The 72,089-nt window shown below is 46.7% G+C and overlaps 2 protein-coding genes across 3 annotated transcripts; both read right to left on the bottom strand.

Annotated features, from left to right (window-relative positions):
- Window positions 1–32,006: 32,006 nt before the first annotated feature.
- LOC123130786 (uncharacterized) lies at window positions 32,007–33,414 on the bottom strand. 2 transcript variants are annotated; one of them, XM_044550596.1, is made up of 2 exons: window positions 32,975–33,402; window positions 32,007–32,299 (listed from the first exon to the last, which is right to left on the bottom strand). In XM_044550596.1, exon 1 carries the CDS (start codon window positions 33,256–33,258, stop codon window positions 32,980–32,982), a length of 279 nt encoding a protein of 92 aa, XP_044406531.1. In that variant the 5' UTR covers window positions 33,259–33,402; the 3' UTR covers window positions 32,007–32,299; window positions 32,975–32,979. The 2 variants fall into 2 exon arrangements, 1 of the variants encoding a protein (XP_044406531.1); XR_006464010.1 differs by having other exon boundaries at window positions 32,067–32,299; window positions 32,840–33,414.
- A 3,826-nt stretch (window positions 33,415–37,240) lies between these two features.
- LOC123127980 (E3 ubiquitin-protein ligase At1g63170) lies at window positions 37,241–41,939 on the bottom strand. The gene is made up of 5 exons (XM_044547865.1): window positions 41,324–41,939; window positions 40,274–40,393; window positions 40,043–40,175; window positions 39,139–39,303; window positions 37,241–37,698 (listed from the first exon to the last, which is right to left on the bottom strand). The coding sequence occupies exons 1-5, from the start codon at window positions 41,848–41,850 to the stop codon at window positions 37,522–37,524; spliced, it is 1,122 nt and encodes a 373-aa protein (XP_044403800.1). The 5' UTR covers window positions 41,851–41,939; the 3' UTR covers window positions 37,241–37,521.
- Window positions 41,940–72,089: the final 30,150 nt, after the last annotated feature.

The following is a 72,089-nucleotide window of genomic DNA, read 5'->3' on the forward strand; positions in this document are numbered from 1 at the left end:
ATTAGGGTTAGGTTAACTAACTACTGCTTAGTTAGACTAACAGGTTAATTACTAATTAAGTAGGATTAATTAACTTAATTAATTCATTAGATAATTAATTAATTAATAATTAATTTTATTAAATCATTTTTATTTTTATCTATCATTTTTATTTTTAATACTTTTTTTAAACGTTCTGTGGGGTGGGGCCCCCATGTCAGTGGGCCACTGGGGTCTATCGGGTCGGGCGTGCGAGCACGCGGGCACGAGCGCTCGATGGGGCGAGCCTGGGCGCTGGCCTCGGGCGGGTTCAGCAGCGCGGCTGCCGGGGCGCGACGGGGGCCGGTCCGGCCGACGGCGGCGAGGCAGGCTGGACGAGGTTGGCGCAGCGGTTGTGGACACTGGCGAAACAGGGCGGAGCCCCTGGTTGCGGGCGTAACCCGCCCAGGTGAAGCGGCAGGCCGGGCGCGAGCGCCGGTGGCCAGGGAGCCGCACGAGCGCCGGCCGGAATAGGGCGACGGGGCGGAGGGGACCGGAGCCGTGGACGTGCGTGCGCCGGCGACGGGCGTGCAGCAGATGGTCGGGCGCGCGTGGGCACGCGCCAGATCGATCCCAAGCGAGCAGGGGCGACGGGACCGGGCGCATCGAGGCGCGGGTGTGCGCAGCCGGGCGCGGCGACAGGCACGGGGGCGCGTCGAGGAGCTCGTCGGGGCGGTCGGGCGCGACGCGGTGACAGGGGAAGGAGAGGAGGGGCGCGTGCGTGCTCACATCGAGAAGTAGGGTCTAGGGCAGCGGGTGTTGAGGAGGAGGGCGGAGACGACGGCGTCGAGGAGGCAGTCCGGCGACGCGGTCCGGGGCGGCGTGGTCTCCAGGCGGCGACGGGCGACGGCGTCGGGGAGGAGGACGGTGGCGCCGGGGACGGCTTCGGGCGACGGGTGGCGGCGCCAGGGGCGTCGGGGACGTGCACCGGGGCGGCGTCGGGCGGCTTCGGGCTTCTCCCGATCTCGATCCAGAACTGGATCGGGGGAGGGGGAGAGAGCGAGTGGGGGGCGGCTAGGGTTTCGGGATGGGGAAGTGGAGATAAGGGAGTGGGGGGGGCCGGCCGGGCATGTGGGTGGGCCGAGGCCCAATGGGGGGAGGCCTTTTCTGTTTTTATTTCTTTTGTTCTATTTTGTTTATTATTCCTTTTCTGTTTTCTATTTTATTTTAGCTCCTCATTTATTTTAGCTTTATAAACTATAAAAGTAGTCCCTAATTTAGCGTTAGTAATTAGCTACTGCCACATAAGTTTGGGCAACAAAATAAAATAGTTTAATATTTTATTTATTGTAAAAGGCATTCAACTAATTGTTTTTGCTACTATTTAAAACATTTTAGAGTATTTTACACTTTTATAAAAGTGTGGTTTCTCCACCATACTTACTTATGAATTATTTGGCTCACTCCGAACATGTTAGTTTTAATATTTGAAAACTTTTGTTGTTTGCCTTTAATTAAATTTTGAATTCGAACCGGTTTCGAACTAACGCGAGATTAGCAACATTAATCGAGGTGACGTTGCATCATTAGCAGAGGTTTACTGTAGCTTAAATAACCGGGCGTCACAATTCTCCTCCACTACAAGAAATCTCGTCCCGAGATTTAGGAGTGGTTACAAGGGGGAAGGGATCTGGTTACGAAATTCTAACAATTCTTCTCGGTCATAGTTGCTCTTCTCGAAGAGGTCGATCCATGACATTGATGTCTTCATTTTGCTGTTTCGGTCGTCATGATGAAGTCGGGGTTCCATCGTACTAACGAAAGAATAAGGGGGTATTCCGGGAGAACGAACCTCTACAAGGTTGACTATCCGTTCGATAACATCGGGGAAGGTGGCAGAAAGTAACTCTCGAGTTGAAACTTAAGAAAATATCGAGAGCAAAGTAATGAGGTTTCATGGGATGCTTCGAGCGAGCAGGCAACCGTTCGATGCCTGATACGAAGTGTCGAAGGGGTTTAGAGCAATGTGAATAAGCATTGCATCAGATAGTAGAATAGATCACTGGGAAAGTGGCCCATGAATTACTTACAAAGTCAAGCGCGAGGAATAACTGTGACAACAAGGATGTACCGGAGAGTCAGGTTTCGATCCTGTGGAACTGTGGTTATGGGCCCACCATGTGGGATAAAAGTAGAAGGAGCGGTGACGTCTTGCACGACCATGTAGGCATAGTATGTCAGGGGATAGCCTGATAGTTATGTCGGCAACAACATCGGTACCAAGGGCGAGGAACGAAGAGAACCACTTTCCTGCTCGTTGAAATGAGGCGGACCAATAGGTAAAGTTCTCGTCCATTGGTGGTTACCGAAATGTCATCAGCGATAGCAACAGGGTCTTACTGACAAGGTGGTACACCGAGGGGTTTCCGTAAGCAGGAAAATATTACTGCTTAGATCATATAAACCTCAAGAAAGGTTAAACCAAACAATGTAAAGGATAATATGATTATAAAATTAATCAGAACAATGGAAAGGAAAATGTGTTTAAACACATATTTCAGGGGTATATCCTTCCCAAGGACAAGGAGAGCATGATATCCACGACAGATATAATTGTAGAAAACCCTTTAGGAAAGGGGAGAGAAATTTCATGCCATTACCCATACGACGATGTTTGGATAATTGATAAAGAAAATTTAGCATTGTGCTTCAGATGTTCTTGTTGAAAATCGGAGTACCATAGACATGCTTCGAAATAGCATTGACAAGGTCATCAGGTGAAGATCAGACTTTGGAAACAGGAAGGATCCATCAGGAAAACTTGTAGAGTAAGTCTTACAATTTCCTCATGGAAGAATGGATAACCTTGCTAATAAGGAAACTATAACAGCAGGTCATCTGGCCAGGTGTGCTGGACATGCCATCACCTTACCGGGTCATAAAAGACCGGTGTTATAACTCTTGGAAAAATGTTCCAACCATCATATCTGACCAAGATTCAGATCTGATTGGTGTTAGGATACCTCGGACTCAGGATGCCTGAGAAGGAAAGGTGCAAAACAATTGACGGGATGACACTGTAGGATTATCGGGAAATGAACTATGAAGTGATTTCGGTTAACAAGAGTTCATCATTAACCCTAGGAGAGGACAAGGATGTGGCTGATGAACTCAACGACAATTCATCGGGATTTCCGAAAGATGGATTTCCACAACTAAGTGAACAAGGAGATAACATTTGTCAGATCAAATGATATAAGGAAGTATGCTCGAGGAAACATACACAATTAAACATTGTTTGAAAGGTGCACCTGAATATGGGCTGGGTTGCACGACCAATGACGGAATGGTGATTCAATAATCAATAGGCTAAGGATGAACGGTCAACCGTTAACTTCAAAGCAAGAGGGTTGCTAGAAGGGCAGAATCCAAAGAACACCGTTCACTTGTGGGTACCCCGGTTGGAATCAACACGAGGACCAAGAAAGAATGGTGAGGGTGTGAAGTTATCACAATACCAAGAACTCTCAAGAATGTGAATTCCCGTTTGACATAAAAGATGTTAATGTTCCAAGGTAAGGGAGAACAATTGCTAGATAGCAAGGAACTCAAGGTATAACATCAAACACGAATAAGCTTGTGTTGGTGGGAAGGCAATAAAGTGGTCGATGATAACGCAGATCATCGAGGGCAAGGATAATATTTCTCATCATGAACTCAATTCATATCCTGGAAGAACTCATAAGGTTGATGAGGACTTTGTCGACAGATTTCATGAAGAAGTAATCAATCAGCGACGACATCAAGTCAAAGGAATGATGAAGCCAAAAGTCATTGGAACCATGGGTACGACACAAACTCGAACTCAAGCTTGTTGTTTAAGGTGAAAGGGTATGACGAGGAAAATCGACGTAAGGTTAGTTCATCGTCGAAAATTGGTGCTCCGAGAATAAGGACCAGGTAGCACCATTAGAATCGTCACGACAATGATATAGCCAAACAGGCTAGGAATGGCGTGATCGGGTACAAACTCGTACTTATAGAAGCTTACTGAAGAGTTGTTGAACCGTAGAGCGGACTCGGTTTAGTTATCGGTGTCTTGGAGTGTTCAATAACTCCGAGCCCATGAAAAATTGTAATCGGTGAGTATGTAGTACTTGATGAAGAACTCATAAGAAATTATGCAGTTCCAAGATAATCTCGAGATACCAGGTGGTAATACTCGACGACAGATCAAACTAGAAGTTGAACTGGGGTATTGCTCTATAGAAGACAAGTGCTTAAACTTGCACAGGACATGATATTTAAAGGAGAACATGGTCAGAACCACGATTGCAAAAAGGCCAGATCTCAGATATAAGATGAACTTATACCAAGGGAATAATTGATTTTAAAAGAAGCTTCGATGAGAAGATGTACATCGTGTCCATGGGCATGAATGCAAAGTTCAAGGTCGACTCCCACTTCTCCAATGCACAACCTTTCATTCACTTCTCGCGCTCAATGAAGTTGTAGTTTTGAAATTTTATCTGGCAAAATACCAGAAGAGTACGACTCGTGAAAACTTTCGAGTTCACACCCATTAAGGAAGGCATAGGTTCAACCCATCGGGGCATCTTAGAATCATATACCAGAATCTTTAGAAGTAATTAACTCAAGCTCGAAGACAGAGCATGGTTAAGAAAGCAGAGGATACAATTTACCAAAGGCATTATGTATCAGAGGAAAGGCTCACAAGGTTATTGAATATGAAGGGCGTTGTCAGATAAAATCCAACAAAGGATCTGGTGGTCCACAAGGGATCTGACGTGAGCATCGGTACTCAACTAGAGGAAGAAGATTGCAAGGAGATCAGATTATAGAAACAACTGACTAACTCAATTGTCAAATGCAAAGGAATTATGATTTCCAAATCAAGGGATCAGAAGCAATGCTCTGAGTAGGGATGGATAAGTTGAATAGCCTTACGGTACAATCAATGACAATTGGATTGGTCGAGAACCAATTCCAGTTAAAAGAATGGCAGCTTAGCCGGAGAAGTAATTTATAAGGATCAATGATGATTGCGGGCATTCGCAAACATATTGAGTCAACAGACTCAAAATGATAATGACAAGGAATGTCATTAAGACTACGAGACTTATGGGATTAACCATAATGCGAGCAAGCAAGAATTTCAAGAGCCAAAGGCTCCAGAGGATTTTCGGAAGATCGAATAGTATTTTGAAGACTTTTGTGAAACTCATGAACAACTGGGGATGAGCGGATACTTGACAAGTGCGGGGATTTATTTGAAGGGGTATTCATGTGGCAAAGAACTGCTAGGCAGTAGGCACGAAGTATTCTCGGAACAATAGAGAAAACTTCGGGTATCTTGTAATAACAAGAACAATGGGGAATGATCGTAAGAATGGCAAGTGTAAGTAGTTATCCATAAGGATTTATCGGTGGTCGGGAATAGCAAAAGTGATGGGCACAAAGTCTCGAGAGAATATCAAAGAGTATCTCTGAAATCTTCTGGTGCAGTCGGTGACCATCTGGACTGAAGGGGCTCTCCGGGAGAAAGTATTTTCGAGAACCTAAAGTTAGTTTTTAGTAAAAATCGTTTAACCCGAATAGAAGAGGGTTCAGAATCCCAGAGTAAAGGTCGAGGAATAAAAGATCCTAATACCACCCAATGGCGACGTGGGCCCGTAAGGCCACACAGCCATGTTAGTAAAAGTTTTGTCAATGACTAGACTCAACTTCGGCCAAGGAGTTGGAAAGGGGGATTCCTACAGGCAGTCGGCTCTGATACCAACTTGTGACGCCCCCGATTCAATCGTACACTAATCATGCACGCAAATGTGTACGATCAAGATCAGGGACTCACGGGAAGATATCACAACACAACTCTAAAACATAAATAAGTCATACAAGCATCATAATACAAGCCAGGGGCCTCGAGGGCTCGAATACAAGTGCTCGATCATAGACGAGTCAGCGGAAGCAACAATATCTGAGTACAGACATAAGTTAAACAAGTTTGCCTTAAGAAGGCTAGCACAAACTGGGATACAGATCGAAAGAGGCGCAGGCCTCCTGCCTGGGATCCTCCTAAACTACTCCAGGTCGTCGTCAGCGGGCTGCACATAGTAGTAGGCACCTCCAGTGTAGTAGGAGTAGTCGTCGACGGTGACGTCTGGCTCCTGGACTCCAGCATCTGGTTGCAACAACCAGAAAGAAAGGAAAGGGGAAAAAAAGGGGGAGAAAGCAACCGTGAGTACTCATCCAAAGTACTCGCAAGCAAGGAACTACACTACATATGCATGGGTATATGTGTAAAGGGCCATATCAGTGGACTGAACTGCAGAATGCCAGAATAAGAGGGGGTAGCTAGTCTTATCGAAGACTACGCTTCTGGCAGCCTCTGTCTTGCAGCATGTAGAAGAGAGTAGACTGAAGTCCTCCAAGTAGCATCTCCAAGTAGCATCTCCAGTAGCATCTCCAGTAGCATCGCATAGCATAATCCTACCCGGCGATCCTCTCCTTGTTGCCCTGTAGAAAAGCGGTCACCGGGTTGTCTGTGGAACTTGGAAGGGTGTGTTTTATTAAGTATCCGGTTCTAGTTGTCATAAGGTCAAGGTACAACTCCAAGTCGTCCTGTTACCGAAGATCACGGCTATTCGAATAGATTAACTTCCCTGCAGGGGTGCACCAACTTACCCAGCACGCTTGATCCCATTTGGCCGGACACACTTTCCTGGGTCATGCCCGGCCTCGGAAGATCAACACGTCGCAGCCCCACCTAGGCACAACAGAGAGGCCAGCACGCCGGTCTAAACCTAAGCGCGCAGGGGTCTGGGCCCATCGCCCTGAGCACACCTGCACGTTGCGTGGGCGGCCGAAAGCAGACCTAGCCTAGTGGCGTTCCAGTCCAATTTGGCACGCGTCGCTCCGTCGCTGACGTCTGAAGTGCTTCGGCTGATACCACGACGTCGGGATACCCATAACTACTCCCGCGTAGATGGTTAGTGCGTATAAGCTCGTAGCCAACTCGGATCAAATACCAAGATCTCGTTAAGCGTGTTAAGTATCCGCGAACGCCGAACAGGGCCAGGCCCACCTCTCTCCTAGGTGGTCTCAACCTGCCCTGTCGCTCCGCCACAAAGATCCACACAGAGGGCCGTCGGGACAAAGGTCCTTTCAGCCCCCAATCCGTGAATCACTCGCGGGTACTCTTCCAGCTGACCCGACTTTAGTCACCATCTGTATAGTATGTATGTATGTATAGTATATACCCGTGATCACCTCCCGAGTGATCACGGCCCAATAGTATAGCAAGGCAGACCGACAAGAATGTAGGGCCAATAATGATAAACTAGCATCCTATACTAAGTATTTAGGATTGCAGGTAAGGTATCAACAGATGTAGCAACAATGTCAGGCTATGCATCAGAATAGGATTAACGGAAAGCAGTAACATGCTACACTACTCTAATGCAAGCAGTATAGAGAAAAGAGTAGGCGATATCTGGTGATCAAAGGGGGGGCTTGCCTGGTTGCTCTGGCAAGAGAGAGGGGTCGTCAACTCCGTAGTCGAACTGGGCAGCAGCAGTGTCGGACTCGTGGTCTACCGGAGAGAAGAGGGGGAAGAAACAATGAATACAATGCAAACAAATGCATATCGATGCATGACATGACAAGTAACGATGCTAGGTGTGCCCAATCGCGGTAGTAGGTGATACCGACGAAGAGGGGAAACATCCGGGAAAGTATTCCCGGTGTTTCGTGTTTTCGGGCAGAGGAGCCGGAGGGGAAAAGTTGCGAGTTCGATAGGTTAGGGGTGTGTGGCGGACGAACGGACTGCGTATTCGAAATCGTCTCGTCGTTCTGAGCAACTTTCATGTAGAAATTATTTTCATCCAAGTTACTGTTTATTTTATATTAATTTTTAAAGTTTTTAAATCCTTTTCTAATTCGTTAATTATTAATTAAATTCAAAAATAGTATTACTGCATCAGCATGATGTCAGCATGACATCATCAGTTAACAGAGGTGTTGACTGGTCAGGCTGACGTGTGGGACCCACCTTTCATAGTCTGTTTAATTAATTAGGGTTAGGTTAACTAACTACTGCTTAGTTAGACTAACAGGTTAATTACTAATTAAGTAGGATTAATTAACTTAATTAATTCATTAGATAATTAATTAATTAATAATTAATTTTATTAAATCATTTTTATTTTTATCTATCATTTTTATTTTTAATACTTTTTTTAAACGTTCTGTGGGGTGGGGCCCCCATGTCAGTGGGCCACTGGGGTCTACCGGGTCGGGCGTGCGAGCACGCGGGCACGAGCGCTCGATGGGGCGAGCCTGGGCGCTGGCCTCGGGCGGGTTCAGCAGCGCGGCTGCCGGGGCGCGACGGGGGCCGGTCCGGCCGACGGCGGCGAGGCAGGCTGGACGAGGTTGGGCGCAGCGGTTGCGGACACTGGCGAAACAGGGCGGAGCCCCTGGTTGCGGGTGTAACCCGCCCAGGTGAAGCGGCAGGCCGGGCGCGAGCGCCGGTGGCCAGGGAGCCGCACGAGCGCCGGCCGGAATAGGGCGACGGGGCGGAGGGGACCGGAGCCGTGGACGTGCGTGCGCCGGCGACGGGAGTGCAGCAGATGGTCGGGCGCGTGTGGGCACGCGCCAGATCGATCCCAAGCAAGCAGGGGCGACGGGACCGGGCGCATCGAGGCGCGGGTGTGCGCAGCCGGGCGCGGCGACAGGCACGGGGGCGCGTCGAGGAGCTCGTCGGGGCGGTCGGGCGCGACGCGGTGATAGGGGAAGGAGAGGAGGGGCACATGCGTGCTCACATCGAGAAGTGGGGTCTAGGGCAGCGGGTGTTGAGGAGGAGGGCGGAGACGACGACGTCGAGGAGGCAGTCCGGCAACGCGGTCCGGGGCGGCGTGGTCTCCAGGCGGCGACGGGCGACGGCGTCGGGGAGGAGGACGGTGGCGCCGGGGACGGCTTCGGGCGACGGGTGGCGGCGCCAGGGGCGTCGGGGACGTGCACCGGGGCGGCGTCGGGCGGCTTCGGGCTTCTCCCGATCTCGATCCAGAACTGGATCGGGGGAGGGGAAGAGAGCGAGTGGGGGGCGGCTAGGGTTTCGGGATGGGGAAGTGGAGATAAGGGAGTGGGGGGGCCGGCCGGGCATGTGGGTGGGCCGAGGCCCAATGGGGGGAGGCCTTTTCTGTTTTTATTTCTTTTGTTCTATTTTGTTTATTATTCTTTTTCTGTTTTCTATTTTATTTTAGCTCCTCATTTATTATAGCTTTATAAACTATAAAAGTAGTCCCTAATTTAGCGTTAGTAATTAGCTACTGCCACATAAGTTTGGGCAACAAAATAAAATAGTTTAATATTTTATTTATTGTAAAAGGCATTCAACTAATTGTTTTTGCTACTATTTAAAACATTTTAGAGTATTTTACACTTTTATAAAAGTGTTCTTTCTCCACCATACTTACTTATGAATTATTTGGCTCACTCCGAACATTTTAGTTTTAATATTTGAAAACTTTTGTTGTTTGCCTTTAATTAAATTTTGAATTCGAACCGGTTTCGAACTAACGCGAGATTAGCAACATTAATCGAGGTGACGTTGCATCATTAGCAGAGGTTTACTGTAGCTTAAATAACCGGGCGTCACACTCCCCCAGCATAAGGTCCATCCCCCGCATGGCATCCTGCTGCGTCTCATCAAACGCCAGGACCCACGTGGAGCGATGCTTGACCTCGTGAGGAAGAATCGCTTCTGCTCCGTAGACGAGGAAGAACGGGGTCTCGCCTGTTGGCTTGGTGGCGGTGGAGCGGATGGACCATAGCATAGACTGGAGATTGTCGTGCTAGCCCCTGCCGCAGGCCTCGATCTTCTTCTTGAAAGTCCTGGTCTTGAGGCCTCTCAGGACCTCCGCGTTGGCGCGTTCGGCTTGTCCATTGCTCCTGGGGTGTGCCACCAAAGCTTAGCAGATCTGTGTTCCAAGGTTAGCACAATATGTCTTGAAGAGATTGCTAGTGAACTGCGAGCCATTGTCAGTTATGATGCGATTAGGGACCCCGAACCGGCTCACGAGACCCTTGATGAACTTGACCGCATATCCGGCCGGGATGGTGTGGACAGCTTCTACCTCCGCCCATTTGGTGAACTTGTCGATGGCGACGTAGAGGTACCGATAGCCCCCAGGCACTCGAGGGAACGACTCTAAGATATCCAGCCCCCAAACTACAAACGGCCACGAGAGCGAGATGGTCTGGAGGCCCTGAGCTGGCTGATGGATCTACTTGGCGTGGAATTGGCAGGCCTCGCAGGACTTTAGTGTTGGATTTCGGGTTCCGGCAAAACCCTTGAGGTTCGAACACTAAGGTGCGCACGAAGATCCCCCCCTATCTAGCTCGCACACTCAACAATCTCACGGCCTAGCTCGTCGGACCCAAAGAACATGAGACACATGATTTATACTGGTTCGGGCCACCATTGTGGTGTAATATCCTACTCCAGTGTGGTGTGGTGGATTGCCTCTTGGGCTGAGGATGAATAGTTACAAGGGAAGAACAGCCTCCTGAAGAGAGATGTTCTTGTGCTTGGTGAACTTGTGTGAGGCTGAGGATGGAATGGCTCCGATCCAAGATGAGATCAACCGAGGTGAGATGAGATGCCCAGCTATGGTGGTGGCTAGCCCTATTTATAGTGGCCTTGGTCCTCTTCCAAACTATTGAGCGGGAAGATATCCCACAACGGCCAACTTGAAGGAGGACAACTAGTACAAGCTATCCTGACAAAAGTAGTCTTCGCCTGCCAAAGGCTCTGGTGGTAACACCGTCTTGGGCTCCACGGTGACCTTCGTCCTGCCGTTCTGCTGGTCTTGGTCTCGTTGCACCGATATGGAAACCTTTGCCTGATGCCTTGGAACTCCTCGCCTGCCTTTCCTCCTTAGCACTAAAGAGGAAACGAGGACACTGTGTGCGTTGGTGCCCGCCTGGTCTTGATCGTCATGGCTTACGTCATTGGAACATCGCGAGGTTCGCCTTGCCTTGATCTCTCCGCCCCTCGCGAGCCAGCCTGGTGAGGTGATATGTCTCTGTCATATCTATAATTTTTGATTGTTCCATGCCGATATTCTATAACTTTCATATACTTTTGGCAACTTTTTATATTATTTTTGTGACTAACATATTGATCCAGTGCCCAGTGCCAGTTCCTGTTTGTTGCATGTTTTATGTTTCCTAGAATATCCATATCAAACGGAATCCAAACGGGATAAAAATGGACGGAGAATATTTTTGGAATATTTGGAGAATTCCAGAAGAAAAATCCACGCGAGACGGTGCCCGAGGTGGCCACGAGGCAAGGGGCGCGCCTGCCCCCCTGGGCGCGCCCCTGACCCTCATGGGCCACCCATAAGGTAGTTGATGCCCTTCTTAGGCCACAAGAAAGCTAATTTTTGGTTAAAAAAATCACGGCGAAGGTTTCGGTCCAATCGGAGTTACGGATCTCCATATATATACGAAACGGTGAAAGGGCAGCAGAACAGAACACAAAAACAGAGAGAGACAGAGAGACAGATCCAATCTCGGAGGGGCTCTCGCCCCTTCCATGCCACGGAGGTCAAGGACCAGAGGGGAAACCCTTCTCCCATCTAGGGAGGAGGTCAAGGAAGAAGAAGACGAAGGGCCCCCCTCCCCTTCTCTTCCGGTGGCGCCGGAACGCCGACGTGGCCATCATCATCATCACCGTGATCTACACCAACACCTCCGCCATCTTCACCAACATCTCCATCACCTTCCCCCTCTATCTACAGCGGTCCACTCTCCCGCAACCCACTATACCCTCTACTTGAACATGGTGCTTTATGCTTCATATTATTATCCAATGATGTGTTGCCATCCTATGATGTCTGAGTAGATTTTCGTTGTCCTATCAGTGGTTGATGAATTGCTATGATTGATTTAATTTGCTTGTGGTTATGTTGCTGTCCTTTGGTGCCCATCATATGAGCGCGCGCGTGGATCACACCATAGGGTTAGTTGTATGTTGATAGGACTATGTATTAGAGGGCAAGGGTGACAGAAGCTTCAGCCTAGCATAGAAATTGATGCATACGGGATTGAAGGGGGGCCAATATATCTTAATGCTATGGTTGGGTTTTACCTTAATGAACGTTTGTAGTTGCGGTTGCTTGCTAATAGTTCCAATCATAAGTGCATAGAATTCCAAGTCAAGGATGACATGCTAGCAGTGGCCTCTCCCACATAATACTTGCTATCGGTATAGTAAAGTAGTCAATTGCTTGAGGGGCAATGTCGCAACTCCTGCCACCACTTTTCCACACTCGCTATATTTACTTTATTGCTTCTTACTTACAACAGCCCCTACTTTTTATTTACGTAATCTTTATTATCTTGCAAACCTATCCAACAACACCTACAAATTACTTCTAGTTTCATACTTGTTCTAGGTAAAGCGAACATCAAGCGTGTGAAGAGTTGTACCGGTGGTCGATACAAGTTGAGGGGATATTTGTTCTGCCTTTAGGTCCTCGTTGGGTTCGATACTCTTACTTATCGAAAACTGTTGCGATCCCCTATAATTGTGGGTTATCAAGACCTTTTTCTGGCGTCGTTGCCGGGGAGCAATAGCGTGGGGTGAATATTCTCGTGTGTGCTTGTTTGCTTTATCACTAAGTAATTTTTATTTTTCTGTTCTTAGTTGTTCTTTATCTTTAGTTATGGATATGGAACACGAAATACCCAAAAAAATTAGGTGTACTTGCTACTCATGGAGATGGGGAACCTCCTAAAACCCTCGATGTTGGTTATGTGAAAGATATTATGTACTACTTTAATAATCCTGAGAAAACCCCATTCAATTATGTAATGGGAGTAACGTTGGATCAACGTGAATACTTTAGGCATTACCGCTTGACACAAAAAGGGAAACTATTGTGGGATCAAATTCATATATTGAATTGGTATGCTAGGCAACTATGCTTGAGATATGATTATACTTGCTGCTCTAGGATGAAGGCTCCACACCTTCCTTTTTTATGCGAATTTAATGATAATAAAACCTTAGCTTCTTATGCTAATGGTATATATGATTACTATGATGTGGAACAAATAGAAGAATTTTTTGCTTTTATGGGTGCTTATGAAATTGAATCTATGTTTAAAGAGTTTGAAGATTTTGATGATGATGTTTATAGGCCTGAAAATTAGCTATCCTAAAATATTGCTATGATAATTATGAATATAATTCCTATATTAATGCGCTTATTGAGAAAGTCTCCGCTGCCCAGGAAGAGACTAATATTTTGCAGGAGTCTATGGAAGAAGAAATTGATGAAACTGTGAGCTCATTGGATGAAAAAGATGAGGAGGAGAGCAAAGAACAAAAGGAGGAAGAGCGGATTAGCTACCCGTGCCCACCTTCTAATGAGAGTAACTCTTCAACTCATACATTGTTTAATTTCCCTTCGTGCTTACCGAAGGATGATTGCTATGGTGATTGTTATGATCCCGTTGATTCTCTTGAAATATGCCTTTTTTATGATGCTTGCTATGCTTGTGGCCAAGATGCCAATATGAATTATGCTTATGGAGATGAACTTGCTATAGTTCCTTATGTTAAACATGAAATTGTTGCTATTGCAGCCACACATGATAGTCCTATTCTCTTTTTGAATTCTCTCGACTACACTATATCGGAGAAGTTTGCCCTTATTAAGGATTATATTGATGGGTTGCCTTTTACCGTTACACATGATGATTTTGATAGATATAATATGCATGTGTTTGATGCTCCTACTTGTAATTATTATGAGAGAGGAACTATATCTCCACCTCTCTATGTTTCCCACACGATAAAATTGCAAGAAACTATTTATACTATGCATTGGCCTTTACTTTGTGTGCATGAATTGTTCTTTTATGACATGCCGATGCATAGGAAGAGAGTTAGACTTCGTCATTACATGATATATGTTACTTTGTGCTCACTACTAAATTACAAATCATTGTTAATTAAAATTGGCTTTGATATACCTTGGGATCTGGGTGGATCCATTACTTGAGCACTATATGCCTAGCTTAATGGCTTTAAAGAAAGTGCTGCCAGGGAGACAACCCAGAAGTTTTAGAGAGTCATTTATTTCTGTTGAGTGCTTTCATATAGTTTAAAAACAACAAAAATAAAGAGGGGAACCCAAAACTTTTTCAAAAAGGAAAGTGAAAGTGAGAAAGACAAGCATTGTTGAAGTGGGAGAGCTCCTTGAACTTTGTTCATGCTCACTGAAACTTTGTGAATCTTGATTACAGAAACTTTTCAACAAAAACTAATTATCCCCTTGTACAATTCCATTGTATTATAAAAATAATGTGCCAAGGTTTGCCTTTAGGATGTTTACATTTGCTTGATGGTTTGTACAGTGCAGGACAGAAACTTTGGCTGTAGTGCGCGATTTTACATTTTTAACTGGAACGTTAAATGGTTCTTATTATTTTTGCACTGTCTTTCTATACAAATTTTTATTTTTCCTAATTTTGGCAGAATTTTTCAAGTATCAGAAGTATGGTCAATGTACAGATTATTACAGACTGTTCTGTTTTAGACAGATTCTGTTTTTGATGCATAGTTTGCTTATTTTGATGAAACTATCAATTTATATTAATGGATTAAGCCATGAAAAATTTATATTACAGTAGACACAATGCAAAAAATATGAATTGGTTTGCAACAGTACTTAGAGTAGTGATTTGTTTTTTATACTAACGGATTGTACCGAGTTTTCTGTTGAAGTTTTGTGTGGATGAAGTGTTCGATGATCGATAAGGTCTCAATGTGAGAAGAAGGAAGAGAGGCAAGAGCTGGGGATGCCCGAGGCACCCCAAGTAAATATTCAAGGAGACTCAAGCGTCTAAGCTTGGGGATGCCCCGGAAGGCATCCCCTCTTTCTTCAACAAGTATCGGTATGTTTTCGGATTCGTTTCGTTCATGCGATATGTGCAATCTTTGAGCGTCTTTTGCATTTAGTTTTCATTTTTATTTTATGCACCATGCTAGTATGAGGTAGTCCTTGGTTGATTTATAGAATGCTCTTTGCACTTCACTTATATATTTTGAGTATGGCTTTATAGAATGCTTCATGTGCTTCACTTATATCATTTGAAGTTTGGATTGCCTGTTTCTCTTCACATAGACAACCGCCATTTGTAGAATGCTCTTTTGCTTCACTTATATTTGTTAGAGCATGGGCATATCTTTTGTAGAAATAATTAAACTCTCTTTCTTCACTTATATCTATTTAGAGATATGACAGGAACTGGTCATTCACATGGTTAGTCATAAAATCCTACATAAAATTTGTAGATCACTGAATATGATATGTTTGATTCCTTGCAATAGTTTTGCGATATAAAGATGGTGATACTAGAGTCATGCTAGTGGGTAGTTGTGGATTAGTAGAAATACTTGTGTTGAGGTTTGTGATTCCCGTAGCATGCACGTATGGTGAACTGTTATGTAACAAAGTCAGAGCATGAGGTATTTATTGATTGTCTTCCTTATGAGTGGAGGTCGGGGACGAGCGATGGTCTTTTCCTACCAATCTATCCCCCTAGGGGCATGCATAGTAGTACTTTGCTTCGAGGGCTAATAAACTTTTGCAATAAGTATGTGAGTTCTTTATGACTAATGTTGAGTCCCTGGATTATACGCACTCTCACCCTTCCATCATTGCTAGCCTCTCTAGTATCACGCAACTTTTGTCGGTACCATAAACCCACCATATACCTTTCTCAAAACAAACACCATAGCTACCTATCATGGAATTTCCATAGCCATTCCGAGATATATTGCCATGCAACTTCCATCATCATCATATACATGACTTGAGCATTCATTATCATATTGCTTTGCATGATCGTAAGATAGCTAGCATGATGTTTTCATGGCTTGTCTGTTTTTTGATGGCATTGCTACGCTAGATCATTGCACATCCCGGTACACCGCCGGAGGCATTCATATAGAGTCATATCTTTGTTCTAGTATCGAGTTGTAATATCGAGTTGTAAGTAAATAAACACTACTAGGGAAAAGCCTAGAAGCAGCGCGGGTTTTGAGCCTATTAGCAGCGCGGGGGCCGGCGCTACTAATAAGGCGCTACAGCTAACATATAGCAGTAGCGCGAGCGCACCCACGCTACTACTACGTCCATTAGTAGTAGCGTGGGTAAAAACCCGCGCTACTACTAACCCGCGGAATTTTTTTTCTCGAATTTTTTGCTCGAATTTTCAAATTTCTGAATTATTTTAACCTCTAATCTCTAATCACCCTCATCGCTGCTCAATTTAATCTCTAATCACCCCTCATCATTCCAAATCATCTAAATTCCCGAACGGTCACCCATCCTCTTACTACTCCAGCCTGAGCACGCTTAACTTCTGGGTTCTATTCTCCCTCGATTCCAAGTCTGCACTTGTTGTTTTCCTGACAATAGTAAGATGTCAATCCTATTAACCCTCAGGAGTTTAGCTTGAGCATGAAGTCACACATTTCGTTGTTTGAGTTTAAAACTATTGTTCTAAACCACAATAATTATTTAGAAACACTAATGTTTCTTGAATAAGGAGTTTGACCACATTTTGACCAAAGTTTGACCACAGTTTGACCAGATTTGACCAAAATTCCAAAAAACTGAAATAATTATTTAGCAACACTAATATTCTTGAATAATTATTTAGTAACACTAATACGTCTTGAATAAGTAGTTTGACCACAGTTTGACCAGATTTGACCAAAATTAAAAAAATTGGAATTTGAGCATAACTTTTTTCCTTTTAGAATTTGAGGATTCTAAAAATTTGCAAATAGGCCGTAGGCAGTCTCCATCGTATGCGGATTTTCGTGCTGAACATTTTGATATATTATACGTTTTTTCTGACATCGTATGCAAAAGTTATAGCCGTTTTACATTTTCCCTACACTTTTTGCAAAACATGTCCAAATTTAAGTTTTTAAATTTTCCTAACTAGTAGATGTAAGAACATAACTACATCTCGAAGGATTTTAATTTTTGAAACATTTTGATATATTATACGTTTTTTTCTAACATCGTATGCAAAAGTTATAGCCGTTTTACATTTTCCCTACACTTTTTGCAAAACATGTCCAAATTTAAGTTTTTAAATTTTCCTAACTAGTAGATGTAGTAACTACATCTCGAAGGATTTTAATTTTTGAAGTTTTTATCATTTTCTTTTGCTTTTTACAAAACCGAAAAGGCGATCCACGGGGGGGGGGGGGGGGTAGAGTTTCAAAATGGGACCTGGTTGAGACCTCGCTACTACTATGGCATGTCCCGGAGGGGCATGGTTGAGACCTCTTAGTAGTAGCGAGGGGTAAAAACTTAGTAGTAGCGCGGGTTTATAACCCTCGCTACTACTATGGCATGGCCCAGGGGCACGGTAGAGACCGCTTAGTAGTAGCGAGGGGTAAAAACCAGCACTACTGCTATCAACTTAGTAGTAGCGAGGGTTAAAAACCCACGCTACTACTATGGCATGTCCCGGGGGGCACGGTAGAGACCGCTTAGTAGTAGCGAGGGTTAAAAACCAGCGCTACTGCTATCAACTTAGTAGTAGCGAGGTTTAAAAACCCGCGCTACTGCTACTTAGCAGCAGCGCCTGATTTTAAAGCGCGCTGCTGGTAAGATTCTGTGTATAGGCTTTTCCCTAGTAGTGAAAAGTGTGATGATCATCATTATTAGAGTATGGCCCCAGTGACGAAAGGATGATGGAGACTATGATTCCCCCACAAGTCGGGATGAGACTCCGGACAAAAAAACAGAGAAAGGCCAAAAAAGAGAAGGCCCAAAAAAAGAAAAAAATGAGAGAAAAAGAGAGAAGGGGCAATGTTACTATCCTTTTACCACACTTGTGCTTCAAAGTAGCACCATGTTCTTCACATAGATAGTCTCTTGAGTTATCACTTTCATATACTAGTGGGAATTTTTCATTTTAGAACTTGGCTTGTATATTCCGATGATGGGCTTCCTCAAACGCCCGAGGTCTTCATGAGCAAGCAAGTTAGATGCACACCCATTTAGTTTTCAGTCTGAGCGTTCATACACTTATAGCTCTTAGTGCATCCGTTGCATGGCAATCCCTACTCACTCACATTGATATCTATTGATGGGCATCTCCATAGCCCGTTGATACGCCTAGTTGATGCGAGACTATCTTCTCCTTTTTGTCTTCCCCACAACCACCATTCTATTCCACCAGTAGTGATATATCCATGGCTCACGCTCATGTATTGCTTGAGGGTTGAAAATGTTGAAGCGCGTTAAAAAGTATGAACCAATTGATTGGCTTGTCATCGGGGTTGTGCATGATGTGAATATTTTTTGTGGTGAAGATGGGGCATAGCCAGACTATATGATTTTGCAGGGATAACTTTCTTTGGCCTTGTTATTTTGAAAAGACATGATTGATTTATTAGTGGGCTTGAAGTATTATTATTTTTATGTCAAATAATAGACTATTGCTTTGAATCACTCGTGTCTTAATATTCATGGCATGATTAGATATGTGATCAAGATTATGCTAGGTAGCATTCCACATCAAAAATTATCCTTTTTTATCATTTACCTACTCGAGGACGAGCAGGAATTAAGCTTGGGGATGTTGATACGTATCCGTCGTATCTATAATTTTTGATTGTTCCATGCCAATATTCTACAACTTTCATATACTTTTGGCAACTTTTTATATTATTTTTGGGACTAACATATTGATCCAGTGCCCAGTGCCAGTTCCTGTTTGTTGCATGTTTTATGTTCCGCAGAATATCCATATCAAACGGAATCCAAACGGGATAAAAACGGACGGAGAATATTTTTTGAATATTTGGAGAATTCCGAAAGAAAAATCCACGCGAGATGGTGCCTGAGGTGGCCACGAGGCAGGGTGGCGCACCATTTACCCTCGTGGGCCACCCGTAAGTAGGTTGATGCCCTTCTTCGGCCGCAAGAAAGCTAATTTTTGGTATAAAAAATCACGGCGAAGGTTTCGGTCCAAGCGGAGTTACGGATCTCCATATATATACGAAACTGTGAAAGGGCAGCATAACAGAACGCAGAAATAGAGAGAGATAGAGAGACAGATCCAATCTCGGAGGGGCTCTTGCCCCTCCCATGCCATGGAGGCCTAGGACCAGAGGGGAAACCCTTCTCCCATCTAGGGAGGAGGTCAAGGAAGAAGAAGACGAAGGGGCCCCTCTCCCCTTCTCTTCCGGTGGCGCCGGAACGCCGATGTGGCCATCATCATCATCATCACCGCGATCTACACCAACACCTATGCCATCTTCACCAACATCTCCATCACCTTCCACCTCTATCTACAGCGGTCCACTCTCCCGCAACCCGTTGTACCCTCTACTTGAACATGGTGCTTTATGCTTCATATTATTATGCAATGATGTGTTGCCATCCTATGATGTCTAAGTAGATTTTCGTTGTCCTATCGGTGGTTGATGAATTGCTATGATTGATTTAATTTTCTTGTGGTTATGTTGTTGTCCTTTGGTGCCCATCATATGAGCGCGCGCGTGGATCACACCATAGGGTTAGTTGTATGTTGATAGGACTATGTATTGGAGGGAAAAGGTGACAGAAGCTTCAGCCTAGCATAGAAATTGATGCATACGGGATTGAAGGGGACCAATATATCTTAATGCTATGGTTGGGTTTTACCTTAATGAACGTTAGTAGTTGCGGATGCTTGCTAATAGTTCCAATCATAAGTGCATAGAATTCCAAGTCAGGGATGACATGCTAGCAGTGGCCTCTCCCACATAATACTTGCTATCGGTCTAGTAAAGTAGTCAATTGCTTGAGGGGCAATTTCGCAACTCCTGCCACCACTTTTCCACACTCGCTATATTTACTTTATTTCTTCTTTACTTACAACAGCCCCTACTTTTTATTTACATAATCTTTATTAGCTTGCAAACCTATCCAACAACACCTACAAAGTACTTCTAGTTTCATACTTGTTCTAGGTAAAGCGAACATCTAGCGTGTGTACAGTTGTATCAGTGGTCGATAGAACTTGAGGGGATATTTGTTCTGCCTTTAGCTCCTCGTTGGGTTCGACACTCTTACTTATCAAAAATTGTTGCGATCCCCCATACTTGTGGGTTATCATGAGGCCGCTCCTGAGGAGGTCTTGCGTCGTCCGCCTCGTGAGGCTTGGCCCCTCGCGAGGGTCTTGGGTGTTTGCTGGTGAAGATGGGTCGTACGGGGCCGCTCGTGGCGCCACGCTGCAAGCCGCAGGCAGGCAAGTCTGGGGACCCCCGTTCCCAGAACACCGACAGTAGCCCCCGGGCCCAAGACGCGCTCGGGCTTGGCTTCGAGGCGAAGCCAAAGGGCAAGCGTGGAGCGTCGCGGCCCCAACAGCCTGCGGCCTTGGTCGACGCGTGGCGAATGATTGGACATGGGCGCCTCTGCTTTCCCACACTGCCCCGGCAACTGCCCGTCTGACAAAAAGGCCGGTGAGGGCAACGCTTGCCTTCATTGCTTCCTTCGCCTTGCTCCAGATCTCCCTTCGCACTCCTTGCTCCCAAAATCTCCAGATCCGCTCCAATCCCTCTCCAAACTTCCGTCCGATGGCGCCCCGGAAGCCCAAGCCTGCTTCACCGCCTGCCTAGTACGAGTCGGGCCTGGACACACCCAATGTTTCGGAGAAGAACTTCGCCGCCACACGCCTGCTGACGGCAGGGAAGGACAACGAGAAGGGGAAGACCGAGCTCCGGGCCGGCTCTGCCGTGCCCGAGGCTCCGAAGAGGTCCTTCTATCCCTTCTTCATGAGCGGTGTCGTCGACGGCCTCGTTCCCCCCTTCTCCGACTTCTTCTACGCAGTCCTCCAACACCACGGGTTACAGGCTCTTCACCTCCATCCCAACTTTGTTCTTCTCTTGTCCATCTTTGCCTATTACTGCGAGGCGTATGTTGGGGTGATGCCTTTCATGGCACTGCTACGGCACTTCTTCTACCTCCGGATCAACGACGGCCACACCATGGGGTGTGCCAGTTTCATCGCAAACGGTAAGGCTAACGTGATTTTGAAGACCGGGAAGAAGGCCGATGGCTTCAGGAGCAAGTGGGTTATGATGGATGCCAAGTGTGTCCATCCACGGCTGAAGCTGCCGATGAGGATGCCCCAACCTGATGAGGGTTGGGCCCACGCGAAGCTTACTAACGACCAGGCGAAGCTGGTGCTGGAGAAGATGAACGCCGACCTGAAGCCGGGCAACGCGAAGGTGGCGAAGCTGACGGGGGCCATGCTCCTGAGGGAATTCTTGATGCTGCGGGTGGCTCCTCTCCAGGCGCGCACGAGGCCCTTGTGGACGCTCGTGGATGAAGAAGACAAGATCCGCTTGAGCTCGAAGGCCTTATCTGACGAGGAGCTGGCCGCGGTCCTCCATCTCTTGGTTGGCGACGACCAAGAGTATCCGCCGAATCCCCACGCCCCCTTGTTCCTTCGGAAGGACGGGGCGCAGGTCATAGCCGCCATGCCCACCTTTCACGGGCATGGCATGGTGCCGCCAGCACCTTCTGAGGTTCCCGCCGTGGCGGCGACGGTGGACGTGTCTTCTTGTGATTCTCGAGGGGACGGGGAGGAGGAGGAGGACGAGGAGCGCGACCCGGAGGTGACCCCCGAGGGGACGGGAGAGACCTCCCCCTTGCGCAAGGCCGACATCCTCCGCGCCTACCCTGATGACACTGACGAGAATGTCACCCTTCCTGAGAGGGAGGAGCCGCCCGCGGTCCCGACGAGGGGCAGGTCGGCGCTGATCCTCCGGGACGACACTCCAGCCCCGACACCGCTTGGAGTTGTTCCCAGTCCGTCCGCTGCCCCTGCTTCTGCTTATGGAGCCCGCGCGTCAACGCCCCAGGCTGTGAGGCTCTCGGGCTTCAAGCTTACCAAGAGGAAGGTGGACTACGCCGCGGTGGACCTGTAAGTGTTCGTGCTCCATCTTGTTCTTGATTAGGCTGATGATCTTTGACGTTCGCCGTTGGTTGGCTAGGCCGCCGTCTGCGGCGAAGAAGAGGAAGGAGGGCACGGTGACACCGCCCGTGGTCGATTCGCCCGCGGCGGCCTCACCCCCCTCCGCGGGGAAGGGGAGCGACGGCGCTCCCACCTCCCCGGCCCGGTCGTCCTCGCGAGGCCCAGTAGGGTGTCCTCGTGAGGAGTCAGCCCCCGTGACCCTGCTGGCTCTGGAAGCGCTGATGTCCAGCGCAGCTACTGAGGTCCCCAAAGCTTCGAAGCCTCTAGTTTCTCAGGCCATGGTGATGTCGTCGCCTCTTCCTCCTCCTGTTCCAAGTTCTTCCGCCACCCCTGATGTCTTGGAGCGTGCCCTTTTTGAGATGACCTGGCTGCGAGCAGATCTTCAGGGCGCCGAACCCCTCCTCGCAGCTGGGCGCCTGGAGCTGGTCTCTGGCTGGCTTCATTCTGACGTGTCGGTTCGAGCAACGATTAGCTAGGCCGCGGCGATCTTCGAGGGGGAGAAGCGAGCTGCCGCCCAAGCAGCAGTTGCTCACTAGGCGGCGCTGAAGGACGTCGAGGCCGCCCAAGGTCGCTGCCGGGTGCTGGAGGCCGAGCTGAAGACCCTGCGTGAAGAGCGTGCAGAAGATGCTCGTGGCCGTAAGGCGGAGGAAGAGAAGATGAAGGCCCAGGAGGACGCCATCAAGGGTCGCGACGCCGAGCTGGAGCAGTCGGCGCGGGCGCAGGCCGCCGAGTGCGGCCGGCTGGAGGAGCTGGAGCGAAAGGTGCAGGCGGAGAAGGCCGAACTTGATGCCACCGATGGGGACGGCCCCGCCCAGCTGCTTCCCTACTTGGTCGAGGCGCTTGAGGAAGTCGTGAGCGGCATCGGCCCCATGGCGGAGGAAGAGGCTTGCGTCCTTTCTTCGGCTGCGCTGACGCGCGTCTTCAGCCACCTCCATCTTCGCGATCCTGTCGCCCGCCTTGACGAGCTGCTGGAGCCTGTGGACGACGAGCGCTACGCAGCTGCTGCCGCAGCCGTGAAGGGTCAGGTTGAGGCCCTGATGCACAGGTTCCGCGCCTTCGCCCCCGTGCCCTTGACCGGCGGCGCAGGTGAAGGTGACGCCACCAAGGAGGGGGTGCCTCTTGCGGGTGCCGGTGATGTCCAGGGATGACTTTCTTGTGGCTCCTTTCCTGTTTAAACTCCTGCAGCATGTACCGTGCCTCGTGGAGGCGTTTAAACTTGTGTTTGGTACTCGAAGAATAATATGTCTTGTAATATTTGCTTTGAGATTTTGCGATTTCCTTCCCATTTACTTTACATTCTACATCGGCAGAGCCCGACCCCGCGCATACCTCAGCCGTCATTGGGCCAACCGGATCACTAGGACGGACCAAGGAGTGAGGGGCTACGTGTTCAGTTAGGCTCCTGAGTCGCGATGCTCAGGAGTCCCCCTTGATGCGCAAACAACTTATGGAAAAGGGGATGCAAGGGTAGGTCTAGTGTTCTACGTCGGCAGGGCCCGACCCCGCGCATACCTCAGCCGCCATTGGGCCGACCGGATCACCAGGACAGACCAAGGAGTGAGGGGCTACGTGGTCAGTTAGGCTCCTGAGTCGCGATGCTCGGGTGTCCCCCTTGACGTTCAAACGACCTTCATACCTTAGCTCTGCTTGGGAGGGCGTGTGACGACCAGGTCCGAGGGACCTGGCGGGGTGGCGTACGCTTGGGTGTGACCCGAGCGCAGCCCCTGTGCCCAGCCCCCTCGCGCGACTCTCCCGAGGAGAGGTGTTGCGATGAGGCCAGACACTGAGCCCGGAGGCTCCCCGAGGTTGGTACGGTCGTGAGGCCGCCCTCGGTTGTTTATCACCAGGACGGACCATGGCGCTTCCGCACTTGCACGGGCATAGCCGCTCCTCGGCAGTGTCGACTACCAGCGTGGAGCATGGTGCTTCCACTGGTACGTGGGAGGGGGCTCCCTACAGCGGAGAGCCCCCGGGGCGTGTACAGCCCCACCCTGACACATGGCTTGCACGGCAAGGCTGGAAGAGGTGTATCTGGGCACTCGTGAGCTAGCGCGGGACTCACGAGGCCCTACCTCAAGGCGGGTTGCGCCTGGTCTTGGTTCTTGATGGCTGTGGCGGTCCTGCGAGATGGTTAGACAACCTGCGCCGAAAGGATTTCCTGAGGCTATCACACGAGAAGGCCAAGCACCAACGACCCCAGGAGGTGACGTGAATGGGGCCGGCCCGCCAGACAGAGCCCGGCCGTTGGATTTATCGATGCTGCAGGTACAGGCCCGAGCACATACGTCGTGCCTAGCCTTCTTATGCGAAGGATCCTGAAGAAAGGCGATCGGTGCGCGGCTCCCATGGTGGGTGACAATCAAGCAAGTGATAACCATAGATAGATTATGCATGAGAACCAAACTGGGTTAGGTAAATGCAAGAATGATACATGCCACTGGGTCGGACCCGAGCGTCCTGGGGATGATGCTGCCCAAGGGGCGCCCCCAGCAAGGTGAACTAAAAAATGCAAGTGGATACATGCCACAGGGACTGACCCATGCGGCCTGGGAATGATGCGGCCCGGGGGGCACTCCCAGCTGAATGAACTTGGAGAGATGTCACCTGCTTTGGCTGTTGAAGGGGTGTTGGGGTAGCTGAAGACGCGTAGCGAAGAAGTCGCTCCTCACGAGCCATCGAGGCCCTGAGCCTCGGGAGGTTCTGGAGGCTCGGGCGGCCTCCGGAGGACCGCCTCCATCTCCGCCAGGACTGCGTGATGTCTGGCCTCCTGACCCGTCATGATGCTCCGGAGGTTGCGCTAGAAGGCGGTAGCCGCACTCGGCAGGCCGAACGGCATGCGAATGTAGTTGTGAGGCGGGCCCTCACACCGGCCAGCACGCGAAGGCCAGAAGTGCTTGCGAGACGCCCGAGGACCCTGTAATCCAGGACTCCCTCAGCTACAACAGGAATCCAAAGACTTGGATCCTTGAGTGGATGACAGTTGATGTACATCATGAGGCCAAAGCTCAAGACATCATCGAGCTTACTTCCCTGTCCACTCTAGGTGAGTTATATGAACCTGGTTGTCAACGTCATAGAGATGAGTTGCAGAGCTTTTTTCAGAGGCCTGAGCCAAACATGAGCTAGATGCTTAGCATGATGAAGCCATTGCCTCGAGACGCTGAATACCCAAAGGAGTTCTTTGTGAAGGACCTCGAGTACTTGCCACGCACAGTGGACCATATTCTGAGGCATACTCTATGGCCCATCAAGGGACATTCTTCTGAAGCTAAACTTGAAGGCGCCATGAAGACTTTGGTTTTCTAAATCATTAATGGCATCAGGTTCAACACACATGATTTCTTCATCAGACAACTTGCTGCTTTTGGAATCGATCTATTTGGTCTGAAGTTCTACGCACCATGGGTGATGCACTTGATTAAGCTTAATTCCACCATTGACTATCAGCCCTTGGCGCGCAACCATCTTGTATTTCTGCCTGAGGTTGATCTGTCTATTGAAACCATCTACCCCAAGCCTGCAAAGCAGCCACTCCATCTTCAGAACGCTGAATTTCAAAGCTTCACGTAGCCAATTGAAGGAATCCTTGTGCCCAGTGATGCAACCCCTGCATATCCTCTTGCCGGTAACATGCGCTTTCCTCACCGAGCCAACACCGAAGCCGCTGCAAATACAATTGCCCAAAGGCCTCAGAAGCGATCTCGTGTACTCAATGACCAAGAGCTTCTGGTGGCATTGCATCAGAAGCAGGATAAGCATCATGACTGGCTGAAGCGTCAGATGCATAGCCTCTTGGTGGATGTCAATCGCATAGGTAACTTAGCCACCAAGAACACATTTGTAGCCCATGAAGCCCGTCGGCAGTCCTGGAAGAGTCTCACACTGCTATGTTCTGAAGATCATCTGCGTGCAGATGGCTTCATCGAACACTTCAAGTTTGATTCCAGCCCTCCTCAGAATGCAAGCTGGCGCCGCACTCCCTCCATTGAAGATTTTGAGCATTCATCTTTGGCTGCAACTATAGTTGCGAGAGTCGTCGATGAAGAAGACGATGCCACTTCACCAACCATGGATGCACTACATCACGATACTGCGTCAGGCCCGTTTGCACCACCAAACTCCAATGACAACCCTACTCCATCCTCTACTCCAACTGGGAACGAGTAGATCCTTTATGTCTTCATACCTTTTTAGTCCTTACTGACAAAAGGGGGAGAAGCATATGAGGTTGATAGTCTTCAAGTGGGTCCATATGGGTGGTTGCATTATTTTGCTAAGTTCTTACAACTCTCATTTTGAAACATTTGGTTCTTTGAGTTTTAATACTTAAACTTGATGGTCGCCTGCTTCGTTTTTGCTGCCACTTTGTGATGCAATGATAAAATCCGCATGAAGACATTTTGCAGACGTCCATTTTTCATTGTGCATGTCATGTATGTTCATTATACTTATATGCATGATGAATTATCTTCGTAAGTTGAAGAGGATCTCCATAAAGTAAAACCTGCCATGTGCATTTGCATTCAAAAGCAAACTACTTATATGCACATCTTCAGGGGGAGCCTTTTGCAACTTATGAAGACAATGCTTTTATCCTTAACTCTCACATTTTTTTATCCCCGTTGAAAACTTCAACCGGTTTGTCATCAATCACCAAAAAGGGGGAGATTGTAAGTGCATCTAGTGCCACCCCTGGTTGGTTCTGGAGTATTGACGACAAACTTGGTTGAGGGACTAATGTGTTTGTGAGAATTGCAGGATAACACAGGTAGTAGTCCCATATTGATTCGGTTTACCTACCAGAGATGACCCCTAAAAATGTGTGAAGACATTGAAGACAATGGTGGTTCGTTAAGACATTCACGATGAAGACTATGACATGAGAAGACATTCATATGAAGACTACAGAGTGCGAAGACATAGACGTTTCGTAGTTTCCTTTTCTTCTTTGTTGAGTCATAGGAACCACCGTACTGTTAAGTGGGGTCCAAGTGAACAAAGTCAGAGTGACTGAAGTGATGCTCAACCAAATCCTATGTCTTCGAGCAAAGACAATGAGAGCAAATCTTATCCAGAGCTGGATGAGTCAGCTTTACTTGTAGCCCAAGTCAAGCTGACGCGTGTGTTTGAAATCCGACCGTTGGACACATGTCGGTTCCTTAGTGACCCAGGGTCATTTCGGACAAATCAGGTCGGGTTGCCTCCTGGCTATAAATAGCCCACCCCCTACACCATAAATTGGTGGCTACCTAGAGTTAGTGCACGGCTTTTGTCGTTTGAGAGCAACCCACCTCCGAAGAATTTGAGAGAGAGATCTTTGCGAGGACAAAGTCCAAAACACCCAGAGCCAAAGAGTATTAGGCATCACTGAAGTCTTTCTGTCTGCGTGACCTGAAGACTTGTTACACTTGAGGACTGTGAATCCTCCAGCCGGTTAAGCGTCGCGTTCTGAGAATCCAAGAGTCATTGTGGATCGCCGGTGAACGAAGTCTGTGAAGGTTTGGAAGTCTACCTTGAATACTTACTAGAGTGATTGGGCGAGGATTGGGTGTCCTTAGCTCGGGGGGAATAAGGTGAAGATGTGGTCTTCTGAGTTAAATCTTAGCCTCCCTAACCAGACGTACAGTTGTCACAGCAACTGAAACTGGTCTATGAAATCCTTGTCTTCACCAAGCAACTGGTTCTATCCTTCAGTTCCCTTTACTTTACAGTTTGTCTTCGTGAAGTCATTGCTTGCCTGTATGATCTGATTGACTTCACTGAGTGAAGACTATTTATTGTTTGGCTTCATACTGTCTTTCATCATGATCCATACTACCTAGCTGTTGATAGTCTTCGTGCTTTCACTTCATTGCATACTTGACTATGGCTTGTCTAGTGTAGTCTACCTTCCGCTGCATATAATAGGTTCATTTCTATCGTCTGTCTTCAAGGACATCGTGTTTTGAAGACTTTCATAAAAATCGACTATCCCCCTCCCCCCTCTAGTTGATAACTAGCACTTTCAATTTCTAAAAGGTTCGCACTATGTTTAGAAAAAATGTATAATTAGAAATTTTAAATAATTAACCACAAAACTTCACTTCTTTTAAAACAATGATCATGTAATCATGAAAGGGGTTAACTCATTTAAAATAATGTCCATACAATATGATAATTTTATTTTAGATATACATGAGCATATCTTTCGAACATGTGAACATTCTTATTCAAATAAAGAACATCTTGTGTGAGATTTTAATTTTAAAAGAGCTCAAAGCATGAAAATATTCCATTTAAAAATGACATGAATATAAATATAATTTACTTAACATATACAAGTATTAAAAAAGTTAATGTAACTAAATAAAGTCTTCAACCCATTTTTATAAAAAAAAATAGTGTAATTGTAAAATATCACATATTCTCAAAATTTATAGTATTGTCTAAAAGTGTCAGACTATTTAATTAAATATTCAAGTAATATTTAGCAAAGTTTTATTCAAATATTTATAAAAAATGGTTTGTTTGTTTAAATATTAAAAAATTTAAGAGAATAAATTATAAAATATAACCGAGAGCACGACAAGGAACAAAAACCCAAAAATGTAAAATTAAATGAAACAACAGATAATGAAAAAATAAGCCTATAACTAACAAAATGAAAAATAAAAGGAATTCATTTTTTAGCTACAAACAGAAAATAGAAAAGGAAGACAAATGACGAAAAGGGGCAAGGCCTGTGATAGGAGCGAGGGGTGTTAACAAGCTATATCTCCGGTAGGCAAGATATAGCATTGGCGATCACTATGTGACATAGTGTAGGGTGACTCACATGTGTAGGTAATTTAGGTCGACCACTTACGCGGTCCGTTATATTTTTTTATTTAATTTTCTTCATATTTTTGTTTTGCCTATTTTAGGTGGCTTCTTTTTTTTGGCCTATACACCTAGTTTTTTTTTCTTGTTTCTTCTTTTAAGGAGTCTACCTATTTTGCGAAATTTATGAAGATTTGAAAAATTCAAGACGTTTATGGTCATATTTTTGAAAATATGTGAACATTTACAATTTTATTTTTGGAAAATGTGAGTACATTTTTTGAAATCGTTTGATTAGACTTCTGACCAACGTCTGAAAATAATGCCAGCAATACTAATTATCAGGCCACTCGTTGAAACCTCCTTGCTCGCTAGAAAACCGGATACTTTGCCCGGGTAGGAAACTAGTTGTTCGCACCCTTGATAAGAAAACCGCTTGTTACTTAGCCACAACAACAAATAAACAGCTTCATGTTTTTTAAATTGAAAAAAATATACGTTGATTTTTTTATATCTAGAAAAGTGCCCACAAATTTCAAAAATATTAAGATTTTAGAAAACATTCGCAAATTTTCTTGGCCCCTTATTAGTCAGGACCCTGGGCCATTGAGCTAAGTTATTTAATAAGGGGCTTTCCTAATAAATAATTGGAAATCCTTTTAACAAATCTCATTTATTTTATACTCTTTCTCTTTCTTAGGATAATTTTTATGCTCTTTGAAATATCTCACGGGATATTTATGCGTGAAAGCTTCACTGGGTTTTTTCATTTACTTTTACTATAGTTTGTTCTTATATATTTTTTTCTTTCCTTTTAAGCATTCTTCGTCAATAATTGTCTTCATTTTCTTATTTTGACTTTATTGATATTTAGTGGATGCAATGTTCACGAAAGTTAAAAAATGATTGTGATTTTTTTTAAAAATCACAGGTTTAAGAGTGGTGATCCCTTAGAAAATGTTCGTGCATTTTTAAAAGCTTTCACAAGTTCTAAAAAAATATGCGCAATTTTTAAATAATCAAATTCCAAAATTTTAATAATTTTTAAATAAAAACAGAAAATAGCAAAAACAACTTGGAAAAATAGAAGAAAAGAAACAGAACATAACTTTAAAAGTAAAAATAAAATAGAAAAGGGAAAACCATGATAAAACTAATAAAATGAGAAATAGGAATTGGTGTGAAAATAGAGAAATAAAATAGAATAAAATGCAACTGGGAAAAACACCAACCAAAATCTGTTAGAAAAAAAGGAGCTAGGCTCATCCCACAGAAAACAGCCCCACATACATGAAACATTTTTTTCATGCAAATATTTGTTAGCAAAAAAGAGTAGGAACAGTGTAATTTTATGTTAATATGTGTGAAAAGTTTTCTTTCAACACATGTACATTTTCGAAAACAATGTTCATATACTTTTAGAAGAGTCGAAGAATAAAAAATGTTCCATATTTTTAAAATTTTAATATAATTAGCATTCATTGAACATTTCAACATATTTTAAAAAAGTATGCGTTAGAAAATGAAGTGGTCAACCCAGTTTAGGAAAAGGTTAGTCCACATAATAAATGTTCAATTTTTTTACAAAACTTATATTATGTTTGAAAAGTGTTTATGCCTTGTAGTGAAGAAAAATGTGTTTTTAGAAATATTTTAAAAAATAAGTAAATAAGAATGAAATTGAAAAATGAAAAGGGAATGAGAAAATAAAACAATACCGAAATAGAAAATGTAAAAGGAAAAAAATCAAGAAACGGGCGTTCGCCCATCTGAGGAGCACCTGAGGTGACCGCTCTCTATATGTCGGATTAGGCAGATATAGCATTTATGATCACTATGTCATATAGTAGTAGTGGATTACTTGGGTGACTCACACTTGTGTTGGTTATTACCCTTTTTTACCCCTAAAAAGGTAATTTCGGCCAGCCACATGTGCGGCTCATTGACGTTAGGTTTTTCATCTGGTTTTATTTTCCTTTTTTATGGCTTTTTGGGTGGGTTTTTCCTGTTTTGTTTTATTCCTCTAATTTTTCTTGTTTCTTCTTTAAAATATTTACGTGTTTTTGAATCTGTGTAGATATTAAAAACTTAGGACATTTTTATGGTTCATAAACATTTAAAAAAATAAAAAATTGTGATTTTTTTAATACTTTTATTTGACTTCTTATCAGCATAAAAAATAATACCAGCAACACCAAGTATTGAGCCACATTCTTTTGGATCTTCTAGTCCACTCTTTGAGCGCCGAATAGGCGCTGTATCGCGGATGGGCCAGGCTAAAATAGAGCTCGAGTGTGAAACCTCTTCGCTCGCTAGAAAAGCGATGCTTTACCCGGAAAAATAAACTACTTGCTCGCACCCTTCATAAGAAAACCGCTTGCTACTTGGCCAGAATACATAAATGGCTTCATGTTTATTTTAACTAAAAATGTATTTTTGAAAAAAAAATATGCTCCCTCCGTCCAGAAATATTGATCAGAGAAATGGATGTATCTAGACGTATTTTAGTTTTAGATACATTAAACTTTTATCCATTTCTCTGACAAGTTGACGGAGGGAGTACATCTGTTTAGAAAATATCCACATATTTAAAAATATTCAAGATATTTCAAAATATTCACTTATTTTGAAATGTTGAACAAATATAAAAAGTTCATAGGTTTTGACAATATTCGCATCTCCGAAAATGTTAATAAATTAGAAAAAAAATCTCTTTACTTAAAAATTATTTAATTTTTATATAGTATATTTTTATTTTATTTGAATTAACTAAAAACAGAAAATAGCAAAAACAGCTTGAAAACTAGAAGAAACAAATTGAACAACAGAAAAAAATACTGAGAAAGGAAAACCTTGAAAATACTGGGAAAATGAGAAATAAAAAGAATACAAGCGAAAGATAAAAAAGGTAAAAATAACTAGAAATACCCCGGCAAATATAGGAAAAGGGCAAAAGGAGCTATGCTCATCCCAAAGAAAACAGCCCCGCAGTGAGGAAAATCGACCTAGTTGGGCCGGCCAAACAATGTGTTCCGTGTGTGTTGGAACGGGGAATTCCACATTCTTTTGCTTAGTGATTACAATATTATTCCCTTACTGATAACCTTATTGAAATATATTGCAGCGCGTTGCCTAGCAACAGCGAACCGATTGGCAAGTTTATGGAAAATATCTGCACAGTTGCATAAATATCATGCATATCGAGAGCAACAGACACATTTTATGAAGAGAGCTCCTTAAGATAAATGATGAACTAGTGCATCACCAACATACACACCATGCCCCGCCATGAAAGGCACATTGACAAAGACAAATATCGGCATAACTGCACAGATCTGGAAAACATCACTTCCACTGCGACGCATACAACTTTGGACTTTGGAGGCTACGGTTCTAGAAGGAAATTTATCACTCTAGCTAGCTTGTTAACTTCAGATTCATGAGACGCAACCTGCAAATAGAGCAAAAACGAAAATAGAGATGTCAGTAAAAAAAATTTCCGAACCATGTCTTCTCTTACTATCTACTTCCTCCGTCCGGAAATAACTATCGCTCAACAGATTTATCTAGACGTATTTCAATATTAGATACACACATTTGAGCGACAGTTATTCTACTGCTAGATACATCCGTTTGAACGGCAGTTATTTTCGGACGGATGAAGTACATATGTATAATCTTGATGCAACGATATGAGTCGGTCAAAACCCTGTTTGTTGAAATTATGTTGGATGGAGAAACAAATCTACATGTAAATTGTAAGAGACACATCATGTTATGGTACTATGCAGAGGCATGCATGATATAGGTTCTTTTTTTTATTGTTGCAAAAAGCATGTTATACATTCTAGAGCTTGAATGAGGAAATGAACCTACCGTGACACCCCTATTTGTGAAGTTTAGCCCATGACTATTTTTTTTTGAGGGAGCCCATGACTATACTATGGTGGAAAAGGTAAACGGAACAAGTCATGAGCGAGCGGACGCTCACCATTGTACTGAACGTTACGTGCAACGAGTACAGCTGTGTGGATGAGAGACGTGTTGACGTTCTTTGCGGTGGAGTTGTATGACCGGCGTGCTTGCTGCGGAAGGAAAGAATGATCGTAGCCATAAATCGACCAACCTGCGTCATTTGGCGTCGCGGGCTGCGGGCCGGGAGGGTCCCCGGCGGTTGGACTCCACGGCGCTGTCGGGGAGGGGGCGATCCAGCGGGAGCTGGCCGCGGCCGCCGGCGGGCGGCGGCCCCCGGTGGCAGAGCCTGCGCGACGCCCGCCGCTCCTCGCTGACGCCGGCGGCGCCCACGAGCACCTCCTGCACGAAGGAGCGCTCGACGCCGTCGAGGAACGCCGCGTGCCGCTCCTCCGTCCACCCCTCGCCGCGCGCCAGCACCGCCAGATGATCGTCCATCCGATCCACGGCCACGCACGGCCCGAGGGTAGCGGAGGACGTACGCAGGCCCGCTCTCCTCGACGACGGCCGAGGGCAAACGTTATATGGGGCCGGACGAAATAAATATCTAGCCAGCCGACAAGGCCGTATGCAAACGCGCGGCGTGCTTATACTCGTCACAAACTTATACCAGCACTGATCCTGCTTGTCACTAGCAGTACGTATTCGCTAGGTATATCTAATGGCCGTGTCAAGGCGTATCATACCAGCATGGCGAGGCTGGGCTGGCGGGCCAGGAGGAATGCGACGTGCGGTGTGTCGCATGCACCGTTGAGGGCTTGAGGCCTTATCTCGTGCAGATATTTTGTCTGCGTGACGCGACACGCGAGTGAGTGTTACGGGCGGGCGGCTACGCAGCAAAGTCCTTGGGGACAAAAAGTGTGCCGCGCTTTAAACAAAAGTTCTGCGCTTTTCATTATTTTATGGACACACTCGTACACAATAAGAACATTATCTGTGATTAGTCTCCCAGGGACAAAGGCACTCTGAGTGGGAGAGATAATTTCCGGCAATATTCCCTTTAGTCTGGCCGCCAGCATCTTAGAGATTATTTTGTACAGGACATTACACAAACTTATGGGTCTGTATTGTGTAATTAACTCAGGAGATCAGGGCAGTCAGGACTATGTGTTGTGAAGCTGGATATGCACAAAGCTCATGACCGTGTGGAGTGGATTTTCTTGAGAAGCATGATGAAAAAACTTGGATTTCATGACCTCTGAATTGAAATGATTATGTCCTGAGTTTCATCAGTGAGGTATAAAGTAAGATTCAACTCTCAAGAAACTGATATTTTTACCCCTTCTAGGGAAATTAGACAGGGGGACCCTCTCTCCCCATATTTATTCCTCATTTGTGCAGAAGGATTATCTAGTATGTTGCAGTATGAAGAAGAAGTTGGTCGCATGGAGGGAATTAGAGTGTGCAGGAATGCACCATCAGTATCACACCTTTTATTTGCTAATGATTCTCTAATTCTCATGAGAGCAGATGTGTTAAATGCAACTTCCTTACAACAAGTACTGGATACCTATTGTGCAAGTTCAGGGCAAATGGTGAGTCTGGCTAAATCAAGTATATTTTTCAGTCCTAATACTAGTGTGGTGTCTAAGGCGGAAATTAGCCAAATTCTTCATATAGACACCGAAGCTCTTTCAGATAAATATCTTGGGCTACCAGCTATAGTTGGTGCAGATAAGAGTGATTGTTTCAGGCATTTTGTTGAAAGAATTAAGGAGAGATTACTAGGATGGATGGAAAAACAATTGTCTGTTGGGGGCAAAGAAATTTTGTTAAAGGCGGTGGCACAAGCTATCCCTGTTTTTGCTATGTCTGTTTTCAGTTTGCCCAAGGGGATATGCAAAGAAATTACAGATATTATTGCCCAGTTTTGGTGGGGTGATGATGAAGATCATAGGAGAATGCACTGGATGGCATGGTGGAAGCTCTGTATTCCAAAAAGTGAAGGAGGTATGGGCTTTAGAGACCTATATTCTTTTAATCTAGCTATGTTGGCTAAACAGTGCTGGAGACTCGTCACTGATGCAGATTCTTTGGTGGCGAGAGTTTTAAAAGCTAAATATTATCCTAATGGAAGCATTCTTACTGCTACTCCAAAAAATGGGTCATCCTTTACTTGGCAAAGTATCCTTAAGGGACTGGAAACTTTTAAGAAAGGGTATATTTGGAGAATTGGGACCGGGGAAGAAGTGAATATATGGAAGGATCCTTGGATCCCAGCTAGTTCTGATTTGAAGGTTATCACTCCTCGGGGCCAAACAGTGTTGACACGGGTGTGTGAGTTAATTGATCCTATGACGGGCACTTGGGATGAGGACTTACTACAACATATTTTCTATCCTGTAGATGTTCGCAGAGTACTACAGATTCCTATCAATCTCCATGCCTTTGATGATTTTATTGCGTGGCAACCAAGCCGGACTGGTATTTTCTCTGTTCGCACAGCTTACCATTTACAATGGATGCATACTTTTCGAGCACATGGAACTAGGATGGAGAACCCTGGTGGATCCACACCTCTGGCAGTCTGGAGTACACTTTGGAAACTCCCAGTTCCACGTAAAGTTCAAGTATTTGGATGGAGGTTGTTACGAGGAATCATCCCGCTACGAGCTATCCTCACTAATAGGCATGTCGGGTCTAATGGAGCCTGCCCAATCTGCCATCAGGGGGCGGAGGACATCAAGCATCTTCTATTCCAGTGCACGCATGCAAGGGATTTGTGGGACCGACTAGGCTTGCTGGAACTAGTGAATCAATCATTGCCAGTGGATAGATCGGGATCGATCATTGTCGCGCATATACTGTCACTTCCGGACAGTCATCTATATATGCATCCGAACATCAATTTTAAACAGGCCATTTTGGTGGGAGCGTGGTACCTATGGTGGATTAGGTGGCAGGCCACACACAGTGAAACATACCCACCCTCATGGAGATGGCCTATCTCAGTCCTGTCCATTGTGAGGAATTTCTAAAATGCCTCTAACCGAATGACCGAGTTGCCTGAAACAAAATGGAGGAAACCGGACCCAAGATTCATAAAACTTAATGTTGACGCAGCTTTTTTTGCACATGAGGGCATTGGTGCAACTGCAGCTATTCTCAGAGACAACAGGGGAAATTTTATTGCGGCTCACTGCAAATTCATTGCTATTGCAGCCGATGCTATCACCACGAAGGCAATGGCCATGAGAGATGGATTACTATTCGCTAATTCCCTTGGTTTTAGTAGGATAGAAGTGGAGTCTGATTCCCTTCAAGTCATTAATTTCTGCTCTGGACAAACAAGATGGTGGGATGAAGCTGCAGTCGTATTTGCAGAATGCATAGATATTTGTTCTTCTATTGGAAAGGTCACCTTTAAGCATTGCTTACGATCATATAATAATGTAGCGCATGTGCTAGCTAATCATAGTTATCATAATAAGTCCTCTTTTAGTTGGTTGGACGAGCCTCTCGATTTCTTGATGAGGAAACTCGTGGACGATGTAAGCGTGTTTTAATTCAATAAAGCTAGCCATGATGGCCTTTCCTTAAAAACAAAAAATTCTGCGCTTTTCCTGATCCACTCCACTGCATATGCCGTGTTCAAAACGGCGCGAGAAATATCTTGAGCAAACTAGTACGTATATGGAACCCCCAAAAAACGATATGGAACCCTAAGTTTAAGAAAACTTATGTCGAAATTTATAAGTTTTCTTTCGTTGCATAATCGCAACTTTTGCGCTAATAATTGTCACCTCATCCAAATTATCCATATACCGCAAAAACTGACCGACAACCATGGATGTAGGAGGAACAAGACGTCGGTATTCATAGACTTGGATGCATTTTTCAGCTTCTGTAAAGGTGTTTTGTTAAGGCATGTGCTACTTAACATATGGCCTTTGAACTTTTCGCAAATATTTTGGATGAAAATTCAAAGTTCCGCCCACATGTTGACCAAATTTTGACTGTAATTCAAAGTTTCCAAAATTATTTTAATCAATTCTAGAAAACAATAAATTTTAGAAAATTTTAAACAATGGATATTCTGGAAAAGTTTTGGCTCAACTGGATGAGGAGTTTGAGAGATAATTATTCTAAAGTTTGTGGTTGGCCCAATCATGGAAAAGTTGTAACTCTCCAAATAAATGAGAAAATATAGAAAATCATAAATAGTTCATGGACCCCGATAACGCTCGGATGTTTGGGATTTGGCTATGGCAAATCGAATGTTTTCAATGACTATTTTAATGCTCGAGGATGGCAATTTTAGTTGGCAAGCATGACAACACCGTGCTCAGTGTTTTTTTTTCCTAGAAAATTGCCCTACGTGTCAACTAAACTTGTCATTCTCGCGTCACAAAAATTGCCATCCAAACATTCGATTTGCCATGGTCAAATCCCGAACGTTCTAGCAAGTGACCAGGTCAGATAAATCAAGGAGATCAAACATGAATTCTTGACATGGTTTCACTAATGGGCATTTACAAGATTACAACGCTATGGTATTGTGTAACAAACAATTTTAGCTGATATACACCACAATGTGTAACTTCAATACACAATGACTACCATGACCATATAAAAATACACAAATTAACATGAATCATACTTCCTTTGTTATATTAGCTAAATTCACAATCAGGAGTTTATCATGGATAAGTACCATTGTCGTGACATGAGTCGCCCGTCAAATACTTGGATTTTGGAGATTTATACTTCTTCACTACCACTGCTGCTGCTGTTTTTCCGCACATTCAACTTGCACAAAGGGCAAGTTGCATTGATGTGAAGCCACTTGTCAATGCAAGCGCAGTGGAAATGGTGGCCACAAGGGAGTTCACGCAGCTCTGCGCCATCATCATACACTGAAAGGCAGATGCAGCACTCCTGCATCGACCAAGCAGATGATGAATCATTTCAAAATAAAGTTAGTATATGAGCTCATAGAAAAGCAGAAGCAATGCACAGATAAAGCACTTAAGCTGAAACAGGACCAACAGGCTCAGGATGATGGTGCTAAAAGAAATGCATTTGAGCTAAAGAGCTGATAATTCATTAATCTGGTTTCTAGTACAACAAAAAACCATTCAGAACAAAGTAATTTCGACGCTAAAACCTATGTGTATGTGCAAGGATTTGTTACGTGCACAAAGAAAAGCAATCGCTACAAAGACTATAAACATGTTTTGTCAAAATGCACAAGTCAATTAATAGTAAGCACACGTTCATTTGTTTATGACTAGATAATTGCCCGTGCGTTGCAATTGGACCACAAATATTTAGTACACGGTCACCGTGATTTACCTTCTATTTTATTAGCAATGTGACTTCGTACCAAAAAAGTATTTTGACTGCCAACTGAATCAGTACTTATCGACTCACCAAAGATAACATGATTTTATTTGGTGAGCCAATAAGACGTGCAGAAGTTGAGGCGGTTTTCAAGAAAAAACAGCAAAACCAAGAACGGAGGTGGAGCAGGAAGGGAGGACGAAAAAAACGATGTAAGACGGAAACTTGAATATTTTTAAGTAGGAAGAGAATCAGTACTTGTTGGCTTGCCAAAGAAAACATGGGTTTATTTGGGAAGCCAATAAGACGTGGGGCAGTTGAGGTGGTTTTACTTTGGCAAAACCGAAAACGGAAGTGTGGTGGGGAGGCAGCACGAAAGAAACGAATGTAAGACAAGACCTTGCGTATTTTTTTATTTCTTTATGATTTCCGACATCAAATTTAGACTCAGATACCATGTTAATGGGATAAATCAGTTCCACAGTTCAAGTGGGCCCACCACACTACAGCTTGAAATTCCTCTCCATCTGGATATTTGCAGTGAGGATTCACAGCAGAACACCTTTTTGCATTTCCCAATATTTACAGGGAAATATTTCGTAGTTTTGTAGCTAAGCTGGCCATGACCATGAAAAACTGTGATATACACCCTCCTTTTGGTCTTGTCTTCAGTCAAACTGTTCTAAGTTTGACCAACTCTATAGAAAAAAGTATCAACATATACAATACCAAATAAACTTTATACTGAAAAAAAAATCCTGATAGATCTCGTGATACTAGTTTGGTAGTGTAGATGTGAATATTTTTTCTACAAACTTGGTCAAACTTAAAACAATTTGACTTAAGAGAAGACTGAGTAGCTTTGTATAGACGAAAGGAGGGAGTACCAAATATTTTTTCTACCAAGTTCCATACATGTAAATGTATCATATAAAATTACAGAGTAAGTTGGTATAATAAAGTAGGTTCACATAAGCAGGAACCAGTTTGGCAAATAAATTTATACATTTCAAGGACAAAAGGCGGCGAACTTACTGCATCTTCAGCTGCAAGTACTTTCTCAATAGGTTGGTTAGTACCACACTCTATCATTATTCCACCAGAAGATTCAGTTGTGGTGACAGATTGCTTTTCAGGCTCTTCCATCCTCCGAAATTTGTATTTCGGAATTTGGCGAATGTCATCTTCGGAAGCACCCTCCTAGTATAAACAGATTGTGAAAAGAAGTGTATCCGTCTACTCGATGAAAAAGGTTTATGCTTTATTTTTGTGTAGGCAGACTATACAAATGTAATGCAAGCCCAAAAAGTATTAAGAGAAGCTAGGAATCAGAACTATCAGTCTGCAATTAAACAATATCAATATAAGTTCAGAAGACATTTATCAGGGAACTAGTACCCATATGCCAACCAGACTCAGTTGAGACAGGTGGCACACCTGCACTTCCACTTGTCATTGGGATTCATCAACAGGATTCAGAAGTGGGCAACAGTTGGACAACAATAACAAAAACTATTCAAAAGACATACCAACACAACAGAAACCACTTTAATATTTCAATTTCCTGATTCAAAAGACAGCTCTGGTTTTAACAATTTGCCAACATCTATAACTTGTAAAGTAGCTGAGTAAGACTTGGTCGGCTAAATCAGACCATAAATATAGCTTACACTATTTAATCTAATTACACGGCACTTTTGAAATGCTAGACCACGTGTTCCTTGTATATGGCCAATAACAATTAACAATGCCTAACCAGTTGACTTTTAGAACAAATTGTGCATTGGCTGGTTACTGGTATAGTCATGACTAGGTATAGTGTTATGAGAACCACCAGCATAAGAATACACGAGAACAAATAGTGAAACTAGCATATGTTGGCACCAGATAAACTGTAACTTAACGGGCATTTACAAAACACACACTTGAGAAGCCATACCTGATCTGATACTGCATATAAAATTGCTATGATACAAGGGAGGCAGCAACAAACAGCAATACCAATGATGCAAGCCAGAGCAACACAAAAGACGACAAAGAAAACATCAAATGCCAGAAATACGATGCAAAGCCTGCAGGAAGTTGTAAGGAAATATGTTCATAGTGTCAAACAAATAAAATGAAAATCCATACAAAAAGGTCCAAGCATATCTTATCAAACTATATGTACCAGTAGAGCTGAGGTGCATCATGGGTAAGAACTTGTCCACCAGCAGATACCCAGTAAAATCCAATTATCCACCATATAAAGGAGAACATTGTATTAGCAGATTCCAGATGTTTTGCTACACTGCAATGGTACATATAACTCCAATCAGGAAATAAGACATGGTGGAAATTAACATATTGCAAAGAATACACAAAACTCTAATGTAAGGGCAGCAAAACAAGAAGAAAAGTGTGAAATGAATTCAACACCAAACTACAGTTACTTAATTGAAATGAAGAAAGTGAACACTGGTAAAATATAATTGCAAGGAAACTTGCATACAAGCATAGGAGGTAAAAGCACAAATTCATATTGTCAATGAAAATAGAAATGCCTAACCACCAGGCTGGTGCTTATATAACCAGAGATGCAGAATAGAACAATTACAGACATATTTCTCCAAGAAGTCGTATACAGCCTTACATCATAATACAAATCAACGTGTTAGTTGTCTGTCCAAGCCACATATATGGATAAAATTGTTCAAGATTTAGGATGGTATGGGGAACTTCTAATAACACTAGTATTTGATATTCACAAGAAAATGCATGTGTTCAAATTTTGTGCTCCGTAATAGGCTCACACCCAGATAAACCGGCATAACTCAGCATGCATTAGCAAAAGCAAGGTGGACGAAGACCAATATAATGAAGATTGCCAAAAATGAAGGGAACACAGGAAACAACTGGAGTTGTCTAATCCAATTAGCTTCACAGCTAAAGTAACTCGATTTCAACAATTAGCTTCACAGCTTCAAATACTCAGTTTGTCAGGAAATAACAGAGTAACGACAAATAAATATACCACATAATTAATTCTACCTCCATAATATTCCTATATGGTACTCCCTATTATGTTCCGCTCAGAATGAAAGTACACCCACGCAGGGAACAAGTCAAGGAAAGAACATTAGGATACAGCTAGTCATGAACTCCTAGTACAAATTTATAGGGAACAGAGGAACATAATTGTGCTTAAGTTAAAGGACTGCAATGGTATTCACAAAATTACCTGACGAAGTCGCCAGTGCGTCCATGGGGACCGCTCTCTCCGGCGTCGTCTATGGACGAGGATGATCCATCAGTGCCCCTCTCCTCGTCGGCGGCCGTAGAGGACCCGCCACGCTGGCCGTGACGCACACGATACTCCATGGCAACACAGACCATGTGCAGGACGCACTGAACGGCATACCCGGCTACCCAAATACGGAGCGGCACAGACGGGCTTTCGTCGCCGCTGAGCACGAGCACGACGGCGGTGGTGAGGATGAAGGCGAGGTTCCAGAGGAGGTCGAGTGCCACGACAGGGCGGGAGTACGCCCAGTCGGCCTGGCGCTCCTCTAGCTGCTCCGCCGCAGTCTCCCGCACGAGCAGGGACGGCTCCCGCATCGCCCGCCGACCGCCCTGCCGCAGCAGCCGCGCCGTCCCACGGAGCGATGGCCGGCGCAGCGCGCCACGGCGCCGCCCACCGCCGCCGAGCAGCGGCGCTGAGTCAAGGAGCTCGTCGCCGCGAGGACTCGGGGATCGTGGGGTCGCCATCGCAGGAACCCTAGCGAAATGGGGAGGAGGTGTGTGCGTCTTTGTTACCTTCTCCCCTGCGGAAATGGGAGAAGACTCGGGTTTTCCTTCCAAGGTGACTACGGCGCGTGATTCATTTCTTTCTTTCTTTCTTGAGCACCAAGTACTAGTAGTTTTTTTTAGCACTAAAACTTTATTCCTCACATAACTGTCATATCCTTGTCGAATTAGCAAAGATTTTGGTTCGAAATGCTTTCATTTAATTAATCAGCCCCACCTTTTCCTATGCTCTGATCTCTGAGCCCTTATTTAGCTTGGGTATCCCTTTAAATTAAATTTCTATTTTCAAAAACGGGTTTTAGCATTGATGGTTTGATACCAAACCATGGGTGGATTTCCCCTTTTCAAGAACACGTTTCAGGTAGACTTTTTTTTAATACGATTTAGGTTTTTTATGTGATTTCAGGTGGACTTTGAAATTGGGCTCTTTGGATAGAGAGAGAGAGAGAGAGAGAGAGAGAAACTAGGCTAGTTTTAGAAGATCACATGTAATTCTAGTGTTCTGGCAAAAAATAACAAGCAACTTAAGTGAAGGAATGTCAAAAGAATAGAACCCCACTCTTCATATAGTGGACCCGTGTTGCTTCCTTGAGGGTCATTCGGGAGACAACCCAAACCAGTGAGAATGCCCCTAGGAAAAACTCGTGCAATTGATGACGGCGGGGTCCTTTCTATTAGTAGTGGTGGAGTGTGGCGTTGCATTGCGACGATGGTTGGGTCGCGATGGGTGTCACATACCAGATTTAAAATTTCAAATCGGGTATATTAAAAAATTCACAGGGAATTAAATTTCTTGTAGAAAATTGTTGCTTGTTTGCCTCTAGCTGGAAAATTGCATAGAAATTGCCTAGGATTTGCTTGTTGATTGATTATGTTGCCTTGTGTGATGCACCTAGAGAGTCAAAGGCCCTATGCCAACTTTCAAACCCTTGTTTGAAACTTGGAAAAACAGAATAAACCTCAAAAGTTTTGGGGAATAATTTTGAAATCCAAATAGGGCGACCAATTAAAATGTTTATTTTGGGCATAAGGCTATCCCTAATAAGTCATTCAAGCCCTAATGATTTTTCCCTAAATGGTTGAAATGGATTGATTTGGAATCAATTCAAAAATCAAAGGAAATGTTATTAAAAGGGACTTTGCATTCTTTTGGCAAGAAAGTGAATTTCATAAGTCCAACAAGCCGCCCGTCGGCGACCCCACCTACTCCGTCACTAACCTTACCACCTTTGGCGGGATTTGGCGAGGCTAGAGCTCCTCTTGACCCGCCATTGCCACTGTTGCAGTCTAGGACACCGTGCACATCCACTAGACATCGCCGCCTTGACTAGAGCGTCGATCCCAACGAAGGTCGAGCCCCACCGCTGCTTCGCCATTGCTAGCGATGAGGTGAGCACACGCTTGAGCCACGCACCATGTCCTCGATCATAGGAGCTCATTTTTGTTGCGTGCATCCTCACCCGAGAGCTCCACCGCCTCGGTCACCTTCGGCGAGCCTCCCTGATGTCGTCTCCATCGTCCCTAGCCGCGGCCAGCACCACCATCGTCAGCCGCGTCCACCTGTGTTCTTCGTTGCCGCCGGCGACCACGGGAATGACCGGAGCGTCCACTCTCGAAGCCTGCGCCGCCGTACTCGCATTTTCTCGCAAGACCCCGATGAAATTCTGGTGACCTAGTGTCACCCCTCGGTGAGGATCTAATCTCGTCCATTGACCTCAATCCAATGGCTTACGTGCACACACTTAAATCCAAACAGTATCGACTAAGCACACACTGCCATGCCACCAACTTTATTTGAAACATTATTCACTCGTTATGTTAATTAAAAAATAGTTTTGCAGAAAACCCCCTAGATGTTAAAACTATCATAACTCTTTATCCATAAATCCAAATTTAGTGATTCTTTTTTTGCAAAATGACCCTTAGAAAATGCAATTTCACCTGGACTAATAAAATTTAGAATTTGAATAGTTTCAAATTCAAATAGAACGAGTTTAAATTTGAGTAGGGCATAACTTGCATTTTAGAAATCCTATTTAGTTGATTCTTTTTGCAGAATAAACCTAGTAACATATAGTTCCAACTTAGCTCACTCTAGTTTAATATTATATAATTTAATATTTTAATTTTAATATAGTTTAAGCAATAGCTATAATTCAAATAGTATTGAACCCAAAACTAGTTTAATCTTGAAACAAAAATGTTTGTTAGAATAAATATTTTGCAACTAAGTTCGGAAACTTAAAATGAAATGTAGTAAATATTTTGGGGATTATTATTTGACTTTAGGGAATTTAATTTGAATTAAATTCAAACTTAGATTGGAACTAACTTTGAAACCATAGGTTTAATTTGAATAAAACTTTTGCAATATGATTTAGTAATTTGAATTAAACCTAGTAATTTTTGGGGTATAATTGACTTTAGGGAATTAATTTAAATTGAATTTAGTCAGACTTAAATAATTTTTGAAAAACTAATTGAACTTAGCAAATGAATTTGGATTTAAACTTGACTTTAGTTTAAACTTGATTCTAAATAAATAAAGTTTAGTAATTATATCGAATTGTTTTGACTTAGGGAAGACAATAAATATATCTGAGTTGTGAACTGACTTAGTCAATTATGAAATCATTCACAATTCAATTTATGGTAAACTCAAACTTAAGGAAATCAAATCAAATTATGAACTCAATTCAACTTGAATTCAAATGAGATGAACCCTAATTTAAATCCAAATTGAAATTGGAAGCCATGCCAAGTTATTATTTTTAGACCTTAGTCTATCCAAGCTCATGAAAGGTTGATGATGACCCACAAGTATAGGGGGTCAATCGTAGTCCTTTCGATAAGTAAGAGTGTCGACCACAACAAGGAGCAAAAGGAAATGACAAGCGGTTTTCAGAAAGGTATTTTCTGCAAGCACTGAAATTGTCGGTAATAAATAGTTTAATAGCAAGATAATTTGTAACGAGCAATAAGTAGTAACGGTAACAAAAGTGCAACAAGGTAGCCCAATCCTTTTTGTAGCAAAGGATAGGATGGACCGGTCTCTTATAATAAGCAAAGTGTTCTTGAGGACACAAGGGAATTTTATCTAGTCACTTTCATCATGTTTGTTTGATTCACGTTCACTACTTTGATAATTTGATATGTGGGTGGACCGGTACTTGGGTGCTATTCTTACTTGAACAAACCTTCCACTTATGATTAACCCCTCTCGCAAGCATCCGCAACTAAGAAAGGAGAATTAAGATAAATCTAACCACAACAATAAGCATATGGATCAAAACCAGCCCCTTACATAATAGCGCATAAACTAGGGTTTAAGCTTTTGTCACTCTAGCAACCCATCATCTAATTACTACTCCACAATGCATTCCCTTAGGCCCAAAAATGGTGAAGTGTCATGTAGTCGGCGTTCACATAACATCACTGTTACGACATATCTCTCTCAAGGTAGTTTTGGTGATTGATGACAACATGTTTGTGGACTAATCTTGTGCTTTGAATTATTCACAGATTCTCCCCTGGCACGAGACGCCTTCTTCCCCTCGGAGTGTATTTCAAGACGGTGTAGCTCTTTCGTTTCTTTCTCGGTGGACTAGTTGCATAGAGGGCATCGTACTATCAAGAGGGGGTCCGCTGGGGTTTTGCATGGGTGGAATCATCACGTACACATCTGCTTCTCACCCTCCGAGCATTTCCTTTCCATTGAAGATATCTCTCCTCTCTTCCTTGTCCTGTCTGGGTCTAAGCGGTAGTACCACGCACCCAGCGGTAGTACCGCTGAGGAGCCAAGCGGCAGTACCGCTCCGCAGCGGTAGTACCGCCCTTGGCTCCATAGCAGTAGTACCGCTGGGGGCCTGGCACCTCCGCTGTGTCCTTAGCGTATTTGAGAGATCCCTTCTCTCTCTCTCTCTCGCCCCAGCGGTAGTACCACACTGCCTGCGGTACTATGGCCGAAGGGTCACAAGCAGCAGTACCGCTCCACAGCGGTACTACCGCCCTTGACCCCACTACCGTAGTACCGCTGGGTAGTCTGGCTCCTACCGCCTCGATTCGAGAGGTCTTTTTCTCGTGTCGGGTTTTGCGGCACTAGTCACGGTTGTAGTGGCGGTAGTACCGTTCCAGGAGCGGTAGTACCGCCCTACCACCGCGGTAGGGCCGTAATTGGGGTCCGTTCCCTACTAAGTCTCCTTAGCGCGGCAGTACTGCTGGGTGGCGCGGCAGTACCGTCGCCTGGCGGTAGTACCGCCCCCTCTCTGTGGTAGTACCGCCCTGTGCGGGGCTGGTTGGTGGGGGGCAACGGGATTGTTGCCCCCACTATAAAAGGGAGTCTCCTTCCTCCTTCTCACCTACCTCTTCCTCCCCCAAGCTCCATTTATTGCTCAAGCTCCATTAAATACTCCAAGCTTCATTTCCGTCCGATCTATCTCTCTAGCCAATCAAATTTGTTGATTTGCTCGGGAGTGGTTGAGAAGGCCCCGATCTACACTTCCACCAAGGGATTTTTGATTCCCCCACTCATCCCTAGCAGACCTTGTTACTCTTGGGTGTTTGAGCACCCTAGACGGTTGAGGTCACCTCAGAGCCATATTCCATTGTGGTGAAGCTTCGTGGTCTTGTTGGGAGCCTCCGATTAAGTTGTGGAGTTTGCCCCAACCTTGTTTGTAAAGGTTCGGTCGCCGCCTTCAAGGGCACCAATAGTGGAATCACGGCATCTCGCATTGCGTGAGGGCGTGAGGAGAATACGGCGGCCCTAGTGGCTTCTTGGGGAGCATTGTGCCTCCACACCGCTCCAACGGAGACGTACTTCCCCTTAAAAGGAAGGAACTTCGGTAACACATCCTCGTCTCCACCGGTTCCACTCTTGGTTATCTCTTACCTTTACTTGTGCAAGCTCTTTATTGTTTCTACCCTTGCTTGCTTGTATGCTTGTTGTTATTGCATCATATAGGTTGCTCACCTAGTTGCACATCTAAACAACCTACTTTGATGCAAAGTTTAATTTGGTAAAGAAAAGCTAAAAATTGGTAGTTGCCTATTCACCCCCCCCCCCTCTAGTCAACCATATCGATCCTTTCAATTGGTATCAGAGCCTCGTCTCTTTCTTAAGGACTTTACCGTCCAAAGAGTATGGTTGATATCGTAGACGGTGTGGAGGAACACTCCGGTGTGAATCCGATCTCGTCTACGGGAGATGGGGGAACTTCGGTCTCTCGTGAGGAGTTCAATGTGGCCTTGGAGACATTGAAAACCTCCATGACGACCGAAGTTGAAAGCATGTTTACTAAATTTCTTGAGGGGCTTAAACTTTCCACCGCACCGTTGAAAGTGGGTGATCCCGCCAACAAGGTGTCGGATGCTATCCCCGACAAGGGGGAAGCTAGTAGTGAAAAGGCTCCTTCTTCTAGTGGCAAGAATGGCACCGGCATCTTTGCCCATGTGGAACCACCACTTGTTTATGGTGGACCAGTTCCTTCCACTCATTTGAATCATGCCGGTCCTCCCCCTAAGATTGTGAAAAATGAGGATTTTGATTCTTGGGTTTACCGCTTTAAACATCATTTAAATCATGTGAACACTAACCTTTGGAGAATCATTGAAGAAGGTTTCTATCCACATGATCCAAGCAACTTCACTCCTCGAGAAGCCGCGGACAATCAATTCAATGAGAATGCTCTCTTCATCATTCAAGATGCAATTCCACCCGAAGACCTACCTCATCTTCGTCCCTTCGCCTTGGCCAAAGATGCATGGCATTGTGTCGTGTCTCTCTACCGGGAAGCGCAAGCATTCAACGCTCCAACTATGAAGTGGTACAAGATGAGGTCGATGAGTTTGCAATGAAGGAAGATGAAGAATCTCGTGAGCTTTATCGGAGAGTAACCAAACTCGCGGTCTCACTACGAGATCACGGGAGCAAGGACACGGATGACAATTGGATCAAGCGCAAATTCCTCAAGGCAATGATGCCCTACCACAAGGCCATGTCCTCCATCATTCATCAAAGACCGGACTTCCACACTTTGACCTCAAGCGAAGTGTTGGATGAGTTTGTGGCCATGAACATTTTGGACAAGACCACCGATAATGCGGTGCTCCATTCTCAACGGGCAAAGAAGCCTAACCTTGCATTAAAGGCCAAGCTCACCGTGGAAGAAGAAGAAGAGGAAGAAGAGGAGAGCAACCCCGAAGATACAAAATATGCATATCATGAACACATGGCACTTGCTTCAAGGCAATTTTGGAGCAAGAAAAACTCGAGGCCCAACTTTAGCAAAAACAACTCGAGTGGCACAAGGGGCAAGCAACGTGTAAGAACTTGCTACAATTGCGGCAACGTGAGTCATTTCGTTGCGGAATGCCTGTATGAGAAGAGGGAAGACAATGGTGGCAAACTCATCCGAAAGGACAAGGCCAAGTCGTTCCCCAACAAGAACAACTTCACCAAGAAGACTCCTCCCAAGGCCTTGGTTGTGCAAGAAGAGTACAATGAGGATGATGACGATGATGAAGATGATGAGTCAGTTGCCATGGCCTCCGTTGCCATTGCAACAACGTCACGGGTGTCTCTCTTCGACTCACCCAACGAGAGCATCACCGCCAAGTGCCTCATGGCTAAAGCCACCAACAAGGTAACCTCCAACATCAAAACTACCATCATTAATCATCCTTCCCCAACGGATAGCATTAATGAACTTGAGGGAGCTAATGTGGAGGCTAACGAGTTTGAGGCTTTTATGGGCAAACTCAAGGGAAAATCCAAGAAGCACTTTGTTGCTCTCTTGGAACAACTTGGTGAGGCCAATGACATGATTGAGGCTCACGAAGACACCATCTCTAAGATGGAAGGGCATAGTCGTGACTATGCTGATGAGATTTCGGATCTTTCCAATGCTCTTGAGGAAGAGCGTGGTCTTCGTTTGGCTCTTGAGGAGTCACACTGTAACACCCTCGATGCGGCTATATCTCCCACGTGTCGAAGCATGACTTAGAGGCATAACCGCATTGAAAGCAATGTCGCAAGTGAGGTAATCTTCACACAACCCATGTAATACATAAGGGAAAAGATACATAGTTGGCTTACAATCGCCACTTCACACAATACATGAATAAAGCATTACAACATCCAAATACAATCAAGGTCCGACTACGGAACCAAAATAAAAGAAGAACCCCAAATGCGACAAGGTCCCCGATCGACCCCAACTGGGCTCCACTACTGATCAACTAGAACGAAACAACACAAAGGACAAGATCTTCATCGAGCTCCTCCTTGAGCTTGGTTGCGTCATCTGCACGGACTCATCGGCACCTGCAAGCTGGTTTTGGAAGTATTTGTGAGCCACGGGGACTCAGCAATCTCGCACCCTTGCGATCAAGACTATTTAAGCTTAAGGGTAAGGTAAAGGTATGAGGTGGAGCTGCAGCAAGCGACTAGCATATATGGTGGCTAACATACGCAAATGAGAGCGAGAAGAGAAGGCAAAGCACGGTCGATAAAAGTATGATCAAGAAGTGATCCTATAGCAACCTACGTCAAGCATAACTCCAACAACCGTGTTCACTTCCCGGACTCCGCCGGAAAGAGACCATCACGGTTACACACGCGGTTGATGCATTTTAATTAAGTTAAGGTTCAAGTTATCTACAACCGGACATTAACAAATTCCCATCTGCCCATAACCGCGGGCACGGCTTTCGAAAGTTCAAATCCCTGCAGGGGTGTCCCAACTTAGCCCATGACAAGCTCTCACGGTCAACGAAGGAATAGACCTCCTCCCGAGACATTCCGATCAAACTCGGTATCCCGGTTCTTCAAGACATCCTTGACAATGGTAAAACAAGTCCAGCAAAGCCGCCCGATGTGCCGACATCCTGATGGGAGCTGCACATATCTCGTTCTCAGGGCAACACCAGATAGGTCAAGCTACGAGTAAAACCAGCCCTCAAGTTTCCCCGAGGTGGCCCCGCAGGCTGCCCATTTCGGACCAACACTTAGACAAGCACTGGCCCGGGGGGTTAAAATAAGATGACCCTTGGGATGCGCGACTCCCAAGGGAAAAAAGGCTAGGTGGCAAACGGTAAAACCAAGGTTGGGCCTTGCTGGAGGAGTTTTATTCAAAGCGAACTGTCAAGGGGTTCCATTATAACCCAACCGCGGAAGGAACGCAAAATCCGGGAACATAACACCGATATGACAGAAACTAGGACGGCAAGAGTGGAACAAAACACCAGGCATAAGGCCGAGCCTTCCACCCTTTACCAAGTATATAGATGCATTAATTAAATAAGAGATATTGTGATATCCCAACAAGTAAACATGTTCCAACAAGGAACGGTATCTCCATGTTCCAACAAGGAACAAACTTCAATATTCACCTGCAACTAACAACGCTATAAGAGGGGCTGAGCAAGCGGTAACATAGCCAAACAACGGTTTGCTAGGACAAGGTGGGTTAGAGGCTTGGTTCAACAATATGGGTGGCATGATAAGCAAGTGGCAGGTATCGCAGCATAGGCATAGCAAAAGAGCGAGCAACTAAGCAAAGCAAAGATAGAAGTGATTTCGAGGGTATGGTCATCTTGCCTGAAATCCCACAAGGAAGAAGAACGAGTCCATGAAGAAGACAAACGGACGTAGACGAACGGTTCCTCACAAGCACGACATTACCGGAACCAACCCGAAGAAGCAAACACCATAAAGAAGCACACAACATAGTAAACAACCACCACATAGACACAGCATGATGCGCAAACAAGTATGATGCATGTCCGGTTTAAAGAGGGCATGGCAAGGCAAAGTGCAACAACCAAAACTACAAATTAAGTGGAGCTCAATATGCAACGAGTTGCATATTGACGGAGCACCACATCAATTATTTAGTTCTCTCTCGTTTATGTACCCCAACAATATTAAATGTTCTTAACATGGCAAGGGTGAAGCAAAGTAAACTACCTATCTAGTCAAGTTTAAATGAGGCTGGAAGCAACGAACAACAATTCCGGTAATCCCCATATGCATATATTAGGGTTTGGTACTGTTCTGCCCTAATCATAATTTTAGAGTTATTAAACACGCAAAGTAAGTGAACCAAGTTAAACTAGGCATTTTTCTACCCCATTTACATATAAAGATGATTAAATTCCGAGTTACGGTTATTTAGTTATGAATTAAACCATTTTAGCATGGCATAGGAGCAAATTTAACCAAACAACATTTTAAACATTTTAAACATGGATGAAAGTGACATATTATGAAACTAGACACAATTTTAAGCATTTTTCATATATAAACTTTTTACATGTGATGCACCGGATGAGAGGAATGAAATGCATGAAGTTTAAGGGCTGATCTGCAAAAGTACAAATCCCTGGAAATGGATAAAATCACAGCTAAGGAAAAAAATACTACAGGCCAGATTAGCTGGATCTGGGCTGCTCACGTTGGGCCTTTGAGGCTGGCTGGGGGATGTAGAGGCGCTGGGCCTTGGCGAAGAAGCAGGCTGAGCCTGGCGCTGGCTTGGTCAACGCGAGCGGGCACGGGACGAGCGACCTGCTCGTTGTAGCAGAGGCCGCAGCAGGGGATGGCGAGGCCGGGGACTTGGGCGCGACTCCGGCGAGGGTCTTGGAGCGGGATCCGGCCGGGAACAGGCAAGGGCGGTGGAGGCCGGCCGGATCTGGTGGTGGAGGCGAGGTTCCGACGGCAGCGCAAAGCAGCAGGGGGTCGGGCGGCCACGAGGATCCTGGGTCTTTTGCCGGCGGCGGGCGTGCGCGATGGAGCTGTTGGTCCGGTGATGCTCCGATGAAGAAGGAGGGCGATGAGGACGAGTGGAGGCACGCACGGGAGGACCTCGGGAGGGCGCCATGGGACAGGGTTGTATGCTCGAGCTCGAGCAGCGAGCTCCTCTCACTCGGACGCGGACGTAGAAGATGGAGCTCGGGCTCCTGGTGCTGCGGACGGAGAAAAGGAGCGGCTCTGGGCCTCCAATGGCTGCTGCTGCTTGCGGCAGCGCTCGAGACAAACCCTCGGCACGAGCAGGAGGGAGGAGGCTGCACGGGTGGAGGCCGAGAAGAATTTGGGTTGGGGGCGTGAGCTCTGGATCGAGGAGGAGCAGTGGAGAGCGATGGTTGGCTGGTGGCTGAAATCGAGGAGGGGAGGATTTGGATCTGGGAAGATCCCGAGGTGGAAGGAGAGACCGGGTGGAGTGGCGGCGCGGTGATGGAATGGATGGGACATCTCCCTAGATTTTAGGGTTTGGTCTGGTTATATAGCAGGTAGGTGGGTTAGACTTAGGGGTATATCGTCCCTCCGATCGCAATCGAACGATCACGAATAAAATAGCTAGGAAGTCCAAATAAGAAAACGGTGACGTTTTGTAGACGTTTGGGGATGATCCGGACACAACGGTGGCGACAGCCCGGGTCGGGTCCGGGACAACTTTCGGACGCTCACGTGAGGGGTTTGATGCACTGTGCAGAGAGGGTTTCGGACCGTCCGGTCGCATCGGACAACTCCGGAAGCGAAGAGGGGAAGGAGGATGGACTAGGTGGGCTGTGGCGAGACTGCGAGGGGGAGAAGGGAGAGAGAGGGCCCGGCATATGTTTCCGGAGACCGAAAACGTCCGACGTTAGACCGGCTATACTGCCGCTATAGTTAAACGTTGGGGCGTCAAACGAGCTTCGAATGCGATGAAACTTGGCGGGCGACCTACTAACAACATAGCAACAGCGCACGCCAACTTTCAACCCATTCCGAGAACATTTTCCGGCCACTTATAAAATAATATTTCGGACATGCCGCGGGCGTGTGCAAGTGTGGTTGGGCTCAGAACGGACAACGGAGAGGACGAGGAGACCGGGACAGATGCAAGTTTTGAAAACATGATGATGCTATGCACATGATGACATGATGAAATGCAACACGCAAGAAAATGACAAGGCAACAACAACGAATAACTGGACGACACCTGGCACATCGGTCTCGGGGCATTACAACACTCCACCACTACGAGAGGATCTCGTCCCGAGATCTAGAATGGCACGAGAGGGAAAACGGAAAAGAAAGAGAAGAGGTAAAACTAAGTTGCTTCTTTGATAAACGAGTGAGACCAAGGAACCTTGAAAAGGTTAATCCATTTCGGAGAAAAGAATACAACGGAGATGGATGAAGTATAAAGCACTCCGTTAGGAAAGAGGAACGAGGAAGAACAAGGTTGAAAGCACTTCGGTAGGGAAGAGTAATAAGGAAGAACAACTTCGAACAACACTCCGGTTGAGAAGGGATGCAAGACTTGATAAGGCAAAAAGAACTTGAGCCAAAAGGGCACAACACTCCGGTTAAATGGATAGGCATGAAAAGAACATGATCTTTGACAAAACGAGATGATGGTTGAAAAGATGAGCATCACCATGCCTCCGGAAGAAAAATAAGAATGGAATGAAGTGAACGAAGGGAAAACAAGGTCTTGAGGGAGCGTGCTTACACCAAAAGCTAGAACGAAGTTGTTGGGTTATCAACAACGAAAAGGATAAGCTTGATATGGACTTATAGAATACATCTCAAAATTATGAGGTGACAACCTGCCACTCACGGGAAAAAGAATTGGATTGGTATGAACAAGGAGACAAGAAAGTATTTCACAGGGAGGATAAAGAAGAGCTTGGGTCCTTTATAAGCACCATAATTAGCAACAATCCTTAGGGAAAGTTTTAGGTGAAATATAACCCAAGATAACTCTAATGAAGAGATTGATGGATTTACAATACCCCATTCTTAACAACCTGTGAATCATGAAACATGAACTCAAATATCAAGAATGATGTAAAACCATCTCCAATGATATGGTAGGAAGAAATGCACTCCGGATTGCAAGATGAAGAAAGCTTGAGCTCCTTAGAAAAGAAACTCAATGAGAAACTTCTAGACGGAAATAAATCCTTGATGAACCATCATGTAGAGCCTCCATGAAGAACTCCGGTAAACAAAAGAATGCTCAAACGGAAGGCAAGAGAAGATGGAAACACAAGGTGAAGACTTGCAATGATTTAAATGAATCTCTGTGGTGATGTAATTGCGAGAGCTAGGAACTCCGGGAAAAGAAAAGATAAAGCATCTCGAACCCAGAATGTGATATGATGCACCTCCGGAATAAGGAATTAATCACTTGGATGAAACCATAATAAGAATTACAATATGCTTATCCTTCACCAAATCAAATTGATGACAAGCAATGGATTTTGGCATACTACTTATTCCCGTAGAAAGGATTAAGATAGATATAGCGTAAACTTGAGAAGGTCTTCAACGAACCACCAGTAGGATTTGGAAACAACGAATGAATTAATATGATGACCATGGAAGAAAATCTTGAACGAACCACCATACAATTGGAAATGAACGAATAAAAGATAACGAAACAACCGGGAAGAAATTGCAAATGAATGAAGATGCTTGAGAGAATTTAGATATAAGAGAACAAAGGGATCACGGACTGATTAGAGATTACTTGAACGAAGCACCGGTAAGATAGGAGAATGATAACTGATAGCTGAGAATGAATAAACCTAAATTGATGGACTCCGGATAACAAACTGAGAAGACTCTTGAATTGCTCCGGATAGGTGAAAAGAATTCTCACGATCAAAACAATTACGAGAGGATGGCAACAAGCTAGAATCACGAATCTTGAAGAGAATGGAGCAAGATTAAAGAGAAACTCTTCTTCGGTCTTCAAAATCCGAGAATGATGATGAGAAACACCACCATGAATTATTTAGACACTCCGGAATGAAGAATGGAAAGGTTGAGCCAACGATGAAAAGAATTTAACCGATCTTGGAGAAAGACATTTGACTGATGACAATTCATTCTTACGTCAAACTTTGAAAAGAATTTTTTTGAGGATAGCTCCGGGAGAATTAGAAGAGTCAGGTAAGATCCTGGGAAAAGACCTGTGGGTTAGGGCCCACTCAAAGAAACACCGTTGAAATGATTAAAGGAGAGATTGCACCGGTTGAATTAAAAGACTTGAATGAGATAACAGACTCGAGATATCTTGAACACTCCGGAACAATTGAATAGCGAGAAGTGGATGATTAAGAGGTGCACCGACATAAATAGGCATTGGGCAAAAAGAAAAGGAGTAAGCTCAATACCAAAGCTTGAATTAAATCTACCGGAGAAGAAAAAGAAAGAATAATGGTGAACTAGAAACTCCGTTAAAATCTTCATGAGAATCACCGGATAAGAATATTGAAGGAAAGAATGGAGAGACTTCACATCAATAAAATGATACTTGATTAAGACATCCGAGTCCTCGAAAGAAAAGAGGGTGGGAGGGTGGGAAAAAAACAAAGACAACTTGGGATGGATGAAACGAACAACATTGAGAAGACTGAGATTGAATCTTGCGGATGTTGAAATGATCGGATCCACTTGAAGAGAAGCACACCGGTTAAAAGGATTGACAAAAACAATCTTGATGATCAAGAAGGATTGGTATTCACATAGAATATGAGAACACATTTAGGAAAAGGTATGGAATCAACATTTGACTTGAAGCAACTCGAATACCACAACTCAAAACAAAAACAAGGATTGGCTTGCAGAATAAGCCAGAACAAACATATGATAGAGATTTCGTCCGAAGTTTTCGTGGTGGGGCCTACACGGGCTCGATCGTACAGCACCATCATGTACAAGGCAGTGCACATGACATACGAAGCGTCCCCGAGTCGGCATAGCCAAGGACTCTTTAAGACACAACGAGACCACTGTAAAACCAACCGTGAATAGGCGGACCACTAGACGTCGAACCCCAATTTCATATCATACATCTGTCGGAAAGATATCCTAAGAGCTACTTGAATTCCCACTTATGAAACTCCCGAACCTTTCCGGTTATGCAATCAGGTGTTGGGGATACAGGGGAAGCATAATATCTCACCCAAAACTAGCAAATCCTACATCCAGCTGTATCCATCCTTCAACACATAACCAAGAAACCTTCGGAAATCATCTACCTCAACCTTCGAAAAGCATCCGTTATACGAGTTATGGCAATACTCCCGAACTCCCGCCCCAGTACTGGGTGGCGTCGAGGTTATCTCACCAACGAACTGCATAAAAGAGATTTTCGATGTCGGCGTACTAAACTCAGGTATTCCAGAACTGCAACGATAAAATTATGACGACAACACCTCAGAGCTCAACTCCCCGGGACACTTCCACAAAACCCCTGACAGGAGGCACCAAGACAATGTTCTCGTCACAAAACCATCGGAACGATTCCAAGATACCCGCGTGATCCTAAAATTTTTTTAGTGAAATTTGAGAAGAGAAGAGTCAAAACTCTACGTCAGGATGCCTTACCAGAGCGATGAGGAGACTGGGAAGTAAAAAGAATTCCTAAACTCTCCGATATATAATTCCTAAATGACTCAAAACATTTTTCTAGACACAACTCGGCCGCTAAAAACGATCAAGCAATGGGGCTCCTAAGGTCGGGGAAGGCTCTGATTACCAACTTGTAACGCCCTCGATGCGGCTATATCTCCCACGTGTCGAAGCACGACTTAGAGGCATAACCGCATTGAAAGCAATGTCGCAAGTGAGGTAATCTTCACACAACCCATGTAATACAATAAGGGGAAAAGATACATAGTTGGCTTACAATCGCCACTTCACACAATACATGAATAAAGCATTACATCATCCAAATACAATCAAGGTCCGACTACGGAACCAAAATAAAAGAAGAACCCCAAATGCGACAAGGTCCCCGATCGACCCCAACTGGGCTCCACTACTGATCAACTAGAACGAAACAACACAAAGGACAAGATCTTCATCGAGCTCCTCCTTGAGCTTGGTTGCGTCATCTGCACGGACTCATCGGCACCTGCAAGCTGGTTTTGGAAGTATCTGTGAGCCACGGGGACTCAGCAATCTCGCACCCTCGCGATCAAGACTATTTAAGCTTATGGGTAAGGTAAAGGTATGAGGTGGAGCTGCAGCAAGCGACTAGCATATATGGTGGCTAACATACGCAAATGAGAGCGAGAAGAGAAGGCAAAGCACGATCGATAAAAGTATGATCAAGAAGTGATCCTATAACAACCTACGTCAAGCATAACTCCAACACCGTGTTCACTTCCCGGACTCCGCCGGAAAGAGACCATCACGGTTACACACGCGGTTGATGTCATTTTAATTAAGGTCAACTTCAGGTTTTCTACAACCGGACGTTAACAAATTCCCATCTGCCCATAACCGCGGGCACGGCTTTCGAAAGTTCAAATCCCTGCAGGGGTGTCCCAACTTAGCCCATGACAAGCTCTCACGGTCAACGAAGGAATAGACCTCCTCCCGAGACATTCCGATCAGACTCGGTATCCCGGTTCTTCAAGACATCCTCGACAATGGTAAAACAAGTCCAGCAAGCCGCCCGATGTGCCGACATCCTGATGGGAGATGCACATATCTCATTCTCAGGGCAACACCGGATAGGTCAAGCTACGAGTAAAACCAGCCCTCAAGTTTCCCCGAGGTGGCCCGCAAGGCTGCCATTTCGGACCAACACTTAGACAAGCACTGGCCCGGGGGGGGTTAAAATAAAGATGACCCTCGGGATGCCGACTCCCAAGGGAAAAAGGCTAGGTGGCGAATGGTAAAACCAAGGTTGGGCCTTGCTGGAGGAGTTTTATTCAAAGCGAACTGTCAAGGGGTTCCCATTATAACCCAACCGCGTAAGGAACGCAAAATCCGGGAACATAACACCGATATGACGGAAACTAGGGCGGCAAGAGTGGAACAAAACACCAGGCATAAGGCCGAGCCTTCCACCCTTTACCAAGTATATAAATGCATTAATTAAATAAGATATATTGTGATATCCCAACAAGTAAACATGTTCCAACAAGGAACAACATCTCCATGTTCCAACAAGGAACAAACTTCAATCTTCACCTGCAACTAACAATGCTATAAGAGGGGCTGAGCAAAGCGGTAACATAGCCAAACAACGGTTTGCTAGGACAAGGTGGGTTAGAGGCTTGGTTCAACAATATGGGAGGCATGATAAGCAAGTGGTAGGTATCGCAGCATAGGCATAGCAAAAGAGCGAGCAACTAAGCAAGCAAAGATAGAAGTGATTTCGAGGGTATGATCATCTTGCCTGAAATCCCGCAAGGAAGAAGAACGAGTCCATGAAGAAGACAAACGGACGTAGACGAACGGATTCCTCACAACACGACGTTACCGGAACCAACCCGAAGAAGCAAACACCGGAAAGAAGCACACAACATAGTAAACAACCACCACATAAACATGGCATGATGCGCAAACAAGTATGATGCATGTCCGGTTTAATGAGGCATGGCATGGCAAAGTGCACAAACAACACTACAAGTTAAGTGGAGCTCAATATGCAACGGTTGCATATTGACGGAACACCACATCAATTATTTAGTTCTCTCTCGTTTATGTACCCCAACAATATTAAATGTTCTTAACATGGCAAGGGTGAAGCAAAGTAAACTACCTATCTAGTCAAGTTTAAATGAGGCCGGAAGCAACGAACAACAATTCTGGTAATCCCCATATGCATATATTAGGGTTTGGTACTGTTCTGCCCTAATCATAATTTTAGAGTTATTAAACACGCAAAGTAAGTGAACCAAGTTAAACTAGGCATTTTTCTACCCCATTTACATATAAAGATGATTAAATTCCGAGTTACGGTTATTTAGTTATGAATTAAACCATTTTAGCATGGCATAGGAGCAAATTTAACCAAACAGCATTTTAAACATTTTAAACATGGATGAAAGTGACATATTATGAAACTAGACACAATTTTAAGCATTTTTCATATATAAACTTTTTACATGTGATGCACCGGATGAGAGGAATGAAATGCATGAAGTTTAAGGGATGATCTGCAAAAGTGCAAATCCCTGGAAATGGATAAAATCACAGCTAAGGAAAAAAAATACTACATGCCGGATTAGCTTGATCTGGGCTGCTCACGTTGGGCCTTTGAGGCTGGCTGGGGGATGTAGAGGCGCTGGGCCTTGGCAAAGAAGCAGGCTGAGCCTGGCGCTGGCTTGGTCAACGCGAGCGGGCACAGGACGAGCGACCTGCTCATTGTAGCAGAGGCCGCAGCAGGGGATGGCGAGGCTGGGGACTTGGGCGCGACTCTGGCGAGGGTCTTGGAGCGGGATCCGGCCAGGAACAGGCAAGGGCGGCGGAGGCCGGCCGGATCTGGTGGTGGAGGCGAGGTTCCGACGGCAGCGCAAAGCAGCAGGGGGTCGGGCGGCCACGAGGATCCTGGGTCTTTTGCTGGCGGCGGGTGTGCGCGATGGAGCTGTTGGTCCGGTGATGCTCCGATGAAGAAGGAGGGCGATGAGGACGAGTGGAGGCATGCACGGGAGGACCTCGGGAGGGCGCCATGGGACTGGGCTGCATGCTCGAGCTCGAGCAGCGAGCTCCTCTCACTCGGACGCGGACATAGAAGATGGAGCTCGGGCTCTTGGTGCTGCGGACGGAGAAAAGGAGCGGCTCTGGGCCTCCAATGGCTGCTGCTGCTTGCGGCAGCGCTTGAGACAAACCCTCGGCACGAGCAGGAGGGAGGAGGCTGCACGGGTGGAGGCCGAGAAGAATTTGGGTCGGGGGCGTGAGCTCTGGATCGAGGAGGAGCAGTGGAGAGCGATGGTTGGCTGCTGGCTGAAATCGAGGAGGGGAGGATTTGGATCTGGGAAGATCCCGAGGTGGAAGGAGAGACCGGGTGGAGTGGCGGCGCGGTGATGGAATGGATGGGACATCTCCCTAGATTTTAGGGTTTGGTCGGTTATATAGCAGGTAGGTGGGTTAGACTTAGGGGTATATCGTCCCTCCGATCGCAATCGAACGATCGCGAATAAAATAGCTAGGAAGTCCAAATAAGAAAACGGTGATGTTTTGTAGACGTTTGGGGATGATCCGGACACAACGGTGGCGACAGCCCGGGTCGGGTCCGGGACAACTTTCGGACGCTCACGTGAGGGGTTTGATGCACTGTGCAGAGAGGGTTTCGGACCGTCCGGTCGCATCGGACAACTCCGGAAGCGAAGAGGGGAAGGAGGATGGACTAGGTGGGCTGTGGCGAGACTGCGAGGGGGAGAAGGGAGAGAGAGGGCCTGACATATGTTTCTAGAGACCGAAAACGTCCGACGTTAGACCGGCTATACTGCCGCTATAGTTAAACGTTGGGGCGTCAAACGAGCTTCGAATGCGATGAAACTTGGCGGGCGACCTACTAACAACATAGCAACAGCGCACGCCAACTTTCAACCCATTCCGAGAACATTTTCCGGCCACTTATAAAATAATATTTCGGACATGCCGCGGGCGTGTGCAAGTGTGGTTGGGCTCAGAACGGACAACGGAGAGGACGAGGAGACCGGGACAGATGCAAGTTTTGAAAACATGATGATGCTATGCACATGATGACATGATGAAATGCAACACGCAAGAAAATGACAAGGCAACAACAACGAATAACTGGACGACACCTGGCACATCGGTCTCGGGACGTTACACACATAACATTGATCATGCTAAGTTAAAGAAAGATTATGATCATGCCCTCATTGTTTCTCGTGTGCTAAATTCCGAGAAGACCATACTCGGGGTTGATCTTGCTAGACTCAAAGAGGAGTTTGATATACTTGACAAGGCCCACAAGGCCTTGAAGGGTATTCACGCTAGTCTCAAGGAGTCTCATGATCAACTCCAAGTGAAGCTAACTAAGGAGAAAGCAACTTTTCCTCATATGGTTTTAATTGATAATGCAAATGCTACTAACCCGTGTTGTGAGCATATACATCTTGTTGAGGAAAATGCTAAGTTGAAGGAGCAACTTGAGAGAGGTCTTGCGACTTGCATACAAGGCAAGAAGAACCTCAACGATCTCTTGATCAACCAAAAGGGAGGTGTGGCCAAGGAAGGGGTTGGGTACGTGCCCGACTCCAAGAACAAGAAGAAGAATGACAAGACCAAACGACCTCCTCCCCTCATGCAAACCTTTGTGAGGGAGGGAGAGAGTGCCCCCGAGGAGAAGAAGAAGAACAATGTCAAGAAGGGCAATGTCATCCCTCCCAACAAAGCCGGCGATTTTAATCCTTCTTATGTGTTATGCCGTGCTAGTGATGGGCATGTTTATGCCAAATTTGTTGGTTCTCTTCATGAGTACATTGAATGGTCTATTTGGGTTCCTAAGACCCTTGTTACTAATTTCAAAGGACCCATTACAAAATGGGTACCTAAAACCAAGCATTGATCTCTTGTAGGTGTTTGCTTCCGGAGGTGGATCATGGTTGCTCGATAGCGGAGCTACAAATCATATGACCGGAAGCAAGGACTTGGTGGTGGACGTGCACAAAGTTCCATCTATGCCCACCAATGTCGAGTGGGGTGACGCCTCATCCTCTAAGGTATTGGGACTTGGCAAGGTGGTCATCTCTCATGATCTCACGATCGAGAAGGTCATGCTTGTTGAGTCCCTTGCATACAATTTACTTTCCGTTCGTCAACTTGCAATCATGGGCTTTGCCACTTTCTTTGATATCGATACCGTGGCCCTCTTGTGGAGCAAGACTCTTAAAGTAGCTTTTGTTGGGCATGTCGAGAACGGTCTATATGTGATTAACTTTTCGGAGCGACCCACTAAGACCGCGACATGCCTAATGGCTAAAGTTGATGTGGGATGGCTTTGACATCGCCGTTTAGCCCATGTCAATATGAGATCTTTGCAAAGTCTTCTCAAGGGGGACCATGTCCGTGGACTAACGAATGTTAGTTTTGCTAAAGATCGTGCTTGCAGTGCATGTATCGAAGGAAAACTACATGAGAAGGCTCACCCTCCCACGACTATCATTTATTCAAGGAGGCCCTTGGAGCTCCTTCACATGGATCTTTTTGGGCCCCCATCCTTCGATAGTCTTGGAGGTAGGAAGTATTGCTTGGTGATTGTGGATGACTACTCAAGGTACACATGGGTGTATTTCTTCAAGAGGAAGAGCGAGACCCAAAAAACCGTCATTGACTTTGCAAATGAAGCACAACGTCAACACAATGCAAAGATCTTGATAATAAGAAGTGACAACGACACCGAGTTCAAGAACTACACCTTGGATGAATTTCTTAGTGATGAGGGAATCAAGCATCAATATTCTGCACCATACACCCCTCAACAAAACGGTGTTGCAGAGAGGAAGAACCGGATGTTGATGGATGCGGCACGGACCATGATGGCGGAGTTCAAGTCTCCATACAAGTTTTGGGCCGAAGCCATCAACACCGCGTGTCATGCATCCAATCGGCTCTACCTCCGCAAGGGCTTGAACAAGACCCCATATGAGATACTCACCGGTAACAAGCCCAACCTCAAGTACTTCCGGGTATTTGGGTGTAAGTGTTTCATTCTCAAGAAAGGTGTCCGGTTGTCTAAATTTGAGGCTAGAGCTTATGAGGGCATATTTGTTGGTTATGCTACAAACTCTCATGCTTACCGTGTCCTCAATAAATCCACGGACTTATTGAGGAGACGTGTAACATGGAGTTTGATGAGAATAACGGCTCCCAAGTGGAGCAAAGTGGCACTTGTGATGTAGGTGATGAAATTCCTCCTCAAGCCATAAGAAGAATGGGTGTTGGTTTCATCCTACCCATTGAGGAACCCCTTGTGGCCGAAGGAGAAGGACAATGCTCCACTCAAGTGGAGCCATCACCAACCCAAGGCCCACACGCTTCCGAAGAACAAAGTGAAGGCCCTCAACCTCATGAACAAGACCAAGGGCAAGATCATACTCAAGACGGTGTTGACTCACCAAGTGATGCCCAAGGTCAAGTTCTCTCCCCTGAGAAAGTTCAAGATCAAGAACAAGTTCATGATGGCACTCAAGATGATCAAGTAACCTATCCTCAACTCACCACCGAGGAGGAATTAGAGCGTCATGCCGCCAAGGTTGCTTCCAAGCTCTCCACCAAGGATCATCTCATGACGAATGTGCTTGGAAGCTTAAGAAAGGGGGTAAGCACTTGTAGACAATTAGCAAATTATTGTGAGCATCACGCGTTTGTCTCTTGTGTGGAACCCCACAAGGTCTATGAGGCGCTAGAAGATCCGGATTGGCTCAATGCCATGCATGAAGAACTCAACAACTTCGAGCGCAACAAAGTGTGGAGATTGGTGCCAAGGCCAATGGGGAACCATAATGTCATTGGAACCAAGTGGATATTTAAGAACAAGCAAGATGCCCATGGGATTATCATTCGCAACAAGGCTCGTTTGGTAGCACAAGGCTACTCCCAAGTCAAGGGTATCGACTACGGTGAAACCTTTGCTCCCGTTGCTCGTCTTGAATCCATTCGCATGTTGATTGCATATGCTTCTCATCATAACTTTAAGTTACAACAAATGGATGTGAAGAGTGCTTTTCTTAATGGTCCCATTAATGAATTGGTTTACGTCAAGCAACCCCCCGGGTTCGAGGATCCCTACTTTCCCGATCATGTGTATCAACTCGATAAGGCACTCTATGGCCTTAAACAAGCCCCACGTGCGTGGTATGACCATCTTACTGAGTTGTTACAAGATCGTGGTTTTGAAGTTGGGCTAATCGACCCCACTCTTTTTACTAAGAAGGTCAAAGGGGAGTTGTTTGTGTGCCAATTATATGTTGATGATATTATCTTTGGTTCTCCTAACAAAGCTTTCAATGAGGAATTTTCCGCTCTCATGACCTCAAAGTTCGAGATGTCCTCCATGGGAGAGTTGAAGTTCTTTCTAGGGTTCAAAGTGAAGCAAAGAAGAGAAGGAACCTTCATAAATCAATCCAAATACACCCAAGACATGCTCAAGAGATTCAAGCTAAGTGACGTCAAGCCGGCCTCCACTCCAATGCCCACCAAGTGCCAACTTGACTTAGATCCCAATGGTAAAGTGGTGGATCAAAAGGTATATCGTTCCATGATTGGTTCCTTGCTTTACCTTTGTGCATCTAGACTAGACATCATGTTGAGTGTGGGAATTTGTGCATGGTTTCAAGCCGCACCTAAGGAAAGTCACTATGTGGCGGTCAAACGAATCTTCCGATATTTGGCTCATACCCCAAACTTTGGCTTATGGTACCCAAGAGGATCAAACTTCAAGCTTGTAGGGTACTCGGATTCCGATTGGGCGGGAGACAAAGTGGATAGGAAGTCTGTCGGTGTACTAGAAATAGGGGTATCCTAGTACCCCGAACTTGTGCACGGGCAGTTGCAGCACCCCGCGGCAAGGCTTGCCGGGCGAACGCCAAGATCCTCCAAGGTTCCCTTGGAGCCATTCAAGAACAAAGTATTTAAGCTCAGGAGACAAGGCCCCGGCAAGAGGAGCTTGCCGGGAAGGCCAACCGAGGCACTCCAAGGAACTTGCCGCGACGCGCCACGCGCTCCGGCAAGGCAACAAGGCCCCGGCAAGAGGAGCTTGCCGGGAAGACCAACCAAGGTACCTCGAGGCCCGGTGAGCGACAAGCTTCCGGACCCGACAAGATAATAACAGCGGCAAGGCGCTTGTCGCGGCAGGCGGCCACTCTGTGCCCACGCTCCAGCGCATCCACCAATGTGTCGCTCTGGGGGCCTCTCCAGGCGCGCGTGGCGGGAGGCTGTGCAGCCAGCGGTGCGCAGTGGCATGCGAAGCTGACAAGATCGCCATCGTGGCGAACGGTGGCGCCCCTAACGGTCCTTTTCTGCACTGTTTGGGCGACTCAGACGGGCCTTTAATGCCCTTGTCCCCTGTCGTCAGGGTTAGGTAGGGTGCACTGTACAAGTAACTATACCAACCACCTCACTTTTTACATTTGTGCCCTTCTCTGCGTTGCCACCTGTCGGTGACCCCTTTAACGTATAAAAGGAGGCCCATGCGCAACGTAGAGGGGGTTCGGTCAGTTCGACTCATTCATAACCCAGAAAGACACTACGCTCTCTCTAGAGCAAGAACACAAGATAATAGAACCAGACAAGCAGCAGTAGGAGTGTTATCTCCCCGGAGAGCTCCGAAGCTGGGTAAACTGCTCGTGTGCTTCGCCTCGATCTGCTCTTCGTGTGACCTCCGCCCCCCGCCGAACCGAAAGGGGCCCAGTCCGCCGGCCCCATAGGTGTTCGAGGACCGGGCCCCTTTCGGTTCGGCGGGGGGCGGAGGTCGCACAAAGAGCAGATCGAGGCGAAGCACACGAGCAGTTTACCCAGCTTCGGAGCTCTCCGGAGAGATAACACTCCTACTGCTGCTTGTCTGGTTCTATTATCTTCTTGCTCTAGAGAGAGAGCTAAGTGTTTTCTGGCTCACGAATGAATCGAACCCCACCGAATCTCCTCTACGTTGCGCATGGGCCTCCTTTTATACGTTAAAGGGGTCACCGACAGGTGGCAACGCAGAGAAGGGCACAAATGTAAAAAGTGAGGTGGTTGGTACAGTTACTTGTACAGTGCACCCTACCTAACCCTGACGGCAGGGGACAAGGGCATTAAAGGCACGTCTGAGTCGCCCAAACAGTGCAGAAAAGGACCGTTAGGGGCGCCACCATTCACCACGATGGCGATCTTGTCAGCTTCGCATGCCACTGCGCACCGCTGCCTGCAGAGCCTCCCGTCACACGCGCCTGGAGAGGCCCCCAGAGCGACACGTTGGTGGATGCGCTGGAGCGTGGGCACAGAGTGGCCGCCTGCCGCGGCAAGTGCCTTGCCGCTGTTATTATCTTGTCGGGTCCGGAAGCTTGTCGCTCACCGGGCCTCGAGGTACCTTGGTTGGTCTTCCCGGCAAGCTCCTCTTGCCGGGGCCTTGTTGCCTTGCCGGAGCGCGTGGCGCGTCACGGCAAGTTCCTTGGAGTGCCTCGATTGGCGTTCCTGGCAAGCTCCTCTTGCCGGGGCCTTGTCTCCTGAGCTTAAATACTTTGTTCTTGAATGGCTCCAAGGGAACCTTGGAGGATCTTGGCGTTCGCCCGGCAAGCCTTGCCGCGGGGTGCTGCAACTGCCCGTGCACAAGTTCGGGGTACTAGGATACCCCTATTCTAGTACACCGACAGGAGCCCCCGGGCCTGGGCCAGACACGGTGCCGAGCGCTGTTGGGCCAGGCCCAAGACAGGGCACGGGCACACGCGGACTGGGCCACACCGAATCTCGCTCCGTATCCACCGCGCTCTCCCATAACGGCACGCGTTGAATGCGGCATCGTGGGAGAGATCGTGGGTGGTTGTTTATTCGGAAGGGCGAAACGTCTGCCCCGTCCCTCTTTATAAGCAGAGGAAACAGGGGCAGTTCGTTCCCCCTCGCTGGTTGCTGCTACTTCATCTTCACGAACCTCCGCCGCTCCCCCCTTCTTTCCGAAGCCGAGAGAGCAGCGCTCCGCCCCCCATTGCCACCAGCATCACCACGCCGTCGACCTCCCTCACCACCTCCGCCATGGCCCCGAAAGCCGACAAGGGAAAGGGCGTGAAGTCGGCCGAGGCGCAGCGGCTCGCGGCGCTGCGGAAGGAGCGGGCGATCTTCTCCCCTCAGCTCAGCGTGCAGGAGCTGAGGGAGTACTTCTACCTCTTTTGGGCGACGGAGACGCATGCGCATCCGCGCACGAGGGTACTCCCGGCCGCTGCTTCGGAGTTGGCTCCAAACGGGTACCCATTCTTCGCGCTATTCTTCTATTGCGGGCTCTGCCCGCCCTTCTCGGAGTTCTTCTGTGATATCATGAACACATATGGCTTCCGCCTCCTTGACTTCACCCCCAACGCTGTCCTGACCATGGCAGTTTTCGCACATTTGTGCGAAAACTTTGTCGGAGTCCACCCTAGTGTTGCCCTTTTCCGCCACTACTTCATACCTCGGGTAGAGAGAGGAGAGCCGCTTGCCGGAGGGATTGCCTGGATCTCGAGAGTCGGCAAGAAGGAGGCGTACTTGGAGGGAGAGCTCCGCAGCAAGTGGGATGAGTGGAGAGCGGAGTGGTGCTGGATTGTCGAGGAGAATCCACAGCCCTTCACCGCCGTGCGCCAAACTCCAATAGAGTGCGGCAATGACTGGAGCAACGTGGCCCCGGAAGACGAGAGGCTGAAGATCGCCATCACTAGGATTCTTCGCCTCAGGCTTGCCGGGCTCACTGTAGGTGCTGTCGGGGCAGATTTCCTCCGCCGCCGCATTGCCCCCCTGCAGGAGAGGGGGAGGCCCACCCGGGAATTCAAGAATTCGGCGGACATCATGAGGATGCGGCCGGGCCTCAACTACAACTTCACCGTCTTGGAGCTGGACGCAATGCTCCTGGAGTTGTTCAAATGCGACCCCCAGCACCCATTCACGCTGCCGAGGGGCGTAGTTCCACTGTGCAACAATTCTTTGCTTGACCGGATCCGCGCCATGATGCCGTTGTGCGATTCACATGGAATCGTTCCAACTTGGCAAGAGCCTGCAGATGACGTCGTGCAAGCGTTCTTCGACAACTTGGAAGAGGTGCCGGTCCATGCTGACGAGCAGAAAAGCCTCACCCGTGACACCACCGACGAGGAGCTGCAGCACATCGCCACTAGGGCGGAAGAGGTTGCTGCCGCAGCTGCCGCGGGCGTGTTTGGGTTCACTGTGGAGGAGGCGGAGGCTGCATAGGCGGCAAACCTTGCCGAGCGCGCGGAGTTCATGGGCGAGGAGGAGCCTGCCGGTTCCGAAGCCGAGCCGAGCGAGGCCGGCGAGGAGGAGCCCGAGCCTTTAGAAAACTTGCCGCAGGCGGAGCCCCCGGCCCCGCCAAGAAGGCACCTTCGCAGGGCCGGGGACGCAGCGGGGTGGCAGCCGAGTCAACAGCCGCCGAGCCGTGCGACGCGCTCTACCGCAGCAAGCAATGTTGCCGCGGGAGCGCCTCACGCAACAGCGGCAACTGGAGTGGGATCTTCCCGGGCCACCGCCACCGCCCCCGCCAAGCGGGCAAGGGATCCTACTCCTCCGCCTAGCCGCACCAGAGGAGGGCCGGACTTCGATCTTTCCGCGCTCAGCTCCGACGAGGAGGAAGAAGAGTAAGTTTCTTTGGTGCTCTTGTAGTTCTTCAATCTTGCTGTTTATATCTTGTGTCTGACTTGCTCCAATCTGGACTCCTTTCTTTTTAGGACGCTGGCCCAGAGAGCGGCGAAGAGGGCCAAGGCCGTGGTGATTGTCATCGAGGATGACCCCACCGTGCCAGCAGGAGGTGGGTCCGAGACCACCTTGACGGACCCGGCAATCACTCTTCAAAGCAGCCCCCAGCGCAGCCCCCAGCGTAAGTTCATAGTTTTTTCTTTGCTGTCGGGCGCGCATGAGTGCTTTTTCCTTTGTTTGATATCTTGCTTGTTGATTTGTGCAGGAGCAGAGCAATCACATCAGGAGCGCCCGGAAGCTGGTCCCGAAGTGCCACCTGCTTCGACTGCACCGCCAAGGGAGGAGTCCCCGGCAAGGGAGCGCTCTCCAGCAAGGGGGAACTCTCTGGCAAGGGACGGCACCGTTGATCCTGCGGCGACCGAGGCCGCAACTGCAGATCTTGGCACAGGTAATCCACTTGCCCAAAAACTTTCCCTTGGGTTCTTCTTCTTTTGATTTTCTTCCCTTGGATTTTGGATTGATTTTTCTCCCTTCTTCGTTCTTCAGACCCATCTGCGGCTGAGCCAATGGAGATAGAGGGCGCCGGCGAGGAAGGGGCCGATACTGACAAGGCCGCAGCGAGGAGGCCGCCATGGCTGCCGCCGCAGAAGCCGGCGAGGGGTCGGGCGATCGTACTGACGACCCTGAGGCCGCAGGAGCGCCAGGCGCTGCATCGACCGCCAATCCCTCTGCTGCTTCTGCGGAGCCGGGCTCCGAGGAGCCCCAGCCCGGCGCCTACTTGAAGGCCGGCAACGGTATCTTCATCAAGCTACCCTGGGCGTCGAGCTCCAGGGTGCCGGTCGAGGGGGAGACTTTTGATGAGGAGGTGCTCGCCTCCGCCGGACTGTCGTTGGTTGACGCGCCCGGCAGCAGCAGTGGCGAGCCTGAGGAGGAGCAGCTGCTGTGGAAGCTGCTGTCACTCTACCGCGCCCGGCAAGCCAAGCTGGCTTCCCGGGAAGCGCTTGTCGCGAAAGCGGGAGCTGACATGGAGAAGCGCGCGGAGGAGCTCCGGGGCCACAATCAAGAGGCTCTCCAGTCCCTGGCACAGGAGCGGGAGCGACTCGACGAGGAGCGCATGGCCTTCCTTCTCGAGAAGGCTGAAGCTAAGGAGGAGCAAAGGCTGGCCGCCGAGAAGCAGTCCGCGCGGGAAGGTGAACTAGTGCAGCGGAAGGCCAACCTCGATAGCTACGAGGAAGAGCTCGCCGAGCACGAGCAAGCACTTGGCGGGGCGCTCAAGGAGGCAAAGGACGCTGCGGCAATTGCAGAGGCCGCCAAGAAAGAGCTGGAGGAGAAGGTGGCGCAGCTGGAGGCCAACGTTGGGAAGAGCGGCGAGGAGCTTGCCGCGCTCAAGCGTGAGCGTGAGAAGGATGCTACCGCCCACGGTGAGCTGCAAGGTCTTCTCGCTGAGAGGGGCAAGGAGCTCAGCGCTGCCAAGGATTCCAAAGCAGACCTGGAGCTGAAGCTGGCCACGCTGACGCAGACGCTGGAGGCCGCCAAGGAGCGGGAGAAGACCTTGTCGGAGAAGGTCAAGGCTGACGCGGCGCTGCTGGAGAGCATCGCAGTTACCCAGAACTCGTTCAGAGACACTGTGGAGCACTGGACCGAGGGTCTGGTGAACATTGCCGCAGTCATCAACGAGGAGCTGGCGCAGCTGGGGATGGAGGACTTTGGGTATCCTTCCGACGAGAGTCTCCAACCCAGCGCCAAGCTCATCCTGTTCTTCAAGGGCGTGGCGACGGCACTCCAGCGGCTCCGGGAGAGGATCCCGAAGCAGCTGGCCGACGAGTCGCGCAAAATCTGCGCCGGGGTTCTCCAGAAGGTGCTGATGAAGGTGGCCTTCCGCAATCCAGGCCTCAGCTTCACCAACGTCCTCAGGTCCTTGCCGCCTGACGCCGATCTGGATGCACTCAAGGCCCTTGTCGCACCCATTGTGGACAAGGTGAGCGAGATCAAGAGGGTCGAGGGCGGACGCGTAGACTAGGCCGTCCATTTCTTCTTTTCCCTTGCCCCTGCTAATCATGTTATGAAAACATTCTGTTAGAGCTGCGACAAGTTATCTTGTAATATAACTTTATTTCTGTTATCAATTGCTATGTTATTTCCTCTACTAGATTCCTTCCTTTGTATGTTTTTACCCTACGCTTCTAGGGAACTTGTCGGCGCAGGCACCCGAGCCACGAGCGCTGAGTGTGGGACTTCAGCAGCCTGCTGGCGGCGCTGCTTCCGACAAGAAACCTTGTCGCGACTAGATGCAGCACACTTAAGCTGTTGAGTGGACTCAAAACAAAGTAAGGGCGCAACTAGCCACGAGTTGGTTCCTCCGCGCACAGGTTTTCCATACAAAGCAGGGTCGTTCGAGGAAGATAACTTAAAAATTTAAAAACTGATTGCTCAAACTTTGGCAACTTAGCTTTTCTGTCGTTTGCTTCCCGGCAAGGCAAAACTTTGCTTGAACGACGCCTGGTCCATACCACAATCTTCTCCTTACCCCCCGGCAAACTTGTGTGCGAGGGAACCTTCTTTTCCTTTGTTGAAAAATAAGAAAGAAGAGAAAATAATAATATGGAGCTCTTCGGCTCGTTACTGCTTACCGGATGTAGGTGCTGCACAAAGTGTCAGATAATCGCATGCAAGAAAGAAGCTAATGCATGAAATGGACAAGTTGTGCGGAGCACATGGGGTTCTTTTTATGCACGGGATCTGCGCCTGGCTTTGTACAAAGGATTACATGCAACAGCGGCAAGATTTGTACAAAAGGTGGTTGCCGGAACGGGGTTCCGGCAGCCGCGCCCTACGGGAAAAACTTACGAAGATGTTCTATGTTCCAGGAGTTGCTCACCGGAATGCCATCTTCGGTCTCAAGGCGGACAACGCCGGGCCTTGTGACTCGTTTCACCCTATAGGGGCCTTCCCACTTCGGCGTCAACTTGTTGGAATTCTTGGCGGACTGAACGCGCCGAAGAACAAGGTCGCCTTCCTCGAAGCTTCTGGCCTTAACTTTGCGGCTATGGTAGCAGCGCAAAGCTAGCTGGTATCGAGCAACTCGTACAGTAGCCTGAAGACGATCTTCCTCAAGGAGCAACGCGTCGTCTTGTCGCAGCTGTTCTTGCTCAAGCTCATCATAAGCGAGCACTCGAGGCGATCCGTATACGAGTTCCGTGGGGAGAACTGCCTCTGCTCCATAGACTAGAGCGAAAGGCGTCTGGCCAGTGGCTCGATTTGGCGTCGTTCTGACCGACCAAAGAACCACCGGCAGCTCCTCGATCCAGTTTCTTCCGCACTTGCGCAGCCTGTCGAAAGTTCTGGTCTTGAGCCCGTGCAGCACTTCAGCATTTGCCCTCTCTGCTTGACCGTTGCTTCTCGGATGAGCAACAGAAGCGAAGCAGACCTTGGCGCCAAGGTCTTGGACGTACTGCATGAAGGTGCGGCTCGTAAATTGTGTGCCGTTGTCGGTGATGATCCTGTTAGGGATCCCGAAACGGCAAACAATTGACCTGAAGAACTTGACTGCTGACTGTGCTGTCACCTTCCTCACTGGCTGCACTTCCGGCCACTTTGTGAACTTGTCGATTGCGACGTACAAGTACTCAAAGCCCCCGACAGCTCGGGGGAAAGGGCCGAGGATATCGAGCCCCCAGACCAAAAATGGCCAGGATAAAGGGATCGTCTGGAGAGCTTGAGCTGGTTGGTGTATCGGTTTGGAGTGGAACTGGCACGCTTCACACTTGGTTACTTGTGCAGTTGCATCCTGGAGGGCTGTCGGCCAAAAGAAGCCTTGCCGGAAAGCTTTGCCGGCAAGTGCCCTTGCGCCTATGTGGTGGCCACATATGCCTCCATGTATTTCTGCCAACAGCTTTTGTCCATCTTCCCGGCAAATACACTTCAATTTCACACCATTGAGTCTTCTTCTATACAGTATGCTATCGACAAACTGGTACATACTTGACTGCCGGGCTACTCTTTCCGCTTCTTCTTGCTCTTCGGGAAGTTCTCCTGTCTAAAGGAAATGGACAATCTTCTGTGCCCATGCTGG

The sequence above is a fragment of the Triticum aestivum genome, chromosome 6A (assembly GCF_018294505.1).
Source record: "Triticum aestivum cultivar Chinese Spring chromosome 6A, IWGSC CS RefSeq v2.1, whole genome shotgun sequence".
Taxonomy (NCBI): Eukaryota; Viridiplantae; Streptophyta; class Magnoliopsida; order Poales; family Poaceae; genus Triticum; species Triticum aestivum.

What these genes read in the sequence shown, in the direction of transcription:
- LOC123130786 (XM_044550596.1), bottom strand. Translation starts at nt 33,258, where the DNA reads ATGGACGATCATCTGGCGGTGCTGGCGCGCGGCGAGGGGTGGACGGAG.
- LOC123127980 (XM_044547865.1), bottom strand. Translation starts at nt 41,850, where the DNA reads ATGGCGACCCCACGATCCCCGAGTCCTCGCGGCGACGAGCTCCTTGAC. An exon ending in CGCACTGGCGACTTCGTCAG is followed by an intron (nt 40,394 to 41,323) that starts GTAATTTTGTGA and finishes GTACCATTGCAG; the next exon opens with TGTAGCAAAACATCTGGAAT. An exon ending in TACTTGCAGCTGAAGATGCA is followed by an intron (nt 37,699 to 39,138) that starts GTAAGTTCGCCG and finishes TGGTCGATGCAG; the next exon opens with GAGTGCTGCATCTGCCTTTC.